This window comes from Prorops nasuta, unplaced genomic scaffold (assembly GCF_024137725.1).
Source record: "Prorops nasuta isolate Cenicafe-Biocafe unplaced genomic scaffold, Cenicafe_Pnas_1.2 PNAS00009, whole genome shotgun sequence".
In the NCBI taxonomy this organism is placed as follows: domain Eukaryota; kingdom Metazoa; phylum Arthropoda; class Insecta; order Hymenoptera; family Bethylidae; genus Prorops; species Prorops nasuta.
Window position 1 is genome coordinate 3,280,440 of NW_027116806.1, and position 72,089 is coordinate 3,352,528.

The following is a 72,089-nucleotide window of genomic DNA, read 5'->3' on the forward strand; positions in this document are numbered from 1 at the left end:
CTACGGACGGACAAACTCCCGAGAAATCCCTTTACCTCTCTGATTCTTACTTCACCTCGCCTAACACGTGCACATATGACAGCTACATCCCCTACATCCAGTACAGCGTTGCCAGCTCCTCAAATTTAAAAATTTATACGATTCGGTCGGTAATCTGCAATACCGACTTTTGAACAATGTGAAGTTAGCGTTTTTTGGCGAAAATATCATTTGGTCATATTATCATTTGGCCATTTTCTATACTACCGACAATGAGTTACACAATCGCACTTATCGATTTCTGTCGGTAACTGGACTTAACGATACCGAAAGTTGTCGCTAAGAGATACAGAATCCCACTACTGAGTTCTTTCTAAAAATATAAATGCTTTATAATACATAAAGGTTTTAATAAAAAATTAATTTTTATTGCACAAAAAGTAAATACTAAAACTACGCTCAAAGAATTCTTCGTGCAAAATGGGAAATGCTGACATTTTTAATAACATTTCGAATAAGGAGACTAACAATATAATTACTTAAGAATGATCGATGGTACATATAATACTGCCAACATTAATTTTGGAAATGGTTAATTTCTCAAGAAAACACAGTAAAAATATTAAAATTACAGTGTGATAAGAAACAAAAAGCCTTAATTATTTGATATGGATTGACTGTAGAGAGTTTGATGCGAGAAAAATTCCTCTCCTTTTAAAGAATTGGTGAATTTTGCACGCCATCTCCTCGCCAATGATTCCCTTGCAAACTTGTGTGAAAGCACCACTATAAAAGCTATCCATTGATTCATATATCTTGGTAGAGCTTGAGAATTCTTGTAATCCTCTTGTAATCCTCTGCAAATCCAGTTTTATAAAACCAAATCTATAACACACATAGAGCAAAGAATCAACTTCTTCATAAATGAAATAAAATTAAAATATGCAAGGAGATAATAACACAAAGTATCGCACAACGTTTACATTGACATGTTAAAATTATTGTTTGATGAGAAGCAAGAAGCCTTATCTGACATGGATGAATTGTAGAGAATTTGATGCGAGAAAAATTCCTCTCGTTTTGAAGAATTGGTGAATTTTGCACGCCATCTCTCGCCAATGATTCCATGCAAACTTGTGTGAAAGCACCACTCCAAAAGCTATCCATTGATTAATATATCTCGGTAGAGCTTGAGAATTCTTGTATTCCTCTGCAAATTCAGTTTTATAAAAGCAAATCTGTAACACACATAGAGCAAAGAATCAACTTCTTTAGATTAAATAAGTGTTATTTTAATATTTAAAATGAAATACTTATCTGATTTCTGATTTGACATTTATCATAACCCTTTCCGCAAAGCATTTTGACATTGGGTAAATACAAATATTTTTAAATCATTAAAAGCGACATGAAATTGCCTCTTTCCCATGGAGCTTCTTCAATTTTATTGTGCGCTTGCGCGAATAGCATCCCGCATCAGTCATATTCATAGAAGAGGTAGAAAGCTCCTCTTAAAAAATTTTGTAGGACCTTGGGCCGGGTACCGTTTCCGTTACATGAGCTGTATGAGTTTAGCCCGGCTAGCCCCAAGCCGGGCTTGGTGAACCTCACCCTAAGAAAACGGATCACGGATCTCCAGCAATTCTCAGTAATACCAACCGCTCGCCAATGAAAACTTTTGTACTGCTGCCAACTTTATATTTATTTCTAGCAGCTGGCCAGTAATTTCTGAACACGCCCGAGGTAAAAATGTTAAAAAAAAACAAAATGTCGATCAACAGGTGATGCGCGTGAATTCTAAATTCAAATTCTTATAAGTCCTATTATAATTTTAAAAATTCATTTTAACAGAAATACAGTAATATTTTAATTGATATTGAACATTGTTAAAATTAATAATTCATTATCAAGCGATAAACAATTTTTAAAAGAATTTTGGTTAGATCTAAATATAATTTCGTTTTTAGTTTGAATGTTAAAATAAGATAATTTTATAATTCGATTTTCTGGAAAAAAAAACATTTATGTGATACGGATCAGCGAATTTCATGTCGATTTACACTAGCATCTAGGTTTTACTCATTTAATTTCTATTATATTTAATATGTAGCAGCTTCAAAATAAGAGTCTAAAAATTTTTATATTTATAAATAGTAAATGATTTATTTATTTTTGATTTTGACGTTTGAAATCAGTACAAATAATCACAAGTAACATATATGAGAATGATACATTATATGTATATATGCCGGTTATGTGTCGCCTGCTGTAATGCAAGTATTCTTAGATCCGTTCCTTTGTACATTTTAGGCAGTATACTCGCAGTATTAAAGTAAAAACGGAACGCTATTTGCAGTATACTGTAATGACGTCAATATTAGCAGAGATGTATTGTACTGGCAGTAATAACGGAACGCAGTCATATATAAATTGAATAATATATATTGGTCACTTAAATAAATTGATAGAACGTATAATTTACATATAAAATGATGAAATGTCCACTATTATGGATTAAACTCAATCTTAAATTAAACACTGTTTGCAATGTTTTGAATATTAAAATCTTTTACTATATATATTGTCTTCACTTATTGTATTAATTTTAAATCGAACGTGTTATTTACAATAGAATACATTTTCTATCAATTTATTTGAGTGACTAATATAGCTTCTGTAATTTATATAAACAAATATTTGCAATTATCTTCGAAAACGGCATCAACTGCACTGTCAATTTAACTCGATTCCCATAAAAACGCTACACTTACCCCTATTTTCCTATTAGGAGTAGGAGTAGAATAGCGTATGTACAGCTCTCATTAGACCGTGCACACCAACACAATGATAGCGAAGTGTCAATGTATAACTGTATACGTATAAATAAATTACACTCAAAAACTGCGAAAATTGACCGATAGTTTGCGCTAATAGTATGCATATACACCAATATACATTCTTATCTCACTGTCATTGTGCTAGTGTGCACGGTCTCTATTCACTTTTTGATTCGATCTCAGACACAGAATTACTAGATGTAGTGAATAGGGAATTCTAGTGAAAGCTCCGTTGGAGCGAGAGAGTTTAATTCCGAACTCAATTTATGAGAATACGCCCGTTTTTAATAGGTCTGTTCTTTTTCGCTGTATTACTGCACTAGTGCAATAAATTAGAGCGAGAAAACATATGTTTGTCTTAATTCAACTAATTGCACCAGTTCGATAGTGCAGTGAAAAAGAACAAACTCAATGTTCAAACATATCATATCTCGATAGTTAATCGGTCGACTTCGCCCTAAATAAATGATAAGCTGAAATTCGAGCTTAAGCCTACGGCACACTATGCTGGATTTCGTGCTAGAATGCTTGCTAGATTTGTGAAGACCAATGAGATTATTATATTTAATTCACAACTGAATCATCATTGGTCTTCACAATTCTAGCAAGCATTCTAGCACGAAATCCAGCATAGTGTGCCGTAGGCTTTAGTTTCATTTGGTTTCGTTTGTGATTTCAGGTCTAGGTAGTTTCTTTATAAAAAGAACCATTAGTCTACATTTTTAATAAAGTTTTCAAGTAAAAAATTAATACAAACTCTTCTCTTAAATAATTACAGAAATCTACCAAAAATTATCTCAAATAACTTACTTAATTTTATGAAATAACTTAAAATTTATTATATTATATATAAATATACACACTAAATACCTTACTTTATACACTATTTACATGGGTTAATGTTTTTGTCAGTTCATTAAAGTCTGTTATAAACCAAGGTGCATGTGACCTTACGCTTTCTCTTGTGATGTTGCCTCCAAAACCTGCAACGAATTAGTTATTGAAAAGAAAATCGAGGAAACAAACAATATTATAACTAATACTATTTAATACAAACCAATAAATGCATCTGCTGGAGGTGCAGCTTCCAGATCTGTAGCACCATCTCCAATATGAACGACAGTTTTAAATCCATATTTTTCTTTCAGACTTCTAATCACTTCTCCTTTACCACCAGTTTTAGAAGTTGGTTCATTTTCATCAAATCCAGCGTACTCTCCTACATCAAAGTAAGTCAATAAATTTTATAATAATACATAATAAGTAAAATATAATATAGATACCTGTGTAATAAAATTTTAATCTATTAGCATAAATGTTTTCAGGTTTTATATTAAGTTGCCTTGCAACTGGTTCAATTAAACAGCGAAAACCACCAGAAACAAGAAATACTTGCTTCTTACGTGCTTGCAATGTTTGAATCAAAGTTCTGCAAATTTGAGAGAAAATTTCTTTCAATTATATAAAACTCTTTAAATTTAGGTTAATTAAATATTGTGAGGAAAATTACTTGATGCCTGGAGTTATTTTTGGAGGATGATTTTGTATAAATTCCTTAATCTGAGACACTGTGGGTCTAATGATGTTTAACCTGACACTTAAGGACTGTTGAAAAGTCATACTTCCTTGCATCGCTTGCTTGGTTCTGAAATCATTTTTCTTTTGTAACAACATGCTTTGAGTGTTTATGGTGATACAGTAAGCATTTAAACATGAATATTGGCCAAAAACAATAAAATACAATATACAATGGAAAGCAGTTTACTCACAATGCTGAGACCTGGTCACCTTTACCACAGAATTTTGCAAGTTCATCGATGCCTTCCTCTGTAATTACAGTGGAATCCACATCAAGAGTGACTGCTTCAGCAGATCTCCAAAAAATCCTTACTTCATCCAAATTGGCCATTTTTCTCTCAAGATCCTGTCAAGACCGAAAAAGTTGAAGTATCACAAAAACAAAAGACTAGGTAAATATCTTTGCTGAATTTGGGCACTTGTTAACTATCATAAATTGGAGAGTAGCGAATGGTTGGCGGATTGAATGACGGATAGCATTATACAGAGTCGATGAGCAAGTAACTGTTTAAATCTAGTTAAGCCGTGGTGGAGGACCCCACCGAACCCGAGATAACTGCAAAATGCTGATACGGCTTGAGGCAAATGTTTCGTCACGATCAACTACGAACGGTCACGTGTTTTTACAATGAACAAGCTCCGCTCAAAACACTTGTTATGTATTTCCTTTGCTAATTACGTGATATTAAGCCATATGTTTTTCGTATGTACGATAAACCTCCGATTTCAAAATATTCTATAGTTTTTCAAAGATGTACAGTAACGTATAATCGCCTTTCTCGGACTTCTCGCACGCTGTTAATTTCGGCTACGTGTGGTTTATACTATTCGGTTCAAACTAATTTATGGTACAACAAACTAATATATATTTAGTTATATACCTGTGCTATGAAATGCGTCGAATAAAAGAGGTTTATCGTACAGACAATCGCAGCTCTCTATCGCCCTTTTGTAAAAATTAAAGTAACGATTAAAAAAAAACTTTATATGTTTTCTCTTTAGCCTATAAGCAGCATTTATATACGTATTTAGAATTTCTCACATTCATCTATTCAATTGAATTTTCAGACGAGCACACATATCTCTATAACAAAAACTTCATTTACAGACTTTTATCGCTTTTCCTTATTCGCAAGAACAACTTCATTGCGCAAATATTTTCTATTCCAGGCTTCGATGCATTGTCTACTAATACAGGCGCAAGTATCAAACTTTCGAAAATATGTTTTTGTTTACAAGCCAGTCAGTTATCGCTGAAAGATTTAAAGATCGTCCTCTAATTTCAGATCGTACCAGCAGCAGACTTTTTTTTAATCCATGTGTAAACGTATTGTGCGAGATTCTGCCCTGCTATCGGATTTAAATTTATTGATAAAATAATCTCTCTCAAGCCTCTTGTAAAAAGACTTCACGCGAGTTATTCAAGTGTTTTCCTAGATTGATAAAAAATAAGATGATTTAACTTGATCAAGTATTTTGCTAATGATTTACGGAATTAATGAAGATAAGCAAGTCATATCAAATTTTCCTAGCAATCCGTGCAAATTAAAATGGTTCACTAAGCTCTTTCAATTACATTTTCCTAGAGGTTATGAGACGCGAACGAATCGTGCGGTAAGAATACTTTAGGATTGACGGATGGATTGTCTACATCAGTAATCATTAACAGAACTTGAATTATTTTTTTTTCTTTGTTTGTTACATTTGATTTGACGGTTTCAGGAAGAAGATTTCAATTTAATTGGGAATAAGTTAATTGGTGGGCCATTTCAACCAAGTCCACTTCGTACTTTCTCTGCTGTTTTCTATTCGCTCTGTGCCTTCAACACTAATATAATGAAGTGAGAATGTGTATAACTGTATACGTAAACGAAAAATTTCCACCAAAAAATGACAAAATTTACCGATAGGTAGCGCTGGTAATATTCACATGTACTTATATACATTCTCTTTTTTATATTAGTGTTTGAATGCAACGAAGCGATTACTACATGATATTTGAAATGCCCATGAATGAATCTGACACGGTATATAATCCCCCATTTGGCTACAAGCAGTACCTCGAGCTCAAGTTTAAGCTGATGTAATACATGTTAGGGTCATGACAAATAGAAAAATTAAAGCAAGACTTAAGCAGTAAGATGAAAACGGACCATTCACCGTTCAGAATTTCGGCAATGGCCAAGCTGTGATTGGCCCAGTTTTATCTTAAGGCTTAAGCTGTTCAGCGTGTCGTGACTTTTACAGTTTTCAAAGTGGGTCTGAACTCTAATTGGCGGTGTATGAAAACCGGTGGTAGACGCTACTGAATGGACAAAATTTTGACCCCTAAAAGGCTCTCGACGATTTGTACATAGCTTGATTTTCATTGAATTTGCTAGCAACAGTAGAAAAATAAATCCTATTAACTGCTAAAATACCGCGAACGTTAATTTTTCGTTAGCAGAATCGATGAAAGCCAAAGTAATCTGGGAGATGCTAATCGTAATGGCCTTGAAGACCATTGAAATCGAAAAGCCAGCAAGACCAACACAAGACTAACATGCTTGAAGCACAAAATATGTTATACCAAGTTAACTTGAAACGTTAACAATAACGACGTTATTATTTTGATAATGACAATCAAAAGAGAATTAGAAATTATTAGAGTTGATACTTCGTAACTGGTAAAAGCTCATTTTTCCGCATTATCAATGGTTCGAGGAAAAAATAGGTCAATTTGCATTATAAACGCCTGGTAAAATCCGGTATTTCATCTCTACGATACCGCCTACATAGAATATGAAATATTCCGGTAGCACGCGCCTAGATAATTTTATAAATCCAGACGAAAAAGTCATATAAGTAATGACGTTATTTTGCAACTGTTCGATGCACGTCAAATCGCGATATGTTATTGTGACACAAATGATTATCGTACAACAGGTCATCGTACCCGTAAAACCGCATTACCCAATACTAGATAATTAATGTACAAAACACTTTTTATTCAATGAGTGAAAGGATTGACGTCAACCGGAAAGTTTTTTTCGTACGTCTTCCTAATATGGATAAATGGACGCGGTGCAGTCTTTTTTCACCATTTCAGGAATCATGGTCTCCATTGATAGATCGTTCGAGAAAGATCAGGGTAATCCGGAAAAATGCTGCCTTTCATCGCGTCAGAGTCAAATATGCGTACGCGTGCAAACACAAACTCTATTTCATTATATTTATAAATTCTTATCAGTCATCGTTCAACGAAATACATGCAATGCCTGTTATTTCAGATATCGCGCGCTAATTCAATAAACCTGAAGTATAGCTATATAAGTGGTCGTCGTAACTGTAAAATTACTCTACCAAGTTCAGCATAATAATTCCTTTATTCAACGATTATTTCTATACGACACAGGATACACGTACGTTTTGTATAAAAATGAATGAAAAACCCTTAATCCAATAAGCTGTATCTCATATAAAAAGTATCATAAAATTCTCCTACATAATTCATTTGAAATTACTAAATATAAATTAGCAAATTATCGAGATAAGAGCGAATGTCAAATCGGGAATCTACGAGATAACGCTGGATGAGCTCATTTGTGACACATTGCTGACGAGACACGCGTAGAGAATTTCAAATAATACAGAGTATATACTGTATGATAGGAGGGGATGTACCAGGAAGAGGCAGATGGCAGAAATGTGGTGATAAAATAAAACAAAGAAAACAAGAATTTTGGTAAAAAATTATTCGACGAGTAAGAAAGAGAACGGTAGAGTAAACGATCGAATTTCTATATTTGTCTTACACGGGTGTTGCTTATGGAGGGAAATTTCGCCTAACCATGCATATTATGTATCTAAATGTCGGAAAAATCTGAAGAAGTTTGGCAGGTAAAGATTCGGTTTTACGTTGATCTAGGTAACAGAGAAGATAAGATTGAACGAATATTTAAGCAGTGGTTAATAATGTTAATTGCTAAGAAATGTGAAAGAAAATTAATTGCGGATGACATACCTATAGAAGCGAGTGAGTAAGCGTGTAACTCGGCGACGAAATGAGACCGAAGGGAAATTGATTTTGCTTTCGCTGGCAAATCATTTCTAGTGACAGGGGAGAGGTTATATGAATAACGGTAATCACTCTAGGGGCGTAGAGAGAGAGAGAGAGAGAGAGAGAGAAATATTGTGTATGCGTGAGTCTAGGGTCTACGTGGGTCTACGCGCGGCACGCTAGAGCACGCTACCCACGCTACTACCTAACGGAACGGGACAAGAATAGAGAGGGGAGGTAGAAAAGCCAGGTAGCGTAGCATAAGTAAGCAACGAGTCAAGTGCTGCGCCCTGGGCACAGAATTGGGCGGTTATCGAGAACGTTGCGTTAGTCGAGATATTAGCAGAGCCAAACGTAGTCGATAAGATAGAAAAGGTTCGTTCCTGGCGTTCTCGTTTGCGTGACGCGCCGCGCGCCCGGGACAGTTGGAGTTGGCGCAGTCGGTTTCCGCAGGGAGGCGAATGAAAACTTTGGCCGTTCTGCAGCTGAGAGAGTGAGAAACCATCCATGGGAAATCATGGGACGTCAGTCGTCAGTGGCAGTGCGCCGTCAACCGTCCATCGTCACCATTCAAAAAACGTTCATCACGTTCGCTCTACAAAGTCAACAATTGTCCGCGTGAACTTGAATAAAAACAATCTATAAGAAAAAAAAATCCTTTCAAAATCCCATCTCGCAATTCCCCCTACCACTCTCCTAGTGCGCCGTCGGCTGTTGTTTAAATAACGTTTGACGCATACAAACAATTATCATCCGCGTGCATTTGAAAATAAAACAAAATATCCGTTCTCGCTAAAGAAATAATCTTTCAGAGTCTCGTGCAATTTTTGTCAGTGCGTCGTCTCAAACGTCATCCAAATTAGCATTCGTCGTATAAACGATTATAATCCGCGCGCGTGTACAATCAAATTCTATATTAACATAACAATTGTCAACATTTCTTGCGATTTTTTTTCTCCAAAAACTGCATCGTCAACGGTCAGCCAAGTAACGTTAGCTGCATACTAAACTACCGTCCATGTGCGTTTGACAATGATACTCCATAATAACGATATTCCTCCAGTTTTTCTCTCATCGATGAGACTTCATTTTTTACATCGCACTACTCTATCGAAGATTTTGAACGAGTAATTCAGAGTGCACCTTGACCTCAGTAACCTGTGTGAAATTCGTGGAGATGAGAAAATAAAAATTGTATATTAAAAAAAAGCACTAAGTTTTTCTCTGAATTCTGTGCGTAAACAGTATATATAACATTCTTGTTTATACAAAACACGATGGTCCTTTTAGAATCGCTAGTGACTCTACCAGTGCACCTTTAATCGTCACCTAAGCAAGCGTAAGGTTCACGTCAGACTTATTAAGTTAGACACGTGGACTATTTTTCCAACTGAAACTGTTCGATAAAAAAATCTTTGTGTGTGTATCGAAGGAACCCCACTAGAGACTTCTCGCTCGCAATTTTAACTCAACCGTATTGGAATGCTACTCGGTGGAAGATGAAATTCAGATGTTGTCAAAAACTATTTACCGACGTTTAACATGTGAATTATTTTGACGAAATAGCTAGAACTCGATCGTGATGCGGAGCTACTTGAGTTTCTGTTGGATTTTCGTAGTTTCGGCGTGTTTCGGACAAGAGGACGCCTGTCCTAAAGATTTAGTTATGTTGTTGGACGCAAACGAAAAGGTCGAATTGAAAAATGGGAGTATGCTTTACAAGAACGTGTGGTATCCGCCTGGACTTCACTGGCAGAACGAGTTAGGTGGTAAATCGATATGTAATTGTGGCGTTGATCCACCTTGCGTAAGAAGATGCTGCCAGGAGGGTGAGTTGCTCAAGATCGTTAAGGACGACACTGACAAGGTCAGCTGTATTTCCAAAGCAGTCTCCATGCAACTTCGTCTGAAGGAAGAACAACTCTCACCGGAAATTCGTTCACCGGGCACTCTCGAAAAAAATTTTATTTTCCTCAGGAGCAATGCCTGCTTCAGCAATATGCGTTATCGATTGGAGCCTGAAAGTTTCCCAGAGGATAAGTTTATTCTGCAATCGAACGGCACTTTGTTGATACAAAATTTCACGACCATCCTACCACAGTGGTTGTATTGTATGGATTGGCAGGAAACTTTCGACCAGGTTGTCATCGCTGTTTGCTTAGAGCCTCAGCTGGAAAGTCCTGATCCTGAAAACATGAAGCCGATCGGAATGATCGTCTCTATACCTTTTCTGCTAGCAACTTTTCTAGTCTATGCCATCATACCGGAATTACGCAATCTTTACGGCAAAACTTTCATGTGTTACATCCTCTGTCTGATTATCGCTTATTGCATAATTGCCATCGCCTACTTCCGCTACTTTCCGTCACTTGCCTGTACCATCATCGGTAAGTTTTCAACGTTTTTCTCATTGCCCCCCCCCCCCCCCCCCCCCCACTCCCCACCTCATAACGCTCGATACCTTCTACTCTGCAGCTTTTTTATCCTTGCATATCGCGAACTCATTTATTATTCACGAATTCACCCTCGTTACAGCACCTTTTACCCAAACCAAGCTTAAAAGTACATTAGGTTTTTTAATTCCTAGTGTTCACTGAAACATTCTTCTAGAATCTCTTTTTTATAATAGTCGTACAAAAAACTGACTTATCTTCATTCTGCATAAAACAACGCGTTTCTATAATATTTCTCTGTATTTCTTTTGCATTGTTCCATGGTAGCAAGGGGGCTCGAAGCAGTATATGAGGAGATGTAGAATTCGATGATCGAAAGATTTCACACGGTGAACATATGCAGGGTGTGCAATAATTTTTGGCCGACTGGAAAGCTGTTTAGATATTGCAATTTGCAAAAGTGATTATTCGCATATTTTTTTAAGATTGTTGATATTTACATCACTACTTAACAATATATTTAAACTAAGTTTTCACACATATATTGTTCGCAGCTCGATAAATAATTATAATATTAAATAACTGTATTGAACTTTTATGTATATGTAATAATAATTATAAAAAACATTGAATGACTCTTTTTGATTTAGCTATTATTTTTCAAATTACATAAAAATTCGTCTATAACTGAATTCGTTAAGGTCGATAGCCTACAAAATTAATTATGTAGCTCGTTAAATATTATCAATATCAATAATACTGTAGAGTAACTTAATTATTATAGATATGATAATAGCCAATAAAACCTTGATAAATGTCAATGATAGGAAAAAAAAAATTTGTATTGCCTATTACTACATTTAAAAAAAGAAAATTGCTCTATACCATTTTTAATATTGTTAATATTTACCAAGTTACATAATACTAAATGCAGTTTAATGATCTAACAACTCAGTCGTAGAATGATTTCTATGTCATTTTATAAATATTAGCAATATGAAAAATAGTTACTACACAGTTTTATCATTTTATTATAATATCTATAACAAAAGCATACTATATTTTAATTTTATTATTTATTGAGTTGCATAACAATTTATGTACTCTTAGCTTCAAAATATTATTTCGTAACTCGTAAATATAAATAATTTAAAAAAAATGCACAAGAGTTATTTTATTACAAATCACCTTATTTAAATAGCTTTCCGATTGTGTTTGTGGCTATAAATAATCATATATCCTCTAAGTATATATTTGTATAAATATAATGACGAAGGTTTTTGTTCTTAAAATGTACTATTATACGCAGAGCAATTTTGGTGGTGTGTGTAACGATATAAGTTCATTCTAACTGCTCAAACAACGCATCTAAAAATAACCTCTACTTGACCAGACTCCCCTTATAAAGAGAAGCTTTTATAGTTTTTAGATCCGAAGAATCCTGACTTGACTATTGTTTTCTTCTTTCTATTATTTCCAGTGGTTATATAAACTACCGAAAGAGAGTATCATTTATTAAAGCGGTTGGAGTTGACCGATACATATCATTGAGAAAAATGTCTTAAAGTGAAGTAAGTGATAAGTTTTCTTGATTGCAATTTGGTATTAAAATTTGTAAACAAATTAAACACACGTATTTAAGCATCTCCCATACACTCTAGGAAATGTATTTGGTCCAAAAGAAAAAACAAATCTTAAAAGGTCTGACTTAGCTGGTGGACAAGAATTTTCCACGTTGCGTGGCTTCGCTAGTCTAGCACTAAATCCCGAGTAATAAACCGATGGCAATAAACCGCCCGAAATTTAAGAGAATCCTTATATACCTGTACTCCAAGAATCAATATAAAAATCTAATTTTTATATTATTAATCAAACATTATTAAAATTATTATCAATACATTGCTTGTATAATATTTTTAAGATGAAAATGAGCCCAAACGCGAAGCTAATCGGACTATTATTTTTGTATTAGCCTCGTGTTTAGGCTCATTATTCTCCTAAAAATACAAGCAATATATTGATAATAGTTTTAAAAATGTTTAATTAATGATATAAAAATGAGAATTTTTGATTAATCATTGGAGTAAAGGTATATAAGGGTTCTTACATTTCGGCCGGTTTATTGCCATCGGTTTATTACTTGGAATTCGGTGCTAGACTAACTAAGCTACGCGACGTGGAAAATTCTCGTTCACCAGTGAAGTAAGGACCTTTTAAATTTTGTTTATGTTTCGAACCGAATATATTTCCAGAGTGTACGTGCTACCAAATACAAAGTTGACATAGAGAATAGATAATCTTGTTTTCAATAAAATAATAAAGCTGCTATTTTACGACTCCTCTTACGCAATAATTTTCAAATCTTCAAATATCAATTAGGTTGTTGTAAAGGAGCAAAATATCAAGTTTTCATACAGTCTTCTGCTGTAAAATGGCTAAATTCATTACTCGTTGGAGATACTCGCCGGTTGGGGTTACTTGTTTGTCACCTATATATACAATTTTTTCCCCGTTATTAATATTTAGCGAGCTATACAAACATTTATGTAGACACCTGATTTAACCATATTGTTATGTAACATGGTAAATATTGAAATTATTTAAACAAGAGAGATTGTATAAGGGTTATCTTTTCGAAATTGGTCCTTCTATCTAGGATTGTCGCGTTGGCAATATAGGGGAGAGTTGCCAAAATCGTACCACCTAAGAATTTTTTTATATATCTAATATATAATACACATTTTTATTAAAATTATTGTACGTTATTATACTTTAATCTTTCTAAAATACCTTTAACACTAGATTGCCTGAAGAAGTCATTTTGACTGCTTTTTAATTTCTGTTAGAGAAAAATATGTATATAATAATAGAATTTCTTAGGATTTTAAGACTTTATACAAGCTTATGTATAAAAAGTCTTAACATTCTAAGAAATTCTATTATTATAAACACTTTTTTTCTAACTGAAATTAAAAAGCAGTCAAAATGACTTTACTTCTTCAGGCAATCTAGTGTTAAATACATATTTTACGTATAAAATAATATTAAAAGAGGTAAGTGGATAATTTAAAAAGACATTATGAAAGTACGATTTTGGATACTAGTCTCCTAAATCGTACTGCTGTGTTTCCAAAATCATACTTACCTTAGCAATACATTTTATATTGAAAATATGATATTTAATATATTTTTATTATAGTGAAACAGAAATTATTAAAGTAAATTGCTTCTAAATCTAGAAGACGTTGGACAAGCATTTCTTCAACTTCAACAGGCAATGTTTGTAAGGCACCATTTGCTCCTGCGTCTAAAGACCATATTTTCTTTTTTCCATGCTTAAAGAAAATTTAAAAAATTCCAATAAATTAAAACTTTAATGAAATTTTAGTTTATGCCTTAAATTGTACCGGTACGATTTAAGAGTTTCACTTTTCACTAGCGGTACGATTTAGGAAATTAAACGAACTGACAAAAATGTTATTTATCTAACTTAAAAGATTGTATACATTATATTTTAAACTTACTACATTACAGTACATTGAATATATTTTAAAGAAAATACAAAATTGATTAATAAATTATATTATTTAATTGAGATTTGCTTCAAAATAATTGGTAAAAATTTATATCATACTTCCTTGAAAATTTCCGGCTTCTATAACTTAGCGATAAATCAACTGACATAAGACAAGTTGTGTCCTGCATTATCGACTACACGCACGTTTAATGTTTTCACCTCTGTAACTTTGTAATATTGAGTGGTTAACCAAAAAATGAGCTGGTACGACTTAGGTGACCAGTACGATATTGGCAACTCTCCTCTACATATAATTCGATACTCCCTATAGTATATGAAACATCACACACACACACACACACACACAACAATAGCTGGTACAAAATAGTAATATAAGATTTGGAAAAATAGTTACATTTTTATGGCATACTGCTGTGTAATTCGCCTCGGAGTATGGAGGTAAGAAAACTCATGTTTCTCCGTAAGTTTTAAAGGTGTGTGTCAATTTTTATCACAGAATTTATTCTAAAGCACACTATATTTGCAGTCTGAAAGATTAGTAATAAAAAATTGATATTTTTTATAGTTTTAGAGATTAACAAATTTTTGTTGAGCTTTTACGAGTGCAAGGAAAGAAATTTTCTGTAATATTTACTGCGCTAAATTGAGTAACTCAAGCACGTCTATTAATTTTATATGAAACTTTATTCAACAAGATCATAAATACTAAGGATCTTCATGTGATTGTTAATTTTTTTCACAAAGAAAATATATAAGAATTACGTCAGTATAGTTGCATGCTACATTAAAGGAAATTTGTACTCAGAACGGAAATATTGACGAATCTATGAATTGTAGCCATTATTTATTACATATAACATAATTAATACAGAAGAAACCTGATTTCTTTAGGGAAATGATGTACCTATATCTATATATTTTCCGTGCAGTCTCTGTAATAATTTAAAGAACTTTCGCAAAACATTGATCCAGTGACACTAGACTATGGTTGTGAAACTGCCCCTGCCACCATCGCTTTGATCATTTTCAGAACGCTTCTTAACTTTTCAGTTCAAGCACATTTTTTATAAATATTTTGAAGGATAGAATTGAGAGACTCCATGTGGAAATAATTTTATTAATCGCCAATTAATCTCTTAAATTTCAATTTAAAGAGAAGAACTTCAAATTTATTTACATAATACCAGCGATAAACGTCTTAGCACACAAAAGAAATTAAACAGGAAGACAAGCATTGAGAAAGCTATAACCAGTTACAATGAGTAATATCAGTGGGGTTACCAAAACTGTTCACTATGTTTGATTAGATTTTTTAACGTTAAACTTGCTACTTTAGCAGTTTTCTATATCGAAGTCTTAAGTTGAATAATTTTAATTATCTTCAAGTCATATAAGTCAATTATAATCCTATTATTATTTAAAAGAAAACATGTTTCTTATACACGAATAAGTTTTTCCTGATGATAGTATTTTTTACGGCATTTCATTTCATAAAGTTATTGGCGGCTACGATGTTTCTGGGATTAAATTGAAAATGTACTATGTCAATAATGAAAATTCCTTTGTTTTCCACAATTTGTACAAAATTATTATTATGTCCCCGCGCTACGGTAGAGCATGATAAGTTTTCTTATTTTTAACAATAAACTTCTCTAGAATTTAGTGTGTATATATCGAATGCGTGGTTAATCTAAATATTTTTATATCGCGTTCAACTTATAAGAGAATTGTTGCTTTTCTAAATAACTTAACGTTTTTATTGATGAAACATGTAATAATATACAAATTTTAAATTTCGATCACCCTAATATTCAGATTATCCCAAGAAGCTTGAGTATATCTAAAATGCCTCTCTTACTCTTAATGATAAAAATAAATAATATTGGACAAACACGGTTCGAGGGGGTGCTCACGTAAATTCAAAAGTTTGCTCAAGGTCACTGTGTTTTTATAGATCTTAAAGTGATTGATGTTTTGTTATAAAGAATCGCACATTTATATTGCATATTCTTGCAGTTAATCCGAAGAATTTTTAAAACTCCTGGTTTAATTTTTTCATTTCACTCAGTTTTCTACAAAATATTTCGATTTGAAATTATATATAGTAGTAGGATTTACTGAAATACTGACTACCGTACGTGACTGCTACGTGTACACGCGCATAGTCGTTCACCCCCCCCCCCCCTCCCTATCTATACTTTCAAATCGAAATATTTCATAAATAAGTGAATGAGATAAAACAATCAATAAACAATTTCAAAGTTATTAAAATTAACTACGAAAGTAGAGAATAAAATGGGCTGTTCCATTAAACCATTAAAACAAAACTCTATGTCAAAATGACCTATATAAATATTACGTCCTTATATCGTAACCCCTTAAAAATATGAATTTTATACTTATAACATACTTTATATTGGTAATTAAGATTTTCCACCCGGAGATGCTACCGATACGTTAGGCGAAATGCCCTCGCGCGCGGTTTAAGCTTTAATATTTTTACTTTGATAAAAATGGTACATTCGGTTGTTCAACTAAACATACTTTCTAAAATATTGACTATTTTCATTAAGTTTACCTACAAGTTTATTTAGTAAAAATGTTTGATCAAATATGTTAAATATTACAAGAGTTTACGATATTTTCCTGAAATCCCACATGTTTCCAAATTGTAAAATAATTTCCGTTTATATGCATTTAACTCTTTCGGGACGCGTGCCGATGTAAATTATCAAGTTACTTGAAACAAAGAGGTGCTGCATTCGGTATCGAATTCAAACGAAATATGTTAGTTGGTCTACAAAGTAACATTGCTGTTAAAATTCGTACGGTAGCAGTTTGAGCTAAGGGCCATTGATGACGCAAAAATATGGTGTTGGCCGAAATATGACAAATGAAAAACATATATACTTAAGGAGGCTAAAGCAACTTTTCCAAAAGTTTTAAAAATTCTTTAAAAAAAATCTATAGTATTCCTTATATATTTAACTTTCCAGAACCAACGAAAAAAAATTAGGTAACCGATCAATTTATTGAGAAAAAAATATTGCAAAAATATAATTTTTGCCTTAGCGTTATGCTACTATCGATCTTCATATTAATTCTACCCGCATTTACTGAGCTCTAAAATATAAACAATTAAAAAAAAAACAAGGAGATTATTGTTTGATTTACGTAGACTAATATATCATTAAGAAAATTGTACCTTGCCGACTAAACAAACTTGTAATCAAAGTTAAAATTTTCTAATCCTAGTTGAATGTCCGTCAACAAATGTTTGCAAAGTAGAAAAATTTCCTTTACTTTACTTTTACTCAATAAAATATTTAGTATTTATCATTATTAAAGTAAAAAACGCTGTATAAGTACAATTGATAAAATTTAAATGGTAAAATTTAATAAGCACCATTAGAGCCCCCATTTGGTACGCTACTCAACGCTGAAGCCACCTTAAATATACGGCGCGCGTTCTGAATGAGTTAAAAACGGTTCTGCCACAATTTTCAATAGTTAAATAATATTTATGAATTTTTTCAGTCCGGTAACAAGCATTCTCTTTCCCGTGATTTTAAAAGAAATGAAGAGTTTGAGTCTCCTTACGTTCTAAAAATAAGATGTACCCTTTAGAAGTTAAAAAACACGAATGACCTTGAAATTTAAAATTTAATGATTTTGTGCAATTCTCTTTGAGTTGCTAGGAGAGCATCATTAAACTGTAAATTTGTCCTGTATATTTTTATTTATTACTAATGTAAACAAAGATATTTTAAATGGTCATGCTGACTGTGGTACATTATATATATGGATAAGGTTCCCTTTTATAACCCCGGACACGTTAGACATACTGAAATAAAGACTGTTATTATTGAAAATAGTTTTATAGGAGCAATGAAATTATTATATATTTATTAAAATTATAAATACCCCTATTGAATTTCATTAGAATTCGCTTGAAAGAGAATGATGTGCGGGAAAAGAAGACGGGATGGCAAGCCTATATATGGAGGCTGGTACCAATATAAGAAATTTTAAATACTGGTTGAAAGGACAGTTATTTAAAAAATAGCATTCATTTTAATATTTTCTTATGTGCCTCTTTAGCATTGGCGATTGCAATAGGCTTAAAGCATAATACGACGAGAAGCTAGAACTGAACGTGTCTAATGTTTGCTCTGCGTTCGTTAAAACGCGTTAGCATATTATAATACGCATTCCTTTCTACGTGCATAATCTGTGTGTATGTAAAAATAACTTAATTCTCGCAAAACCTATCACAGGAAAAGTATGCTGATAGTGTTCAGATTTTTTCCTACAATTCGTTGAACGAACAAAATTCTTCTTTTCCACGGCTTTAATAAATGTAATAATTAAATTTCAGATGTGTTTTCCAAATATAGAGCGTTTTCGTTAATTTATTGAATTGAAATAAACTATTAAATTGTATTATAAGACATTTTTTAATTTAATCGTTTCAGTTCATTGATGTTTGATAAATAGTTTATATTAATCACAAGAAATTAAAAAAAAAACACATTTCTTAAAAAGTACTATATTTACATGAAGATCAGCAGTTTAGTAATAAACTACAATTTTATTATTTATCCCCCATCAAACAATTGATGTGAGAACCAATGCGTGATTCGCTTTCTATTAAGTACTTATGAATAAATAGTAACGAACCCTTTTATGAGAGCGATAAATAAAAAAAACTTAATAGTTTTTTATATCATTAAGAAGAATCCCACCAAAAAACATACACGTGTAAGAAATAGATAGCAAGTAATTAAAATAATCCTTACTAAAAAAAGGGTTGAAATGGAATTTGATAATTTCGATAAGTAATAGACTGGATCAATATAACAAATATTTAAAATATATAAAAATAAATTAAATGCAGTTACACATTCTTCACTAAATAAATATTTCAATTTTCATTTAAAAGAAAAAGAAATCATTACAAAAAACTGCTTGACGGGCAGCTGCTTCATTAGATCGAATAAAATATCGAAATATTAATTTATAAGAAATAATATTTTATTGGTATATTAACGATATTTTAATATATTAATAGCGTATAAATAGATCACGGGCCTGGGGCAAATTGTTTTTCGTAATGTTTTCTTTTTCTTTGAAATGAAATTTGAAATATTTATTTATTGAAGAATGTGTAATTGCATTTTATTTATTTCTCTATATTTTAAATATTTGTTATATCGATCAAGTTTATTACTTGTCGAATTTATCAAATTCCATTTCAACCCTTTTTGTTATTAAGGATTATTTTAAATACTTGCCATCTGTTCCTTACATGCACGTATGTGTTTTTGGCGGGATCACAAAACTTTTTTTAATGGTTAAAATATCTTAGGCCAGACTTATACTGTACGTGGAGTGGCACGCCACGCACCATGTAATTCCGGCCTTAAGAAATTCTCTTTTACCATAAAATACTGTTGACACACACACACATATAGAATCCTACAAACACGTATATACATAACCCTGCCACCAGATACTGCGTGTTTATTGGCCTGCTAGGTGACGTCAAACTATATCACGGAAGAGTATGGAGTGCGCTGAAGATGCCGTTGATAGGCTTTCAACGTGAAAGAATGAGACTTCCGATCGAAACAACAATTTTCAGTCGGAAAAAGAAGAAACGCTGAAAGTAGCTAATCGTATTTGCTCAATCTTGATATCTTAGCATTGAGTGGACCGATTTAAACGCTTGTAGTCTCATTCGAAAACTTAGACTCCATTAGTATACAATGAAACTTTTATTAAATTTTTAATTAAATCAGTCGCTTTCAAAATATTTGCGCCGGATCTAAAAATCAGATGTAGTATATGTAGTCAAACTTTGCGTAAAAGAAGGTAGGGTCTCGGATTTTTAAATTACTTGCCATCGAGACACTACCGTGTTTCTTGATATTACGAAAACTTGTTAGTGTAAAGCACTCAATTAAAAGTTGGGGAAAAATTCCAGTGATTATTGCAAACGATTGAGTTTTGTGGTCACCACGTGTGATAAAGTGAGCAAAAAAAAAGTTTATTTTTGATAGCGTCATGTGAGAAGAAATCTCGCTGATGTATTAAATGAGGAAAGGGAGAGAGAGAGAGAGAGAGAGAGAGAGAGACTGGAAATTATACACTCACACACATGAATATGTATTTAAATTTGAGTGCATTAGGTGTGTACGTAGTTAGCATATTTCGGCTTCATCAGTACGTTTGCATTTTAGTCCATAATAAATTAATCCCACGCGGGGGGAGGGGGGGGGGGGCGAAATTAAAAACAAACAAAAAAACTAAAAGCAGGCATTACAGATTTTTGTGTATGTTACTATCCGTCAGCGGGTTGACATATGCAGTGTCTAATTCAGTACAAAACATGACGTGTCATAGACGTCATTTGAGAGAAAGACGTCAAAATGAAATTACATTACGCATACGGGAATAAAAGGAAAGCTTCGTTGTCACTTTGCTCTATTAAGCAATTTTACTCTCCCATCCTCTTCCACCCTTCTCATTACCTTAGCTGGCACCCAAGTTACACGCAAAAACCATTTGTGCCCATATGAATTAGCATAGAATTACTCTAATAGGAGAACAACACATTTTTTATTGAAAAATAAAAAAATATCATGTTACACTATTAATAATCAGGTATAGGGTAGATGAAATAAAAACGAACACGCGAGCGTCGAATATTCGACTAAAGAAATATGCGCAGATAAATATATTGACTGCGGTTTAGTTTGCACTTTAGGTAAGGCAGGAAGACTAAATTTTACTGAAATACTATCCAGAAGCGAATATCCCCATAGAGTAGCGATATTTACCTGATATACTATGCAAATAGCACGTTTTTATAGTCCATATATTTCTAAGAGATGCAGATAGCATTTATTCCGGAACCTCATTGAGATACAAAAATACTTCTGAATAAAGTTGTTTCTCATTCGCCTGACCTGTATCCAGAAACAGATTTATCCGCAAAAATTCTGTATAGGCTCGGTTACGACTCTCAGTTACTCGCATCAAATGAAAAGAAATTTTCTTGTTATTTAACTTTGTATGCCACGTTAGGGGATTGACTCATTTTATGGATCTGGGTCGCGTGCAGGAAAACACTTATATTAGTTGCTCTAAAATATGTATATACAGGGTGTCCGTTTAACTATGGTAGTATCAAGCAATGCAAATAGAGAATGAGATTCTAAGAAAAATAGCTTAAATATTTGTTTCCTACTTTCTTTAGTTTTTAAGAGCAATAGTGTAGATAAAGTGATGATTCGTCCCGTTTATGGGTTCATTTTTTAGTTATACTACTCAGGAACCTGAACTGTCTTGTTTTAAAAATTAGGGAGAAATATGAACAAAAACAACAGATGGTATTTGCACGTTAGAGCCTAAAACAATGAAAATATTGAACAAAAAGAAATAGATAGTATATTATGCTATTTAAAGTAATACAAGTAAATAATCATGTTAATTATGAATAATAAACGGGCTCCCCATAAAACCCTTATGGAAAATTGTGTCGAGGGATTCCGATGAAATTTTCAGTAAAGGCCGTATTTGTAGTCCCAATTAATAATTGCCATTCGTGAAACTTCATTTGAATAATCGATTTCTTTCTGGAGTTTTGCAAAGTGGAAATATACACAGGGTTCGTCAAAAGTCCTAGTCTCCTTAAATAGCTAAGAAATTATTCATTAAAAAAAATATATATATATAAAGAATTTCTGAAAAGCATTTTTAGAAAACTGTAAAATGGTATATTTGGTTTGCACTTTTGTGGTATTTTGAAGGTCACCTGAAGGTTACTTTAAGTTTTTTTAGCTTTTGGATACACTAGTTTTTTCGTGAAAATCTGTACTCCGAGTTTTTCGGAGTCTCTGATTAAATATCCGATATGAAATCTGTAAAATTCAAAATGTCGGATCTAATATAGTGAACAAAAAAATTAATGAGATTCAGTTGAAGCATATTATTCTGAGGTTTTTAGGATCGTTGACTATATATTCCATTTGAAAATAGAAATTTTCAAAACGACAGTACAATATAGTGTGGATAATATATAGAATTAGTTCAATTGAATATAATTTACTTTTATTAATTAGTTAACTATTATAAATGTCGCATTTTTAAACTAATGTGGCATATTCTTGAAACTATCTATGTGTGTGTGTGTGTGTGACACTAGATCTTGTATGTGAAAATCTCTATTTCTGTTACATATCTTAATGACTTCGCATACGAGATCTAGTGTCATAAAATTTCAAGAATAAGCCCACAGATTCGTGATCAACAATCTCGAAAACCAATAAATAACAAGCTTTAACTTAATCTCATTGATTTTTAATCCTTCATCTACAAACCTGGGTCTTTTGTGATTAAAGTAAAACGAGTAAATTACTACAATCCTCAAGAGAGTTTGCTTTATTTGTTTCATGAAATCTATATGGCAAAATAAATTTTTAAATAATTTTATGATTGCTATACAATAAAGAAATTATGAAATATTTGCTTAAAATTTTCATGATTGTTCTTATTTTATTAATAGGGTGAAAAAAAATAGACAGTGCAGGAATGACCTAGGTTTACAGACTGGTGGCATCGAAAAAATGTTTGCAGACAATGGGTTAATTATTCTTCATCCGTATTGGATCTACCGTATTTAGAATTATACAATTTTTATTTCGAATTTTAACCAGCAACTCCAGAAATCCCAGAGTATAAATTTGTATGTGAAAGTTAGTGCATAGAAGGGTTAAGAAACTTAAAGTAACATTCGGGTGACCTTTAGAACCCCACTCAAGTTTAAATTAAATACACCATCTTATAATTTTTAAAAATGCTTTTCAAACGTTCTTTACAGATATTTTTCTAAAATGCATATAGAGTTTCCGAGATATTCAACCGAACCGAGACTTTTTCCGAACCCTGTACATTCCCACATTTCAAGGTTCTAGAGGAAAATATGTTTAAGACGTGTTACATGTAGTTATTTTGCAAAATAAACTTATTTCATAATTTTTGGTTCAGAATTTTCTCACTCTTCAATAGCTTACAAATAGAGTACATATTAAACCACACAATGTTAAATAAGTATATATAAATTTTATTATAAAAAACAAGTCATTTTTATGATATCAGAAAGTGATGATCTGGGTGGCCTTTGGTGAAAGGTTATTTATGATGAGTATGATTTCTCAGTATTAAATTATCTGCAGAAGAAAATTTAAAGCAATTTCGAAAGTAGAATATTTTCTTCGGGCCCTGATTAAAGGATTTTCAAAAATGATAACTAGAAAAAAAATACAGGACTCTTAAAAATAATAACAGACTTATTATGAAAAAAAATGTATTTTCAGGTAAGAAAAGAAAATATTAAAGTACTAAAAAATCCTTCGACCAGGGCCTCTATTTTTATCTCTACAAAGTATAGATAAAATTGAAAGCTATCCATTAAGTTGTTTCCTGGTAATCTTGCTCACTGTTTTGAAAAATTATATCTTAAAAAAATCGCATTTACCGTTTTCAGTTACAGTTTTGTTATTACTATTTTTTTTTCTATTTAAACAGTATCATCTACTCCAACCCCATAAAGGGTACCTTCCATTGAAATTGTTGCTTCTAAATTTGTTTATAATCAAAAGAATTAAAGACTGATGAGCTGGCGCGAGGCACATGGCTACCTGCTCCATACAGGTAAAGAGTAGAAACCGTTCTGTGCTATATAAATCAACCTAGGAAACGGTTAATTTTAAAAGAAAAAATATGAAACTTTGTGGAAATGTACTTAAGAGCTAATACTTTTAGGAAACGTGAAAATTGAAAAATCGATTTTGTCAAAATTTTTTACTATACCTAACCCTTTAGACGAAGTTTCGCCTAAGGTAATTTGAATAAAGACTCCAAATTGGATTATTTTCCAAAATTTCATCGAAATATACCTAATGTTATTCTCCATGGTTGCCTTCCAGTTAGTCTGAAAATCGACACAGTCAGACAATCAAATACTAATGGTACATTGTGGGTGCGTTCACGGAGACGCTATTTAGCGCTATTTGTGCTACTGCGCAGAAAAAATTGCCTATTATATGTATGTGCGCAGTAGCGTTGATAGCGTCTCCGTGAACGCACCCTGTATGTCACACAAACTATGTATTTGTATCTGATTGTGTTGATTTTCAGATTAACTGGAAAGCAACCCATAATAATTGTACGGCGTCCTTTCTTCATTGGAATTTACTTGAATTGCTGAAAGATTCTATGAGCAATGTACCTAGCCTATAAACGCTAATATTCCATAAATAAAAAATGATAAACAAACACACAGATTCACCTACTTGAGTCTCTAGCAGTTGACGTCTGACCAAGTTCTAAGCGCGAGCACTATAAAAATTAACATCACAAATATTCTCAACTTTATCGATAGGAAAACTTGAAACTTTTGCATTTTTCATTAATTAAATTTCTAATTCCTGTTACTGAATATTGCAATTTTTTATGTTGAAAATGGGTCAAAATCCAATAGTCCGAGAGCTCGTGATGATTTTGTTGTCTAACTATAATATAGCTGAAATTAAATTTGCTAAATATTTGGATGGAGTGAGAAAGTTTCGTGCAATCTTGAGGTCCGGAGATGGATCACATAGATATTATGACATTGCAAACATGTGTGTTTACATAGTACCTTTGTCTAATTATACTATAGTTGAAACTAGTTTTATTATATTGTTTTAATATTAATATTAATATTAAAAAAACTTTTTTTACGCTTCTTAATAGGCTCAAACCATTTCTTACAGTTGAATTAAAGTTGCAAAATTTGATAAATATTTTGTTTAAAAATATTACGTTTGAAACTAATATTTTATTCATATTTAATATTTATAGAGTTTTCAAAAAAATTGATTTCAAACGTAACACTTTTAAACATAATAGTTACCAAATTCTGCAACGTAACTCACCTGTAAATAATAGTTTGAGCCTTCTAACAAGCGTAAGAAGTTTCTTAATATTAATATTAATATAAAAACTGTATAATAAAACTGGTTTCAACTTTAATATAATTAAACAAATTGCATTTTTTAAATAAATCACTTCTTAATGGATGTGTCACTCAAAAGGTATAAGAAATCCCACAAAAAACAAACTTCGCTTGTAAAAAAAAGACGGTAAGTACATAAGTCGTATCTAGCATGATTAAAATATAGTAATATAAAATATTTTATTTAAAAAAAATAGTGAAATCCAAATGTTAGGCAAGTATAAATTTTTACCATGGCAAAAATTAAAATTTGGAAAAAAGTAAATAGTAATACAAAAATTACTTGCCGGGCCCGTTGTATGCAATCGTATTAAATAGCAACATTTTTAACTTACGAGAAGCAACGCTTATATAGCAAGATAGTGACATACACATGGATATTACGGGCCCGGCAAGTAATTTTTGTATTACTATTTACTTTTTTCCAAATTTCAATTTTTGCCATCATAAAAATTTATACTTGCCTAACATTTGGATTTCACTATTTTTTTTAATTAAAATATTTTATATTACTATATTTTAATCATGCTAGATACGACTTATGTACTTGCCGTCCTTTTTTTACAAGCGAAGCTTGTTTTTTGTGGGATCTTAGAACGATGTGTAAGAATATAGGAATTAAAACTAAGAATTGTTTTAACTAATTCAATCTAACAAAAACATTTTCCAATATTCTCATCATTCCATAATATAAAGCTCCGATTCGAGATATTTATTTGTTAATCTATTAAATAAAATACAAAATATTACAATGATGAGTTCTTATCATAATTACACTTTTAGAGGCATTTAACATAGGATTCAATGACTGTTTGAATTATATTTTCAACATCTTATACCCAAAATCACCTTTAAGCCTTTAGCTTTCAAAAATTTGTTTCTAAATTTACCTTTAAATCCACCTTTTCCTTAGGTGTTACTCTCACTATCACCTTTGTATTATGGCTCTTTCCCTGGTAAACCAGTGACATTTATATATTATTTCATTAATATAAACTGTAAAATATATACCAGTTAATGCAATAGAAGCCTATGTTTTTTAGGTATACTGCTTTCAGTTTCCTGAAGTTTCACACTGCATGCTCTATTACATGTGAAATATTGAAATCATGAGTTCCTTTCATATTTACACATCTACATGATTTTATTATAATTTTCATCAACGATGGGATTTCTAATTCCAAAGTTGTATGCCCAAAATCACCTGCCAAGCACTTCAGTCTCAAGGATTTTCTTATAAATTAACATATTTATCCATCATTTTATTAACTGTTACTTTCAACATCAACTTTGATTTATGGCACTTTCTCCAGCATACTAGTGCCATTTATATTTTATATACATTAATATAACCTTGGAAATACACCAATTAATGAAATGGAAAACTCATCTCTTCTTAGAGGTACATCTTTCAGTTTCCTAAATTTATTCATTCTACGCCCCATCACATGTAAATGATTGAAATAATGAATTATTATCATTTTTACACATCTATATGATTTTATTATAATATTCATTAACTATTTGATTTATATTTCTAAGACTTTATGTCTGAAATCACCTACATGCCCTTCACTTTCAAGAATTTGCTTAGGAATTGATTCCTTTTTTTACCTTTTTCTTAACTGTTACTCCCAATATCAACTATGAATCAGGGTTCTTTTTCAAGCAAACTATATAGTGCCATTTGTATTATCTTTTCATTAATATAAACTAGAAAATATACAAATTAATGCAATGGAAGCCTCTCTTTTCTGGATATACTGCTTTCAATGTCGCAAAATTTTTCACTGTATATTCTATTGCATGGAAAATATTAAAATGATGACTTCTTGTCATGGTCTCATTTCTAGATGATCTTATCATTATATTTATTATTTAATTGACTTATGTATTCCAAAGAGTTTATTATGCCAAGAATCACCTGCAAGCTTTTCAATATTAAAAATTGGCTTCCAAATTTTGTAATTTCTCCACCTTTTCCTTAGGTTTAACTCTCAACATTAACTTTTCATTATGGCTCTTTCTATGGTAAACTGGTATCATTTCTGACTTCTTCTATTAAATATTACAGCTCAAGCCTGCACAATGACACAATAAATACGTTATTGTAATTCAATCTGAAATAAAATCTCACTAAGTACCAAAAAATGTATTACATATTATATTATAAAATTTAATGTTATTTTTATAAAAAATTACATTTGAATAATTATTTTGGAGATAATAATAATTTCCTTCTATTCTGATTAGGGAAGCGTAGATAAATATTTGATTTTAATACTTTTTTATATTATAATTGAATATTAAATAACGATTAGAAAAATTCATCTAATTTTCTTTAATCGTAGTAATAAGAAAGTTTTATTATCTCCTGGAAAATTGTTTGTATATATAATAAGCAGAAACTGTTATTGTCTTATGGAAAATTATTCTTATATATATGTTATATAACCTATCGGGCAGTTGAAATCAATATGAGTTTAAAGAAAAGAAAAAGTTAAACATGAATTTTGTCAATGATTTCCATACCTGGATGTTTAGCATATGTTTATCAAATATCTTAACAATTTCTTTTAATTAATATGCTCCTGATAATCACTGATACACATAAATGTTGAAAGTAGACTTCTCCTTGGCTCAGTGTTGAAAATATGTAAATATTAATCTTATTTCATCTAGTCAGCTCTACTATCCTCAGCAATGAAAATAGTAATGTTCTATCTCAATTTATCTGAAAAAGAAATTTCACAAAGTATATTAACATCTAGTATTGTAAAATATAATGTTATACTTATCTAATATTTGTCGACACCTTATGTCATTAGTATTCGAATTCTTTTGTCATTTTGAAAATTTAACACATTCACTAACATAGCAATGATTAACCTCACATTACAGTTGACAGTTAACAGTAGTCGCCGGATTAATTATATCGATTACATCGATTTTATTTGATAGTTCACAACACTGGTTTTGTCGTTGAGTTTAACCGGTTGACAACGCTGAGAAAAAATGACGTCATTTTCCTCTTAACGGCCAACTTCAGCCCGAGACATACATTTTGACTGGAGAAGATGACGAAGGAGAAGAATCTTAATTTTCGATATATGTATAGCTAAATGAGTATGATATCTCTGGATTGCGTGAATCGATTTTGATATTCATGGGCTCAAATGAAAGCTTGTTCAAAACTATTTTAAGAAAAGCTTTACTTGAATCATAACAGTGTATCATTCACGGAGAAAAATCGATTTAAAAATTGAGACGGCCAAACTTGCTGTATAAGATACAGTAGTGCCTCGACGGCGGTATAGATACGTCTATACCTATTTTTATGTACTTGCCGTCGAGACACTACCGTGTCTCTTGATACCTTTTCGACATCACACAGTTAACACTCATAATATAAAAATATATCAACCATAATATAGTTAGATATTTTGAAAGATTACGAACTCTAGGACTATTATATAAGTATGAATATTCTTCGTTATATTATTATTTAGTTTGAACTGTTTATATAGTATACAGGGTGTTCAAAACTTCTTTGTACCCTTAGTTATCTCGAAAGCTAAGCGTGTCAGGAAAGAATGTCATATAAATGTTTATTTTTAAAATTCTAATCAATAAACATATTAGTTTAACCTTGAGAGGTACGTCGAAGGATACATCAAGGTCATCTTTAGTTTTTTAAATGAAATACCCAATTTTGTATAGCATGTACTTATAACTGATCTGAAGAGCTTTCCAAATCACTATACACATACATTATTTTATTCAGTAATTAACTAAATATTTCGAGTTGAAATTACATGTAGGTGAACGACTGTGTGAGAAAACGCGTAGCGATAACGCGCACACTCTCTCTCTCTCTCTACTTAAGAAAACCCATACCTACATGTAATTTCAACTAAAAATATCTAGTGAATTAATGGCTGAAATAATGTATTGATATTAGTGTTTTGGAAAGCTCTTGAGATAAGCTACAAGCACATGCTATGAAAAATTAGGTTTCATTTAAAAAACTAAAGATGATCTTTGTGTATCCTTCAGTGTACTTTCCAAGGTCAGCCTAATACATTTATTAATTAGAGTTTTCAAAATAATAAAAATAAGCATTTATCACATATTTTCCTAACACGCTTATTTTTGAGATAACTAGGGGTACAAAAAGCTTTTGAACGCCGTGTAAAATATACATATAGGTTGTAACAACAGGAATTATGCTTTTAATTTTAACCATATATTCTTGAGCATAAACTAAGCCGAAAAATCCTGTACTATTTGTTCCACAAAAGCATCATTGCCGAGGTAAATCAATTTTAAACTGATAAATCAGGGCTTTGATTCAATGGAAAAATTATTTTACTTTCATTTTCGTTGATACTTCTCTTTCAATAAACAAAAGAAGCTAGTACTTCACCGTTTCGTATTACCACACACACACATGTGAAACTATACCAATTATAAATATTACCTCCTGACGTCCTGAATTCGTAATCCTGATGCTGCATAAAATCTATTTTCCGCGTATTTTAAAAGGATCCTTGAAAGCTCCTCTTAAGTTGAAAATTCTGGACAACGATACGGCGTTATTTGTAGATTAATTTTGAAGATGTTTTATCTTTTCCATGACGCGACGTATAAACTGCTCAATCGAATAAAGTAGTCAAAAAATAATTATTCTATTAAAAAAATTATTATAAGAGAATTTGTTTTTTTCGGTTTTTGAAAATTTTACTCCTTTATCAGACAGAGCAATTTGATGCATCATTACAAGATCAAAATGACTCAAAAATAGATTTTCAAATAAGGCCATAGTCTTCTCTGGAAATTTCTACCTAAGTGGAAAGCTTGAGGGATCCCTTTAAAAATAAGTCTTTTCTCATTTTATGAAAGGACAAAACACAAGATTAAGAAATTCTTTTTTCATGCCGTATATAGATTGTGCATAGTTTTTGTCTAATACTTTTTGCATAGTGTCTGCCTAAGTGGCCTTGCCCCAGTAAAAGTAGCCAATTGATAGATCAGGTACTAGTTTATAGTGACTAGTAGGTGATATGGTCACCAAAATGAAATATTTACCAATTCACTAAGGAAATCGTAATAAAATTAAGAGGAAAACATAACTATTTACTAACTTATCTTGAATCTTTTCGTACCTAAGAGCGTGCAAAAACTATGAATAATAATCTACGGTATAAAGAAAAAATTGTTCTTAATTTTGTGGATTGTCCTTTGCATAAAATGAAAAAAGGCCTATTTATTCTTGAATAGATTCTTCAAGCTTTCCATTTAGGTTAATATTTCCAGACAAAACTATAGCCTTACTTGAAAATCTATTTTTGAGTTATATTTGCTCTTTTAATGATGCAGCAAACTACTCTATCTGATAAAATAGTAAGATTTTCAAAAACAGGAAAAAATAAAATTTCTTATAATCTTTTTTTTAATATAATTCTTATTTTTGGACTATCTTAGAGCAGTTTATATGTAGCTTCACTGAAAAGGCAAAACGGCTTCAAAATTAATCTAAAAATAACACCGTATTCTGTTCCAGAATTTTCAATTTAATAGAGACTTTCGAGGATCTTTTTAAAAATAGGCAAAACAAAAATTTTATACAGAGCCTGGATCAGAAATGTGGGCGTTAGGAGGTAATTTTTATAATTGGTTTAGTTTGAAATGTGTGTGTGTGGCATTGCGGAATGTTGAAGTACGAGCTTCTATTGTTTATCTAAAGGGAAGTTTCAACGAAAGTGAGAATAGAGTAAGTTTCCCGTTGAATCGAAACCCTGATTTATCTGTTTTAAATTGACTTTTTTTTAGCAATGATGCTTGTACGAATGTTGTAGTATAGGGCTTTTCTACTTAGTTTATGCTCAAGAATATGTGGTTAATATTAAAAGCATCATTGCTGATACACACCATGTATATTTGTCGAACATTTAGATTTCACTAATTTGTTTAATTAGGGGGTATTTTATTTTACTATATTATTTATACGCTAGACGATTTATGTACTTGCCGCCTTTTTTGTAGACGAAGCTTGTTTTTTATAATATGAATAACAGAGTATGAGATCTCTGCATTGCGTGAACCTGTTTTGACGTTCAAGGTCTCATTTGAAAGCTTCGTTAAAACCTATTTAAGAGAGAAGCTTCGCTTAAATCATGATAATGCATCATTTACGGATAAAATCGGTTTGAAAATTGGGTAGACCAATTTTGCTGTACAAATTACACGGTAGCGCGCGGCGGTTTGTACTTGTCACCGAGACTCTACCGTCTCTCTTGATTACTGAATCTTATTCATTTACTAATGCATAAATATTAATATCAATTATGCTACGTCGCCCCGTCCTCTAGATCAATAGGTAGTAACGTTAGTTGCTAGGTCCGCATCACAGAATTCAAAGCTCGCGTTCTGTAGTCTCGAAACTCATCCAGAGGGCCTCCCGGTACCCCTTCTCTATGGACTTCCCCCGTTACGCCATTACGTTTTTCTGTGAGGTCCAGTACAGATGCACATGGTGAAGTTGAAAGATGAGTACAGATTCATTTTATTTATGTGAAAGGAAAAGGCATAAAAATGCTCGATCAAAATCAAAGGAAAGGTCTACATTAATAAGAGAAGATCGATCTAGTTCGAAAAGACAACATACAGGCACAAGAGAACGTCGATCGCGTACTACGAGAGATCGCCATTTACGTTCAAAGACAAATCAGTCGCATAGGAAAAGTCGTTCAAGTTCGAGCAGTTATAAACCTTCGAGGGATTACTTATTACACAAAATAAAAAGGTTAGAGGAACAATTTAATAAAAATATGCCTAGAAAAAGAAGTTACAGAGATTACTCTAGGGGGAAATCTGAAAAAGAAAATGGCGAGCGCTACGCGAGACGAGCGTCACATTTTAATCAGTCCCCAGATTATAATATGAGACGAAACAACTCAGGTTGCAATTCCGGAAAAGGAAGCGGTGAGCGTTGTCTGAGAGACTCGTCACGTTTCAACCGATCACCAATAAGTTCAGGTGAAAGTATAATTTCCGAATCTTATATACGATCGGATATAGAGAACAGAGAACATAACCTAAAAGGATCGTCATGTTCTAGCCAAAGTTCAGCAGATTCAAGAAAATCTATGAACAGAGAGGTAGAGACATTTTGTGTTTTAACTGAAACTACTTTAGAATTATTAGGTGAAGATCCAGCAAAAGACAACCAACTTGGGCCAGATATTCATGTCGCTGTGGCTGAGCGTTGGCAGAATATTTTACAAAACGGGTTATCAAAGGATCATAAAAAAGATTTACTAGGAAAGTACCCCTCTATTGGTAACTGCCAGTATACTAAAGCTCCTAAGCTTAACCTAGAAGTAAAATCAGCATTGTCACCCTTAGCAATCAAGAAAGATAATTATCAATGCATTGCTCAAGGACAACTAGGAATTGGTATCAACGCAATTGGTGCAGCGTTGAATGAATTATTATCAGCCGAAAAGAGTCCAGAGCTTATTATAGACTCTTCAAAAATTATTGAAAGATTAGCAGATGCAGGGAGGATATTAGCTGATTTACATTTTGGGATGACAAAAACAAGAAAATCTTTTATCCTTCCAGGATTAAATATTTTAGTTAAGAGTGCAGCAGATGAGAGCATAAGCGACAAATGGTTATTTGGGGAGAACTTTGCTGAGAAGTTAAAAGCAGCAAAATCCATTGAAAGATCTTCAAAGGATATATCCAAAAGAAAGGAAAATACGTTCAAAAGTCATGAGGTAAGAATGGAAAATCGGGGATATCATCTTTACAGGTCAAGACAGAATAAACATTATAGACAATCAAATAATTTAAACTGGAATCGTTCCTCAATGAGTTACAGGGGGGTTCATGGGAAGGGACGAAAGACATCCGAACCCCGAATCAAGGTGAAGACTCCACGGAAATAAGAAGCGAGGTAAGCACAACTGGAAGATTAAAGGAATATTTGTCTAAGTGGAAGGAATTAACAAATGACCAATTTATTTTACAATCAATTAAGGGTTATGAGATTCCTTTCAATTCCAAATCACATTATGAGGGAGCAATGTTTGAACCAAGGTTCTCAAATCTAGAGCAGTCAGCTTGTAAAGTTGAAATTCAAAACCTGTTAAACAGAAAAGCAATTTCTAAATGTAAACCATGTAAAGGTCAATTTATCTCACCATATTTTCTCGTACCAAAACCAAACGGGGAATGGAGATTTATATTAAACTTGAAAAAACTAAATTCCTTTATATTAGCCCCTCACTTTAAGATGGAGGATCGTAAGACAGTGATGCATTTAATATAAAAAAAAATTTTATGGCATCTATTGATCTTAAAGATGCATATTTTTTTGGTACCAATAGCGAAAGAACATAAAAAATTTCTTAGATTTATATTTAGAGGAATTTTGTATGAATTTAATTGCTTACCGTTTGGCTTATGTACAGCCCCTTTTGTTTTCACGAAAATGGTCAAACCTTTAGCTAACAAGTTGAGGATTGAAGGAATTCCTATCAGTTTGGTACTTAGATGACATCCTCCTTTTCGGTAATTCAATTGAGGAATGCAATAAAAACATTTCTGCAACTAGAAGAGTATTAGAAGATGTGGGAATGATTTTGAACTTGAAAAAATGTAATTTAAATCCAACTAAAGAATTGAAGTTTTTAGGTTTTATATTCAATTCTAAGAAGTTTTCTATTGAATTGGCAAAGGAAAAAAGGTCATAAATATTTATGTTAGTATTAAAGTTTAAAAATACTCATATGTGCAAAATAAGAATGTTTGCAGAATTTATTGGAATTCTAGTAGCAGCTTGTCCAGCGTTCAAGTATGGTATGTTATATGTTAAAAGGCTGGAAAAAGAAAAGTTTTTAGCGCTGGAAGAATCAAATGGTGATTATGAGGCTAATATGTTCATATCCAAGAAAATTTTACCAGATTTAGAATGGTGGTCAAAGAATTGCTTGACTAAAATCAATCCAATAAGAGAAGACACATTTCAGGTAGTAATTTTTTCGGATGCTTCTCTATGCGGCTGGGGAGCTGTATGTAATAAAGAAAAAACCCATGGATTTTGGAATAACAGTCAAAAGAAAGAACACATTAATTTCCTTGAATTGCAGGCTGCTTTTTATGGTTTGAAATGCTTCGCGGGTAATAGTAGGAGCTGCCAAATATTATTAAGAATAGACAATACGACAGCATTATCTTATATTAATCGTATGGATAGCGTACAATTCCCAAAATTATCAGAATTAACCAGAAACATATGGCAATGGTGCGAAGACAGAGATATATGGATATTTGCTTAATATATAAGTTCGAAGGAAAACAAAATAGCAGATGCAGAATCAAGAATAGACCAGGGAGAAACTAAGTGGGAATTAGCAAATGATGCTTATGACCAAAGTGTAAGTACATTATGAGTGCCTGAAATTGATCTCTTTGCGTCCTTCCTAAATAATAAATGTAAAAGATTTGTTTCATGGCACAAAGATCCAGAAGCTTGGAACGTGGACGCATTTACGATCCCGTGGACTGAATTTTTGTTTTACGCTTTTCCTCCATTTACTATGATATTAAGAGTCTTAAGAAAACTAATCACGGATAAGGCTGAAGGAATATTAGTGGTACCGTGCTGGCCAACCCAGCCCTGGTATCCATTATTTCAGAAACTTTTAATACACAAACCAATATATTTTTATCCGCGAAATAACTTATTATTTGATTTTAACAGGAGGTTACATCCGCTACGACGACACTTTCCCTGGTTGCAAGGAGGTTATCAGCCAGGCATTTAACGGGATCCCTCAAGCCCTCTGTAGCCAACTTTACGCAACGAAAAACGAGAGAGAATTGTCCAGCGCTATTTTTCAACCGATTTCAATGTTTTTGGGCTTGTTGGAATCGTTAGGTCTGGCACCTCGTCATAAAGAAGCCCGAATTTTCAATTTGTTTTGCGTTTAAATATTATTAATGCGAATTTTTAAACAATTATATTTTTTTACGTTTTTTTGGAAAAAAACAGCTTTATTTATGACAAATGGCGAGTCCTAACGATTCCAACAAGCCCAAAAACATTGAAATCGGTTGAAAAATAGCACTGGACAATTCTCCCTCGTTTTTCGTTCCGTAATGTTGGCTACAGAGAGCTTGAGGGATCCCGTTAAGTTCAGTGGATTACCAAAGGAATCAATTCCAGTGATGTTAGCTTCATTATCGGAAGGCACAATAAAACAATATAATAAGCCCTTAAAATTATGGTGGGAATTTTGTAAACAAAAGAATATAAGTCCTTTTGACATATCGCCATCAAGGACTTTGGAATTTTTAACGGAAACTATACCAATTACGAAGACTTATGGCACGCTAAATTCATACAGATCAGCAATAGCTCTGATTACAGGAGAGGTAATTGGTCATGACTCTAGCATTAAACGATTTTTAAGGGAATTGCCTGTCTTAGACCACAAAAAGCTAAATACGAAGAGATTTGGGATCCCGAATGTGTACTGGAGTATTTAAAGACGTTATGACCTCATGAAAGTCTTTCCATGGAATTGATAACTAAAAAGCTAGTAGCGTTATTAGCTCTAGCCACGGCTCAAAGGGTTCAAACACTTTCAAAGATAAGGACCAATAATATCATTATAACAAGATCTGAAATAAGAATAAAAATAACAGACAGGATTAAAATGTCAGGACCTGGCAAAAGTCAACCATTATTACAGTTACCATTTTTTAAGGAAGATCCACAGTTATGCGTAGCTTCGTTATTAATACTATATTTAGAGAAAACAAAAGACTTAAGGCCAGAGGGAAAAAATAATCTGTTAATAACCTATAAGAAACCGTGGAGACCAGCGTCAACGCAAACAGTAAGTCGTTGGATAAAAGATGTGTTGGAAAAAAGCGGAGTGGATGTGAACATTTTTTCTTTGCATAGTACAAAACATGCTGCTACTTCAGCAGAATTCCGTAAAGGGTTTAATACAGATATTATTCGAAGAGCGGCAGGTTGGACTCATAAGTCAAGGGTATTTGCCAGATTTTATAATAGACCCTTGCAAGATTCTAGATGTGTAGCACAAGCGGTGGTAAGCAGTAACCAATAGCTACATGGTACGTTGATTTGATAACCACAAAAAACAAGCTTCGCTTGTAAAAAAAGGCGGCAAAGTACATTAATCGTTTAGCATGAATAATATAATAAAATAAAATATTCGAATTAAAAAAATGAGTGAAATCCAAATGTTAGGTAAGTATATATTTTTACTGTAGCAAAAGTTAAAATTTCTAAAAAATAATAGTAATACAACAAAGTTACTTGCCAGGTCCGTTGTATGCAATGGCATTAAATAGCCACATTTTGAAATTATGAGAAGCAACGCTTGTGTTGTAAGATAGCCACTTAGGTATGAACTTTATGGGCCCGGCAAGTAACTTTGTTGTATTACTATTATTTTTTAGAAATTTTAACTTTTGCTACAGTAAAAATATATACTTGCCTAACATTTGGATTTCACTCATTTTTTTAATTCGAATATTTTATTTTATTATATTATTCATGCTAGACGATTAATGTACTTGCCGCCTTTTTTTACAAGCGAAGCTTTTTTTTGTAGGATCTTATAGCGTTTTGTAAAAATGTAGAAAATAAAAGTAAATAATTGTTTTAATTAATACAAGCTAAAGAAACATTTTCCAATGTCCATATTGTTGCAAAATGTAAAATTTTCATTCAGACATTAACTTAGTAATCTATCAAATAAAATACAAAATAATGCAATCATGAATTTGTATCATAATTACACTTTTGGAGAGTTTCCTCATAATATTCACTGACTATATTTGAATTATATTTCCAAGATTTTATGCCCAAAATAACCTACAAGCTTTTCTTATAAAATGCTAATTAATACAAATTTAATGCATTTTGAAAAGAAATTAAAATACAAGGCCCTAAATTCACATCATGATGTGAAGTTAGTAATTTTTTTATATATTTTGAAGGGAAAATGGACCTTAAGGCTTTAAATATTCATAACATTGATGAAAATTTAGTTACTTTTTGACATTTTTGCAGGGCCTAGTCTTACGCATAAAATTTGCATTCTACCAGATTTCATACAGAAATTAGAGTATTTTATTGTTGTTTTAAATTTGGTATACTTCAATACAGAATTTAATAATTGCACAAGCTAGATAAGAAATGAAAGAAATACACTACGTATTATGTCCATAGAAATTTATAGCCTAATATCTAGTAGATTTTTGCTAGTTATTAAATATTTTATTTAATATACTTTCTGAAATCTGTTGAACTTATTAAATATTATTCGTTAAAATTTTTTAAAGTCAACTCAAAGATGCTTTTATTGTTACGTTATACACCATACATAATGCCAAAGCCATTTTTATTACTTTTTATCCAACTTGATGGTTAGATGTGTTTAAGATGGTGTACAGTATGTGATATTTGCAAATATCCTATTAATTTCGCAACCATTTAATTTAATTTTGGTAATAGATGAACAGCTATTTCTACAGTTTATATTTTTTAATCTTAAATATTTTACTAGCTGTACTATTTTTCTTGGCTTATGCGATATTGCTGACACTATTATATATAATTATCATCTTTTGGAAATTATATGTAGATTTAACTGTGCTTATTAATAGACTACAGTTCTTTTGCAAAAGACTTCTTTTCATGAAAATACAGACTCTTCTATTTATTTTATAGAATCAGGAATGCTAGATTATTATTTATTAATAACATATTCATACTATTTTTCTGAAAGAACATATACCAAAATTATACAATATTTTGGAGACGATAAGAATTTCTTTTTACTTTAATTAGAGAGGCGTAGAGGTAAATATTTGGTTTACATATTCTTTTATATTATCATTGAATATTAAATAAAACGTTAAACAAATATTCATCTACTTTTCTCTAATCGTATATAGTAATAAGAAAGTTTTATTGTCTCCAGGAAAATTGTTCAAATGTAGGATATAATCTTTTGGACATTTGGTATCTATATCTGTTTAAAAAAGAGAAAAATTGAAACATGCATTTTGTTATTGATTTTAATGCCTTAAAGTATAGCATATATGATTTTCAAATACTTTAACAATTTCTACCTTTTAATATAATCCTGATACTGATTGATACACATTAATATTTAAGGTAAACTTTTCATTAGCAAAGTTATGAATACAAATCTCAGGTTATCCAGTCAGTTCTATCCTCCGCAATGAAAAAGAGGCTGTTTTATTTTTATTTAATCTGAAAAAGAAACTTCACAAAGTACCACAAAGCTTATTGCATTCTATATTGTACAATAGAATGTTATACTTATCTAATTATTGGTTCCTCTTATTATAATTAACTGGAAGTTTTTGTGGATTTGCTAAATTGACACTTTTAACCACAAACTAGCCTCACTGCGTCAGGTTAATTAGATACACACACAGTTGACAATACGTCAGATCAAAATTCTAGCGAGACATTACTAAATACAACCTCATTATCATTAAAGAGAGCAAATCTGTCTAAGTCAAAAATTAGTTGGCAGCGCAGTAGTAGAAAAATGTCGTCAAAGCGACTAACTTCAGGGCGAAGACATCCGCCGAGGATTGAATGAGATAAAGAAGAATCGTAATATTTCGGTATATATATATATATATATATATATATATATATATGGACTAGATTAAATGGAAAGAGAGGGCAGGTAAAAAGTGATTAAAATGTTCTAATTACAACACAGGTATTTTGAAAAAGAATTCAATATCCATAAATGTCTACACTTTAAATTTTGTAAACATGCTGGTTTATACAGCCAAACTCAGTTCTTTTGAAGAAAGTTAAAATGCAGTGAAGGAAGTGGTTTTATAATTGTAAGTATTGAAACTGACCTATTTTTTATACGTTTAGATACAGTTAACATGTCATTTGTTTTATTTAATTAGAAAATTTATAGTATAGTAATGGCATAAATTATAAATTTTAAGCGTAATTAATTGTTGAAAAAGTTTAAAGCTGCTGCAGTAAGGAATAAGAGAGGATAAATGATAAAAATATTCTCTAGCGTCGTTTAATTAGTAATTAAAATTACCAACTCTCAACTCCGGGATAACGGTAAAGACATGTACGTATTAATATGAGAAAAACATATTTGCATAGCGAATTTTGCTAACGCTTCACTGTGTTTGCTATTTTTATTCCGGTTATGAAATAAACCGTCGCTATAAAGGCATACGATTGAAGCGAATCAACGATTTCAACTTTGCTGGTGGTATACATTTCATCAATCCTCCCTCTTATCAATAAAGCGAAAAAAACGTAACTCTGAATCACATATACCAATGCTTACAATATGCTATCGACAGATGATACGAGTATTCGATTAGCCGTATCATGAAGAAAGAACCGATTCTATATCCGGATAAAAGCTCCCGTTCTCGAATCGTAAACTCTTCGTAGGATTTCTCTATTCATATTAAACCGAATATTTTCTCTGTGTTTTTTTCTATTGTATAGCAAAAAAGTGTGCGAACATTTAAGATAATTAATTTAAAAATGGATTATTCTCCTACTTCCAATATAATTCGAATATAATTAAAATTTATATTAATAATCGTTTTATAATACGTTTCATTTAATTACAATAAAACTATGTTTCGTCTAATCTTTTTCTTTATCTGTTTGAACTTCTGGTAGATGCAAGATTGGCTCTCAATAGTATTATATTTAGCCTTCAATGTAACGTAGGTTAAAAGGCTCGAAAAAAAATAATAATTATAGAAATCAGGCCATCTTTAGTAGATCGATCATAATGAAGTCGTGTATTTACAAACTAGCTGTATTTTAGGCTTGCCGCTTTTGTAAATGTTATATATTTATTGTAACATAGGGAAAAAGAATAGTCTCTAGTGTGACCCTTACTTGAAAATGTTACAAGCACAATACTGTTACATAATAAAAGAAAGCCATATCAGCCGGAAACACAATCCACAAAAGCAAAATTGAAATTTCTACTGAAAATTATTAAATATTTTAAGTAATACGTATCCCTACATTTTTAAGAACTTGTTTTTAGAGGAAAAGAGTTACTAACATTCTAATAATTTTTCATTTTTTCAATTAAATGTTTACTGATGATACAGCTTTCTTCTATTTAACGACAGAATACTGCTAGAGAGCTGATGTTCCATGAGCCTGTAATGGTGCAGTATTGGCAATAAGCACTGTGCCAGGAATAGATTTAGGCTGCAATAATAATACTGAACAATAGTAGGTAATGATGGTATTGATCCAGTGCATGACCCTAGCACACTATTGATTAAAATGTTTACTTTAATATATACAGGGGAGTTAGTTTTCTATATAGTTGATTGTCATTATAATTAATTAAAATACAGAAAACTAAATCAACATCATAATATTATGGACCTTTTGAAACAGTGTCATCGTTGCAATGAACTTAGTGCCTCGGTCTCGTATCATCTAGACCGCGAGACTTAAATAGTCTCGGTCTTGATCTGGTAAATTTTAAGTTTCATAGGTCTCGATCTCGATTTGGTTCTCGGTATTGTCACGAGACTCTCGAATCTCGAACTCAAAAGCTTGAGCTGCGCGTCAACACTGAAGCATTACTTGACCTTCGTAAAAAAAATAATCTTTTACTAAAATTACCGTAAATTATAGTATTCACAAAACAGGTAGTTAATTCTGGTTGATTTTATTTGAAAAGTTATAATTAAATTTTACCATAAAACAAAAAAACAAACACAAAAATTCTGGTATTTAATGGAAAATATAATTATAAAGCTGTAAATAGCTGAACAATAATTGTTGACGATCTATCTCTTCTTCGTCTACCGATGTTTTTGATGTTTAGCTTCAAACTTTGTCGGCTCTATCGTAGTTGTGCGGTGTTGTTTTTTTATCGGCCCTGCAATAGAGGATCTTCCAAGTACAGTACTGTCTTAACCCTTCTTTGCATGATGATGTAAATTTCCATCATATTGTTTTTTACATAATACATATTTTTATTTACACCAAGATTTTTAAAAATATTTTTCCTTTAATCTAGAGCATTAATTACATCACCCTGATTTAAAAAAAAGAAAAAATCATGCAAAGAAGGGTTAATTACATCACCCTGATTTAAAAAAAAAGAAAAAATCATGCAAAGAAGGGTTAAGTTAACCCGCTAATAGGTACATTGTTTTTTTTACGTATAGATAGGCGCGTGGAGTGCTACGGACACCCCGTTTGTTTTTCTTTACTCGACGTAAAAATTTTACGAATTAAGATTTATTTTTCAATAAATGTTATCTATGCAATGTTCCCTTTGGTATACAACAGCGCAGTTGCATTTCTTTAAGTTATCTCTATTGATTAAACGCTAATACTTGTAACTGACTGCACAATTTTTTCGCTAAGTTATCGATCAATTTCTATTTTTGGGGTACTCTGGACACCCTGCGCATCCATTTACGGGTTAAGAGTTCCAAAAATTGATCGAAATAAACTAAGTATATAAAAACACGATGGAATACAAAATTAAGTTAGTCTATGACAGATCATCGATGTAAACGGATCACAAATAATCAATTGACAGTTAAAACGTTTAACAAAATAGTTTAACTAACAACACGATTAAAAAACCCGCATTACAGTGATTTTCAGCGTGATTACAGTGATTGTAGGATAAACTAAAGACAGAGCAAATTTACAATCGTACAATCTATAGTGCAGGCTATTACGAAATTGTTAACATAAGTGCCTAACCAAAATCTGTGAAATTATAAAATGTCGAAGCGAAAAAATACTTCGAGTTCCAATAAAGAAAATGATAATGAAGACATCGATTTTGATAGCGAAACCGGTGTATCTAAAAGGCAAAAGGAATAACTTGCTTTAATATCGTCAGCATCAGATATTTGTGAAACTACTGTTCGTAATACCCCTTACAATAAATATTATACTTTCAAAAAAATATACAACAATAAAATGGGTATGTATGAAATTTATGCACGAGAAAAGAAAATTAAAAATACAATAATGAAAGGCTATAACAGGAGTGGTTTAAGAAGACATCTTTAGTCTTGTCATAAGAAAATATTTTAGACGAAATTCGGTAAAATTCGGTAGGCCGCTAATAAAAGGACAAAAGTCCATTGAGGCTGCATTTTTAAAGGCTAGTATTTTTTTATAATTGTCATAGTATATTTCCAACGTTTTGTTTTTAATTATTTTATATATGTATTTTTAAAACTGAAAATGAAATAAACAGGGAGGATAATGAAGAATTAAGTAAATCTAGCTTCGATAAAATGGTGGTAAAATGGTTATACGCAAAATATTTGCCATTTAGCTTCTTTGAGGATATCCACACCCAACTATTATTTAAAGCGCTGAATAAACAGTTAATTGAACCCAAAAAGATGCCCTAAGGAATAAAGTCTTATCCGAACTTGAAGAAATGAAAGAGAGAGAAAATTTGGGAAAGGTATTACGAAACAATTTAGCAAAAACATCGTTCACTGTTGATGGGTGGATGTCTGTTGCAAATAAATCTTTTTATAGGATAATGTATTATGAGACTGTTTTGTCATTTGGTATTTAAAATGAAATTGAAGACATAACATTAGATAATGTTTCGGATAATACCAAATTTATTGAAAAGCTAACAATTTTATTGGCTAAGTATGGTATTCATTTCGATCCGAATACGTAACATTTTCAATGTTTTGTTCACATCTTAATCATAAGGGTCCAAGATAAGTTTCAATTTTTAAAAATTTCCAACTCTGATGGTATATCAAATGCTGCTCAAATTATATCCGGTGATTCCAACAATTCTCATCACGACGATAACATGGATACAGACGAAAGAAAAATTTTATAGTTAAACTTAAAAGATTATTTGTAAAAATAAAAAAATCAGAACAATCACAAATTAAATTAAGATATTGTTGTGAAACAACGAGTATCAAATTTCTATCACCATCTGTTGACTTTTCCACCCAATGGAATACCATATTTGATATGTTAAGTACTGGATTGCACTTAAAAATTGCTTTGAAAGTCTTATGTGAAAATAACGATGTTTTCCCCAATTTAATGCTAACGGAACAAGAGTGGACTTTATTAGCTAAAGTCAGCAAATATTTAAAAGCTTTTAAGGCAGTATCTACTGAACTGGGCGGTGATAAATATGCCACATTACCAATTATTATTATACCCTTCAATATGTTGCTGAACGAAATTCAGAAACAAATGTTTGAGCTTGATCTTAAATAAGACAGAAATAACATCGATGAAGCTTTATTGCACTCATTTCGCTGTGGCAAGGACAAGTTGTTGAATCATTATTACAAAACTTATTAGCCATATTGTGCATCTTTAGTTATTGATCCCAAGCATAAAGCAAAATCGTTCGATTTAACCAACTGGGGGTAAGAAATGAAAAATTCTTCTCTAAATATGTTTACAATATTTTTTAAATCTTACTGCGATAATGATAATTTGACTTTGAAAAGTTCTAATTCCGATACTAAAAATATGAGTGATAATGCGCGGTGATTTTTATAAAGCAGATAATAAATACTATAAAAAGAGCGAGACAAAAACATGGAAGGCGGAATTTGATGCTTACAAAAATACTCCAAGAGTTGTCAGAGACGTCAACATATTGCTTTGGTGGAAATTAAATGCAGATACTTATCCAATTATGGCAAAAGCAGCCGAAGATATTCTAAATGTTTAAAAACACGAGTACATACTATTCGCCATCGCAACACTCACTAGGTGGCGCATCGAATCGTTATAAAAATGGCCGCTTAAAAAGGAAAACATTAGAGAAAAAGAGATAGTGCAAGTTAGAAAAAATAGAATAAATATAATTATTAGGTCACCATTAATGGAATTACTTTTGCAATATGTTCGACACACTTAATATTAATTTCTGTGAAAAATTTTTTCAATGTTTTCCTTTCTAAGTCAGTTCTGAATTCACCACCAGTTGGCGCTGACCTTTGCGTGCGACAGCGAATACGTACGCGTGGCCTAAGGTGTGTGGACGCGGCTTGAATCCCCCGATGACATAGCCAGTTGGCCTCGTGCTCGAGCCACACGCAACTGCCACCAGTTGGCGTTCGCAAAGGAATCTACTGAGCCGAGCGGTACTCCACGCGCCACCGGTCGATTCTTCGACCAACTACGACGCTTACGTCACGCGGATGAGTACCCTTCATACTTTCGGTCTTATTCTCGATATTCGTATCAATACTGGCTTCACCTGTATGAATGCAAAAGTGACTAGAAAGTTATTTTTGCATTTAAATAAAATTTTGACAGCTCCGAAATATTTTCATCATCACGAGGTAATTCTATGCTAATGAAATTTTGTACTAAAGAAGTTAGAATCTCTTTATTATCGTTTAAAATTGAATAATCAATTTCTCGTATGAAGAAGTTCTTTATTTTATTTGCTGCCCAAAGAAGAAATGCTATTTAGTCAACAGTATCTTTTTAACTATAACCATTATAATTTACAAGTAAGTAATTATTGAATTGACCCTTTTTTTCCATAATTTGGTATTCAACAATTTTTGTTCCGTCTGTAAGGTTGAAGGTCTTTTTTAGGAATCGCCCTCCTTTAAAAAAATCAATGTAAAATGTGTGCAAATGGTTAGTGCTATCATACCCTGTTTTTCCATTTAATGAAAAAATGTGGTGGGCATATAGCACCACCGCAGCGAACACATAATCGCCTTGCAACCCCTTAAAAAATTATAGAAAAATTGAGAGGCGATTTATAATAACTTTTTAAATGCCTCTCTGTAAAAACGGTCTCGGTTGTGTACTACTGTCTGCTTACGTATGACTTACAGAGTACTTTAAACAATGTGGAGCATTATGTTATTAAGATTTTTTTACAGCTCTCAGAGTCCCACTGATTATCTTGCGTAATATATTTTCTCCAGAGGGCAAATTGTGTTATTGGAGTTGAGAAGAGCGAATGATTTGGCCACGATTCCTTTAATTTCTCCATCGTCGTTTCTGCAAGATTATCTAAGAACCCTGAAATGTTGGCTTCGTTTGCTTCTTTGGCTTTATTGATCACTTGTAGTAATAATAAGCCATGTTTCTCGATCATCATTTCTCATACCGGTATCTGCGTATTTACTTACAAAAATTAACCCTAGCCGGGTCTCCGCATTGAATTTCAATGCTGAATATACGTACATTTGAAAAACCTGTACAGAAATTTCAAAAACTTAATTAAAGAATTATTATGCAAATAAGTACAACAAATATCAAAAGACACTATAGAGTTGCGACAAAAGGAATAATGCACGTAGAAAAACATTATATATGAGCGATTTCACCAATTCGGGAACTCGTTTACTGACGCACGTCCCAGATTTTGTTGCTATTCTCAGATCTTGTACTCTTTATCGAAAAATGATTCTCTAATTTTTTTCAGAATTTTTTATCCATTATTTTCGACGTGATTATATTGGAAAGTTTTTAATTTTAAGTACGTCCTAATTTTTAATTTATTTTTTATACTTTTTCAAATGACTTAATAGATTTTTTTCTCATATGATTTCCATATAAAAAAATCTCACCTTTCCAGTGGAATAATTGTTCTTCTAGTAACATCACTTTATACCGAAGAAATTAGCGTTTAAAGTATAAAAATAAATTTTTCAGGCAATGCATACTTTTTTTTTTATGGTATATTTTTCGTAAAGTTGAGAAAATTTCACATGGAACCTGTAACTTTCAAAATGGGATTCCTATTAAAACTCGTTGAACCGATAATAATAAAAAAAAAATAAATAATAAATAGTTTACCGCAAGTATTATGGACTATCTCGATTCTTAGGGACTTTTTTCCAATTATGATACTAGAGCCTGTAATATTTACTCGAAATGACTTAATTTTATTACTGTAGGTGGCGGTGTCTTTGCGTAAAAGTCGGGATTACGTAGGAGTACTAACCTAAATTTTTTGTTCCCCAACCCTAAATATACTCTTGTTTTGAAAGTTTAAAGTTTAAAATTTGTAGGTTTGAAGTTGATTTAAAACTAAAAAATAATAAATAGAGTGGAAAAAATATTGGATGAGCTATTACTACAAATAAAAATTTAACTTGGTACTCCTACGTAATCCCGACTTTTACGTAAAGACAATGCCACTTACAGTTTAATAAAATGAAGTCATTTCGAGTAAATATTATAGGCTCTAGTATCAAACTTGGAATAAAAGTCCTTAAGAATCGAGATAGTCCATAATACTTGCGGTAAATTATTTATTATTTCTTTCTTTTTAGTATTATCGGTTCAACGAGTTTTAATAGGAATCCCATTTTGAAAGTTACAGGTTCCATGTGAAACTTTCTCAATTTTACGAAAGAAATACTAACAAAAAAAATTTGCATTGCCTGAAAAATTGAATTTTATACTTTAAACGCTAATTTCTTCGGTATAAAGTGATGTTACTAGAAGAACAATTATTCCACTGGAAAGGTGAGATTTTTTTATATGGAAATCATGTGAGAAAAAAATCTATTAAGTCATTTGAAAAAGTATAAAAAATAAATTAAAAATTAGGACGTACTTAAAATTAAAACCTTTCCAATATAATCACGTCGTAAATAATGGATAAAAAATTCTGAAAAAAATTAGAGAATCATTTTTCGATAAAGAGTACAAGTTCTGAGAATAGCAACAAAATCTGGGACGTGCGTTGGTAAACCAGTTCCCGAACTAGTGGAATCGCTCCTTTTAAAGGGCCATCCTCGAGACACCATTCTCTTTTGCAACACCTCAGTACGGAGTATAATCAAAATTTAAATTAAAAATTAAATTACCTGCTCGCTATCCGGTTATTACATCATTAGCTCCTTTCTGATTAAATCAAATGTGAAGTGTAAAGAACCTTCGTCAGGGTCAAACATATCAACAATTTTCTTTGATTTTGAGAAGGAGCATGGAATAGTATATAAATGTCTAAGGTAAACAAAAAAGTTGTTACTCTTAACGGGATTCCTCACGCGTGCTTTACCGACAGTACAAGTCAATAAACAATTCGTTTAATAAAATTCAAATGCGAAGCAAATTGAAAAAACAGGCTTCTTTATGACAAGGTGCCAATTCTAACGAGTCAATCGAGTTTAACAAAACTCAAATCGGATAAAGAATAACGCTGTACCACTGTCCCGCGTTCTTGAAGTCGAAATAACCAAAAGTAACCTCTCTTCAAGAACGCGGCACAATTGTACAGCGTTATTTTTCAACTAATTTGAGTGTTTTTAAGTTCGTTTGACTCGTTAGGACTGGCACATTGTCCTACAAACGCCCGATTGTTCAATTTGCTTCGCATTTGAATTTTATTAAACTAATTGTTTATTGACTTTAACTGTCGATAAAGAAGGCGTGAGGGATCCCGTTAAGGCAATCCGCTAGCTAATCAAAAAGAATCTTATTCATAAAATAATATTCATTTTCAATTTCATCGAAAAACATACGGGTAAAATGAGATGGCAAGTAATTAAAATAATCCTTAATAACAAGAAGGGTTGAAATGGAATTTGATAAATTCGACAAATAATAGACTTGATCGATATAACAAATATTTAAAATAAAGAAAAATAAATGAAATGCAATTACACATTCTTCAGTAAATATTTAAAATTTCATTTAAGAGAAAAAAATAATTACGAAAAACCACTTGTTATGCCTGTGGTTATTTATATATTATATATTATGATATCATTAACCCTTTCCACTCCAAGGCTGTTTTTGTTTTTATTCCTCAGTGTCGAGTGACACTCGACATTGGAGTGGAAAGGGTTAATGATATCATAATATATAATATATAAATAACCACAGGCATAACAAGTGGTTTTTCGTAATTATTTTTTTCTCTTAAATGAAATTTTAAATATTTACTGAAGAATGTGTAATTGCATTTCATTTATTTTTCTTTATTTTAAATATTTGTTATATCGATCAAGTCTATTATTTGTCGAATTTATCAAATTCCATTTCAACCCTTCTTGTTATTAAGGATTATTTTAATTACTTGCCATCTCATTTTACCCGTATGTTTTTCGATGAAATTGAAAATGAATATTATTTTATGAATAAGATTCTTTTTGATTAGCTAGCGGATTGCCTTAACGGGATCCCTCACGCCTTCTTTATCGACAGTTAAAGTCAATAAACAATTAGTTTAATAAAATTCAAATGCGAAGCAAATTGAACAATCGGGCGTTTGTAGGACAATGTGCCAGTCCTAACGAGTCAAACGAACTTAAAAACACTCAAATTAGTTGAAAAATAACGCTGTACCATTGTGCCGCGTTCTTGAAGAGAGGTTACTTTTGGTTATTTCCACTTCAAGAACGCGGGACAGTGGTACAGCGTTATTCTTCATTCGATTTGAATTTTTTTAATCTCGATTGACTCGTTAGAATTGGCACCTTGTCATAAAGAAGCCCGTTTTTGCAATTTGCTTCGCATTTGACTTTTATTAAACGAATTTTTTATTGACTTGTACTGTCGGTGAAGCTCGCGTGAGGGATCCCGTTAAGGACATATAACCAATAGAAGGTTTACTAAACAGTTGTACCATTAGGAAGTTTCTAAGTAAAGAATTATAATCCTTAATAATTTTTTAATCAAAAGTTAGACAAAACCGTTTATAACAATTGTATTCTTTAAATCATTCACTGTATATGAATTTATCGATTTGGCATAAGTTAACCGAAAACTTTGTATAATGGTTAATAAGGTATAACTAATGTTTCATTAAGGGGACATTACTTTTTCTCGGCCCAACATTTCAGTCAATTTTAATGACCTGATAAATTAATAAACAAACATTTTTTGGATTCGTATTTCTTCTGACGTACATTTCATACATTCAAATACTAGAAACAGTAATGAAATCATTTAGGAAAATATTTTTAACATGGATTTCTACAGACTCGTTGAGATTGGTTTGAAAATCGACGTCGGTTTGCGTGCACGATTGCGGTCTATTGGAAAGACTAAACTAAAAGAAGTAAATGTTGTTAAATAAAGCATAAGTATGGCTATAGTACAAACTACGATCATTTTTATTTGTAAAACTTTAAAAACTGGCAGACCTTATGTTTCATTATTTTAGAAAATAGCATTATTTTTCTTAAGGAAACTGTTAAAAAAGGGGAGAGGAAAATTATCCAATCTTATTTATTTTTGTTTGTTCTGAAGCTATTGATATGTGGAAAAATATATTAAAATTTCAAAGTAATTGATTAAATACTATTTGAGTTGTAATGCACGCCGATTGCAAAAATGCTATTTGACATACGGGTTTAAGGATTTTACAATCAAATTTTCTCATATAAAACCTACTTACAAATTGCAAGCAATCAGCTGTTCAGATACCGTACAATAAACATCATTGGTCGATTTCCTTTGTATTGTAATTTATACTACACATTCATCAAGTAAAAAAAAGTTTATTTCAAACGTTAAGATATTGTGTGTGTACTGCGGAGTCGAATTGAATAGGCCGACACTTAACGATATAAACATCTATAAATTCATAAATATTCCAAGTTTTGCTATGAACTTTTCAGGACATAATCTTTAAACTTGAAACATTCCAGTAAGATACTTTTTAAACAATCGGTTTTTTTACCCTATAAAAAGTTTAATGCCCCCTTAATTGATATTGTTTGATAGTCGCAGATATACAATCGAAAATAAACAAAAATGATAGCCGTAAATATATTATTCTATCAAAAAAAGTGCCATAACTACTTCCTTATTTAAAAAAATAATGTAGTAGGAGATTACTAATTGTTAAAAGAATATTATTTTATGTACAGGACGGAGTACTTAAAGGTGCAATATCATGGTGCGTGGATTAACTAATCTTGTGCTTTGTGGACAGTGAATGGAACACGGATCTAATGAATAGATTATGAATCACATTCATCACAACGCGATTCTCTTAGTTTTGCATTGCGCACACGACTTATCAATCCATATGCCGTAAGATTTCACGTTTAAACGCCTTATTCTGTATATTTGTATGATACGTATGTTTTTTTTTTTAAAGCGTTCAATCGCCTCAAAATATACATCATTTAAAATATAATGCTGCAGATCGAGCTGAATAAAATATAATTTTATATAAAATTCCAATAGCTCTTAAATTACTTCAAATTCAATTTGGAAAATTAAAATTACTATTTGTTCTAATCGTTAATTTTTATTTCCCACCTTATAAATGGAGTTGATATTTTATCAAAAATAGTATCTGAAAGCGAAAGAATTAGTCCCGATAAGGTATATCTTTTTTTTCTACTGTAAAAATATTTTATTAACTCACTTTAGTCCTTTGCTGCTGCATATTTTCAGTATTAATTTGTAACACGATATTTATAATAAAAATTCTCTTTTAAGATATTTGTTTTTTAATTAATTTTTATTTTATTTAATAATCATAATTGAGCTAAAAGAATTTTTTAATATAAATTAATGAAAATTCATAAAAATTTATGGAATGATATAAAACCGGAATCTAGGATATATATATATAAGATCGGCGGATTTTGCATATTTAAGTTATTGGATAATAACCCTAACGAGATGATCAGGCTATTGCTAAAAATAATTATTGAACCTGAAAAACTGAAAAACTATTCAACAAGTGGAAATGGAGAGAAGGAAGAGATACCCAAAGAAATTTTGGATGCCATCGATTGTAAATATTTTATCTTCTTAATATTTTTTATACGAGAGAGAATAAGGGCTTCTTAATCTCCATAAATCAATTTTCTTTCAGGGTATGTTAGGAAAAATGCATCATTATAATTGAAGCGAAACAAATTTACACGTGTTGTAAATTTATGTTGCTTTGCACTTTGAAACTCAACAAAGGGGGGATGACTGAAGACTAATATTAAACTCGTTTAGCTCTCGGTGTTTTTTGGGAGTTTATATTTAATCATATTTATATTTTTATTAATTGTTTAGCATACTCCAAATTTAACAAACTAAATGTATATTTTGAAAAATAAATTATATTGAGTAACAATTAATGATTATTAATTTATTTAAATATTATAATTATAACGTGAAAAAATTGTAGTTTTAATTAATTGACTAAAAATAATGTAGCGCAAGGCAAATATTTTAATTTAATATATAAATTATAGTCTCACATAAATATATTTAAAAAAAAGTATTCCGGATGTCATCAGGAAGACAGCTTGGATTCTAGCTTTATCAAGACGCCTCCGTGTCTTTTTTTAAACGCTTTTAAATGTATATCTCACCCTATTTAGGAAACTTTTTTTTTACGCGGGTAACGAAGCCGGACTGTGAGAACAAAGCTCGATTTATATTATACAACGCCGGACCAACACGGCATAGCACGACACGTTAGTTGAAGGAGTATAGGAAATATGTTTAGACATGTGTTCAACTAGTGTACAGTGCTGTGCCATCCTAGTCGGATGCCCTATAGTATAGATCCAGTCTAATTGCCTATACAAATGTACTATATCATATTTGGACATTGCGTTGCTGGTCCGTGAGATGCCGTTGATCTTACATGCGTATAGTGAAGAATTCACCTTAACGAATTGTAGCACTGATATTCGCAAGTAGAGCCCTTTAAAAATCAGTGTTTTTGTCGAATATTGAAACCACAGAGCGACAGTTGAATGGCCAAGTTTATAGACTAGCTAAACTACAACCGGCCATATCCACCGGTCACGTGAGTGTTGTAGCACAGTCTCTAGCGGTCGCAATCCTTCCCGGGTATCGGCAAATTTAATTTGCACAAATTTTGCACATATGCTACAATAAGTAAATTCGGGAAGTTAAATGAATACGTTTGAAGGAAATACAATATATATTCAAACTAACACTAAGTAATTGCTAAATAAGTACTAGGAGATGTACCCTTTTACCATTTTTTCTGTATGTGATGTCTGCTACAATTTTCGACTTTGTCCTTTTCTTCTATGGCAAAGTATAAGGTCCCTAGATTTGCAGTGCAGAAACATCTTACAGACTGTCAAGAGATCCGTAACAGTACGCTTGATTAAGAATTGACTAAAAGTTGACCTTTTTCATTTAGTTCTGCGTCAATTTTGCTATTATTTATATGAATATGATATAATATATGAAAATGTTAAATGTTACTGAGATTGCTATGAGATGCTATGCCGACAAGGAGTTATTATTGAAATTTTTAGTTTATAATGTGTAATACAATATTATACCAGCTTACAGCCATTATATCTAACGTCCTTATTAGGTAAATGAAATTACTTTTTGCACTTAATTTGAATTCCTTTTTGAAGCAATAACTAACACTATATTATCTATAGCAATTCCTGTACTTCATAAACAGGATGTCCTAATAATTCTTATTTCAATCACAGAAATTAATTATAACTTGTATCAAATCATTAAGATTAAGCTTCTTAGACTTTACTTTCATAATTTTTTGTAGTTACGCAAAACTGGGTTTGATGGTGTCAAGAAGCTACAACTTACGTTACCTTCACCAATAGCTAATTATTGAAGACACTGCTAAACTGCAAGAAAATAGTGCTAAATAATCCATGAAAGGAGCTGAAGATTTAGATGACTATATCGGATATGAGGCTTTCGAAGCCCCAGGATTTTCTGCTAAGGTTTGAAAATATATCTATTCCATTTTACATTCTTACTATGAGTAATTTTTTTTTTTTTTTTTTTTAATAGAGCTGAATTTGGTATGGGGAATGTGTGTGTGTATGTGTGCGTCTGATTAAAGATTGGGAAATATAACTGACAATTTTATTCACTTGTGTATCTTTCAATATTTAACACAGTGAAGCCTGAAGACCATTATTTCTTACTTTATAAACTAGTTTTAAACAAACTGCAGATAATTGAATACTCAACTGAAATGATTAACGCATTTAATGAATCAGCATTACATATTGCCGCGCAAGCAATTTTGCTTTGACAGCATCTTGTACGACAAAGTCATCAGAAGGCGTCACATATACAAGGTGTCCAACAGCATAAAGGTTGCCATCATTTTTCAGGTACGTCCGATACTATAAGAACATAATATTTACGAGTAAAGTTGTTGGACATCGAAGGGGACATAAAGTGGTGATATTAATTTGAGCTTCAAACGTCATTTAACGACTACATGAAAGTTATCTTAGATTGTGGGTGTGTGTGTGTGTGTGTGTGTGTGTGTGAATGGGAAAAACCCTATATATTATTTTATAATTTTCTAGCTAACTTCAAGTACTTTCAAAAACTGTCTTATTATTTTCTCATTTCATCCTGCTGTTTACGAGATACATCAAATTGAAAATATATGTAAGTGAGCGACTATGAGTCTGTATGTATGGCGTTTACGTACACTATTTTAGTTAAACCCTTTACTGTATGCAGTTTCAAAACAAAGTATCTCGTCAACGACTGTATAAAATGGAAATGCGACAAAAGAATTTTGAAGAGGTCTTGAGGTCAGTTGCAAAAATATGTAATAATATATGGAATGTTCTATTTCAAATACTTAAGTTGACCTTCATGTAGCTGTCAAATAACGTTTTAAGGCCAAGCTAATATCACCATTTTATATCCTTCCCAAAGTCAAAAAGTTTTATTTGAATAGTTTTTTTCTAAAGTATTAGAAGTGCCTAATAATTCGTGGCAACTATTAACTAAAGCCCTTGTATACTGAAATGTATATGTTAGATTGAGAAAATCGCGTAAGTAATATAATTCCTGTAGTTAGCGTATACATAATAGGTTTAAAACTGCACCTTCATTTAACGAAATAATTATTTAAGGATACTATGATGTTATTCCAATATACTAATTGCAGCTATTTTTATTGGCATAAAAATGAACTCTTGTATATTAAATTTCTTGCTATTGTGTGAAGGGAACAAATTTAGAAAAGAATGAAATTTTTCATTCATGGATAAATCAGAAGACCACGAAGAAAATGAAAATAATGTCAACAACTCTAAAAATTAACTGAGAAAAATGACGTTGAGTTAAGAGTTAAAAATAATGAATAATAATGTGACCAACAAAATATTAACTTATTTAGAGGTAAGTTTATTTTTAGTTTCTTTTTTATACTTCTTGTTTACTTTTAATAAAAAATGTCTCTGTATTTTATAAACGTTGAGTGTTTTGCATTATTCCTTATAGTATATTTAAGCATTGAGAAAAAGTCAATAAAAATCTAATTTAGGTATCAAACAAAATGTATATGAGATATTACGACGTGGGTTTTGTAAAATTATCATAGAAAAAGTATAAGGATTGAGCTGCAATCTTGGGAAAAAGTACGTCAAACATTTCTTTAATCTGTCCAAACAAAATCAATAATGGTTCCACCTTTAATTAAAGAAACAATACACATTTATAGAATTCAAAACTGAAATACGAATCAAGAAAGCTTTGTTGAGAAATAAACGTTTCTAATATAAAGATATTACAATTACTACTTTATTCAAGCAACAGTTTATAGCAATCAATATAAGAAATTAATTGCTATAAAAATGGAATAAATTCTTATAATAAAATATAGTAAATAAATAAGTAGAAATTGTTAATAATACAAATTAAGAGTAAAATAAATTTCATAAGTGGTAAAAACATAAGAAGAAAGTAAAACGAAACTTAGAAAAATATTTATTTACAAGTTAGCATTTTAACAACAGATCATTGTATTAAATATTTTTTAGGAATAAAGTAGGCGAGAGTGGAATAAAATGATCTCTTGATATAGTAAGGGCCTACCCACTCTAGGATTTAAAATAAAAACGATTTACTTTGTTGCTTTAAATAATGCGTGAAAGTCATAAAAATAATATAGTAAATTATTAAGTTCCGTTATAATCTCCGAACATCTGAATTTTTCTGCAATCGGCCGTGGCCAGATTGAGCCCACATTATGATATTAATGGCAAATAGGTCAAGTTTTGTATAATTTGTACTTTTGTGAATATAAATCAGGTTTTCTCGATAATGTTTTTGAAGTAGCGAAACTGATTTATGGAGAATAAAGACGTCATAAATATTTTACTCGTTGCTTTGGTAATTATATACAAAATAGTAAGACTATATAGGTTTAATTAGAATGTGTGGCTTTGGTATTAGAAATTATTTAAAGTGGCAAATTAATGGAAGTTGAGATCGATATTTCTATTTGCTTATATAATGATATCCTTGCCATCGATTATGTATATTATTGATGCTGCAGGTACGAAAAACGATTACAGTAGCCAAAATTTTAGTCAGTAGTCTGATGTATTATATATGCATCAAGTCTGCGGAAATATCCCTATCCCAGGGGGTAAAAAGACACAGATTACCTTATAAATCCACAGTAAGGGAGCAGAATAGTATAACCCACAAAAAACAAGCTTCGCTTGTAAAAAAAGGACGGCAAGTACATAAGTCGTATCTAGCATGATTATTATATAGTAATATAAAATATTTTAATTAAAAAAATAATGAAATCCAAATGTTAGGCAAGTCTAAATTTAATTACCATGGCGAAAATTGAAATTTGGAAAAAAGTAAATAGTAATACAAAAATTAAATGCCGGGCCCGTTGTATGCAATCGTATTAAATAGCCACATTTTTAACTTACGAGAAGCAACGCTTATATTGCAAGATAGCGACTTACACATGAATATTACGGGCCCGGCAAGTAATTTTTGTATTACTATTTACTTTTTTCCAAATTTCAATTTTCGCCATGGTAAAAATTTTGACTTGCCTAACACTTGGATTTCATTATTTTTTTTAATTAAAATATTTTATATTACTATATATTAATCATGCTAGATACGACTTATGTACTTGCCGTCCTTTATTTATAAGCGAAGCTTGTTTTTTGTGGGATCTTATAACGTTTTGTAAGAATATAGGGATTAAAACTAAACAATTATTTTAACTAATTCAATCTAACAAAACATTTTGCAATGTTCTCATCGCTTCATAATATAAAGCTTCAATTCAAAATATTAATTTATTAGTCTATTAAATAAAATACAAAATATTACAATAATGAATTCTTATCATAATTACATATTTTAAGGGTTTTAACATAGTATTCAATGACTGTTTGAATTATAATTCCAACATTTTATATCCAAAATCAACTTAGAGCATTTCGCTTTCAAAATTTGCTTCTAATTTTACCCCTATCCACCTTTTTCTTAGGTGTCATTCTCACTATCAACTTTGCATTATGGCTCTTTCTCTGGCAAGCTATTGCCATTTATAGGTATATTCTTTTGATTAATATAAAATGGAAAATATATACCAGGTAATGCAATAGAAGCCTATATTTTTTAGGTATACTGCTTTCAGTTTCTTGAAGTTACACACTGTATGCTCTATTACATGTGAAATATTGAAATCATGAATTCCTTTCATATTTACATATCTACGTGATTTTATTATAATTTTCATCAACTATATGAGCTCTACATCCAAAATTGTATGCCCAAAATTACCTGCAAGCCCTTCACTCTCAAGGTTTTTCTTATGAATTGATTCATTAATTTTCCATCATTTTCATAGCTGTCACTTTCAATATCAACTTTGCATTATGGCACTTTCTCCAGCCGACTAGTGCCATTTATATTTTATTTGTATTAATATAAACTAAGAAATACACCAATTCCTGCATTGGATGCCTCTCTTCTTTAGATATATAATTTTCAACTTCCTAAATTTATTCACTGTATGCCCCATCATATGTAAAATATTGCAATCATGAATTATTTTCATATGTACAGATCTATATGATTTTGATATAATTTTCATCAACTATGTGATTTCTAATTCCAAAATTGTATACCCAAAATCACCTGCAAGCCCTTCACTCTCAAGGATTTTCTTATAAATTAACTAATATTTATCCATCATTTTCTTGGCTGTTACTCTCAACATCAACTTTGAATTATGTCACTTTCTTCAGCCTACTAGTGCCATTTATATTTTATTTTTATTAATATAACCTGGAAAATACACCAATTAATACAATGTAAGTCTCTCTTCTTAGATGTACAGCTTTCAATTTTCTATATTTATTCACTGTATACTCTATCACATGTAAATGATTGAAATCATGAATTATTTTCATATTTAAACATCTACATGATTTTATTATAATTTTTATTAACTATAAGATTTATATTTCTAAAATTGTATACCCAAAATCACCTACAAGCCCTTCACTTTCAAGGATTTGCTTATAAATTCATTCCTTTTTCTTAATTGTTACTCCCAATATCAACTATATTAATCAGGGCTCTTTTTCAAGCAAACTAGTGCCATTTGTATTTTCTTTTCATTACTATAAACTAGAAAATACATAAATTAATGCAATGAAATCCTCTCTTTTGTGGATATACTGCTTTCAGTTTCGCAAAATTATTCACTGTTTATTCTATCGCATGGAAAATATTAAAATGATGACTTCTTTTCATTGTTTTACTTCTATATAGATGATGTTATCATTATATTTATTATTTCATTGACTTATATATTTCAAAGAGTTTATGCCCAAAACCACCTGCTAACCTTTCGCTATCAAGAATTGGCCTACAAATTTGTTAATTTCTCCACCTTTTCCTTAGATTTAACTATCAACATTAACTTTGCATTATGGCTCTTTCTATGGCAAACTGATATTATTTCTGACTTTTTTCTAGTTAATATTACAGCTCAAGCCTGCACAATGCGACACAATAAATACGTTATTATAATTCAATCTGAAATAAAATCTTATTAAGTACCAAAACAAATTGTACATATTATATCATAAAATTCAATGTTATAATTATAAGAAATTAAATTTGGATAATTTTTTTGGAGATAACAATAATTTCTTGCTACTCTGATTAGAGAAGCATAGATAAATATTTGGTTTTAATACTTTTTTGATATTATAATTGAATATTAAATAATGATTAGCTAATATTTATCTACTTTTCTTTAATCGTAGTAATAAGAAAGTTTTATTGTCTCCTGGATAATTGTTTGTATTCAGCGCGTTTTTCTAACGGCGGCATATAGGTGATTCGTGTTAGTTGACTATAGCGCTGAAGATGATGGTTTCTGAGAGCGCTGATTGGTCAATATCATGTAGTGCCAGCATGAAATGGTCCGTTACTAATAGATGAATACGAAAAATGAGACCCTTCCTCCATTTTTGAGTGGAGAAGTTTTTACATGCTAGTTGTAACCGAAAGAGGTGTGAAATGGAAAAATTTCAAATAGTGAGGTTACTAAAGTAAAAATGGAAAATAATGAATGGAAAGTTCGAATATTCTTACTTTCCATTCATTATTTTCCATTTTTACTTTAGTAACCTTACTGTTTGACATTTTTCTATTTTACACCTCTTTTTGCTACAACTAGCATGTAAACACTTCTCCACTCCAAAATGGCGGATAGGTCTCATTTTTCTGATTCATCTAATGGTAACGGACCATTTCATGCTGGCACTACATGATATTGACCAATCAGCGCTCTCAGATACCATCATCCTGAGCGCTATAGTCAACTAACACGAATCTTATATATGCCGACGTTAGAAAAACGCCCTGTATATGATATAACCTATCGGACAATTAAATTCCACTTCAGTTTAAAGAAAGAAGAAGTTAAATATGCATTTTGTTAATGATTTCAATACCTTGAAGTTTAGCGTATGGTTTTCAAATACTTTAACAAATTCTTGCAATTAATGTGCTCTTGATAATCACTGATACACATAAATGTTGAAAGTATACTTCTTGGCACAGCGTTGAAAATATTAAAATATTAATCTTACTTCATCCTGTCAACTTTATCCTCAACAATGAAAATAGAAATGTTCTATCGCAATTTATCTGAAAAAGAAATTTCACAAAGTACTATAAAGTATATACTAACATCCAGTATTGTAAAATATAATGTTATACTTATCTAATAATTGTCGACTTTTTATGTCATTATTATTCGAATTTATTTTTCATTTTAAAAATTAAACACATTCATTAACATAATAAAGAACATTCTTACTGCATTAAATATACATAACCTTACATTACTATTGACTGTTAACAAGTCGCGGGATTAGCTATATCGATTACATCGATTTATTTACCAGTTCAAAACTATAGTTTCGTCGTTGAGTATAGTTCGTTGGAAGCGATGAGAAAATTAAGTCACTTTCCTTAGCGGCCAACATCAACCCGAGACGAGACATACATTCTGGCTGGAGAAGAAGATGACGGAAAGAAATGAAATTTTTCGTTATATATATAGCTAACAGAATATGAGATTTCTCGATTGCGTGGACCGATTTTGATGTTCATGGGCTCAAATGAAAGCTTGTTGCAAACCATTTCAAGAAAAGCTTTACTTAAATCATGGCAATGTATCATTCACGGAGAAAAATCAATTTAAAATTTGAGACAGCCAAACTTAGTGTATAAGATACAGTAGTGCCTCGACGGCGGTATAGACAAGTCTATACCTACTTTTATGTACTTGCCGTCGAGACACTACCGTGTCCCTTGATTTAATTTCGGAATACCAAATGCATATTGCAAATATCGCTAAATAAAGGTTACATCAAATTTTGTGCGATTTTTTTAGTATTCACAAAACTTTAAACGCATTATTCCTGAAACTACGCTTTTAAAACTCTATGCAATTGGATCTGAAACGAATCTTTACCTATCATTTTAAAATTTTTACCATGCTTTAATAAATAGAATATATACAGAGAAGTATATACGTAGGGTTTTTTACTTCTGTACACTTGGTTATTAACACTAGATTGCCTGAAATGTTTTGACTGCTTTTTAATTTCAGTTATAAAAAAAAGTAAGTTTATAATCACACAAAAAACAATCTTCGCTTGTAAAACAAGGCGGCAAGTACGTAATTCGTCTAACGTAAATAATATAGTAAAATAAAACATTTGATTTAAAATAATTAGTGAAATCCAAATGTTAGGCAAATATTTATTTTTACTATGGAAAAAGTTAAAATTTCGAAAGAATATTAGTAACACAAAAAAGTTACTTTCTGGGCCCATAATGTTCATACCTAAGTCGCTATCTTACAATATAAGCGTTGCTTCTCGTAATTTTGAAATGTGGCTACTTAATGACATTGCATAAAACGGGCTTCTGGCAAGTAACTTTTACATTAATATATATATATATATATATTTTTTTCGAAATTGTAACTTTTGCGACAATGAAAGTATATACTTGTTTAACATTTAGATTTCACTCATTTTTTTAATTGGAATATTATATTTTACTATATTATTTACGCTGGACGATTTATGAACTTACCGCATTTTTTACAGGCAAAACTTGTTTTATTGTGGATATTAAAATCTCTTACTATACAGTATGTATCAGCAGTGATGCTTTTAATTTTAACCACATATTCTTGAATTTAAACTAAGACGAAAAGTAATGTACCATTAATACCGTAGAAGCATCATTGCTGATATGACTTAATTTTAAATCGATATATTAGGGCTTCGATTTAACGGAAAAATTACTTTACTCTCACTTTCGTTGACAGTTCTATTTCGAAAAACAAATGTAGCTCGTACTTCAACGTTCCGCATTGCCATATGCACACATTTGAAACTATACCAATTATAAAAATTACCTCCTATAACGTCCTACATTCCTTTGATCCAGGTCCTGTATGGCCTGTATGAAATTTATTTTCTGTATATTTTTAAAAGAATTCTTGAAAGCACCCATTTAGTAGAAAATTCTGCATAACGATACGGCGTTATTTGTGAATTAATTTTGAAATCATTTTATCTTTACGGTAACGCGACATATGAACTGCTCGAAGGTATTCAAAACGTAGCATACTTAGAAAAGATTTTATAAGAAATTGTATTTTATTTCTGCTTTTGGAAATCTTACAGTTTTATCAGATGGAGCAGTTTGCTGCATCATTGGAAGGGGAAAATTACTTAAAAATAGATTTCAAGTAAGGCCATAGTCTTCTCTAAAAATTTCGATTCAAATGAAGAGTTTGAAAGGTCCATTTACGAATAAAAAAGCCTTTTTTCATTTTATGAAAGGACAATCGGCAAAATTAAAAATAATTTCTTCTTTATGCCATAGATTATCCATAGTTTTTGCTTTGTTGCCTAGTATTTTTTTCATAGTGTCTGCCTAAATAGAATTACCAGTAAAACTAGCCAATTGATGGACAGACCTGATTCTAGTTTATAGTTACTAGAAGCTGATATGGTCACTAAAATGAAATATTTTACAATTCTCTAAGTAAATCGTAATAAACTGAAGAGAAAACCATAAGTATTTACTAACATATCTGAAATCTACTCGTATCTAAGAGCGTGCAAGAACTATGAATAATAAACTACAGCATTAACAAAAAATTATTCTTAATTTTGCAGCTTGTCCTTTCATAAAATGAAAAAAGGCTTATTTATTCTAAAATGGATCCTTCATACTCTCCATTTATTAGGTCCAAATTTCGAGACAAGACTATGGCTTTGCTTGAAAACCAATTTTCGAGTCATTTTGCTCTTCCAATGATATAGCAAACGTCTCTATCCGAAAAAACAGTAAGCTTCTCAACAAATTTCTTATAATCACTTTTTTAATATAATACTTATTTTTTGACTACCTTAGAACAGTTCATACATCGCATTACCGAAAAGATGAAACGATATCAAAATTAATCAGAAAATAATGCCGTAACGTTACGCAAAATTTTCAGTTTAATATGTGCTTTGGAGGATCCTTTTAAAGATAGACAGAAAATAAATTTTTTTCAGCACCAGGATCAGGAATGTAAGAAGTAAACAGGTAATGTTTGTAATTTGTATAGTTACACATGTGGGCGTGTGGCAATATGGAACGGTGAAGTACGAACATCTTTTGTTTTTCGAAAGGAAACTCAACGAGAGTGAGAGTGAAGTAATTTTTCCGTTTTGAATCAAAACCCTGATTTATCAGCTTAAAATTGATTTATCTCAGGAATAATGCTTTTACGTATGTTATAATATAGGACTTCTCTTCTTAGTTAAGCATCAAGAATATTTAATTAAAATTAGAAACATCATTGTTGTTGCACCCTGTATACCTTTACATTTACAAAAACATTTTGGTGTATTTAATTTTTTTTTCCGCTGATGAGATTCGAACCTGCGATCGAGGGCAATTTCATCCTCATGCTCAATTTTCCAACATTTAAGGTGGTTCGTATGCGACTCTCTAGTAAAATAGAGTTGTAGGTAGTTACAAAATTGAAAGTAGTACTTTATTTATTCTGGTTATGATAGAAAATTAATTTATAAAAACTAAATAATTTAAGTGTTATTTTTATTCATTTTTATTAATCTTTTTGAAACAATTATATTAAAAAAAGTACGTATATGACTTAAGTAGTTGCCACATTTCCATGCAGATTATAGACTAGCACGAGATTTAAAATTTTTCACGAGTAATAATAGGAGATTATTATCGGTAATATACACATTTTCGGTGATTAAAAAATTGCTTATAATTTAAAAGATATTACTACAGTTTCTTATTGCTTTGTGCAGTCATTGCAATACGGGACATCATAAATTTCTTCAAAATATGTTGATCGCACATTAGGCTACACGTTAAAAGTGCGAAATTCAAATAATTATTTCTTACTTACATCATCGGTAACACATCATACCAGATTTTAGTAGATTATTCCTCTATGCCTAAATAATGTTTCTTTAAAATTTTAAATAATTCTGATGAAATTTAATTGGCGCTCGAACCACCTTAATTCACTCTGCTAATCTGTGACTTGATTCATTGGCTATTATTTGAATGAGTTTAACGGAAAGGCGTATTCCGACATTACAGAGCGCCTCCACCTGAAATGTTAGTTTTCAAAAAACAACGGTATTTCAAAATAGATTTCAATTTTTACTACAGCTTTTGAGTCCCCGGAAAAGCATCTTTTGAATGAAATAAAGCATTTCTTGATTAAAATTAAAGAAAAAAGTCGAAACTAGAAAACTGATATATTTTTAAAATAAAGACGAAGTTGCGAAAATGGACTTCTTTATTCAAATGAATTTCCATCAAAGATTATAAAAAGTCCAAAAACACTTCGATTCATTTTGAAATAAGGCCATACTTTGAGAATTAGTAATTTCTATAAAATTCCATATCGTAACGATGAGGCTGAACATAAAAAGTTATTCAATTTTCTAAAAACTAGATGGCACTAGTGAGATGCCATAGGTTGCCCATAGGTGCAATGAAGAGGGAGAGAGAAAGTAATAACAATACAGGGTCTTTTCCTAACGGCGGGACATAGGAGATTTCGTGTTATTTGACTATAGTACTTTTTATTATAGTAAAATTACTATTTTCCGTTTAATTTAAGTATTAATCGAAGTCACCAAGATTAATTAAGTAAAATGATATTTATAATAAATAATAGAAGCAACTAAACTAAAGTAACCATTAAAACTTAACTATCTACGCTTTTATTAATTATATTAATGTATAGTAAGTGCTTCAATGCTATAGTCAAATAACACAATCCTATGTCCCGCCTTTAGGAAAAGACCCTGTATAATTGAATGTTTTATTGTTTCTCTCTCTCTCCCTCTCCTTCTTCATTGCACCTATGGGCAACCTATGGCATCTCACCAGCGCCATCTAGTTTTCAAAAAGTAGAATAACTTTTTATGTTCAGTCTCATTGTTACGATATGGAACTTTATAAAAATTACTAATTCTCCAATTTTAGCCTTATTTAAGAATGAATTGAAGTGTTGTTTGACTTTCTACAATCGTTGAAGGAAACTCATTTGAATAAAGAATCTCGTTTTCGCAATTAGGTCTTTATTTTTATAACATAACAATAATTTTGTTTCGAATATTTTTTTTCCTATTTTAATCAAGAAATTCTTTTTTCTATTCAAAAGATGCTTCTCCGAGGACTCAAAAGCTTGTGACGCTACTGTCTATCCTAGAGGATAGCGTAGAGAGGGAGGGAGGAGTGATCCCTTACCGATCGCGTTCGCATCCCAATAGGCGGCTTCCTACAAGACCCGGGCGCCTTCGATGTAATATTGATAATACCTGAATATTTATTTGTACAGAGAGGGTTCTAAGCCTCGTACGCGAATTTAGGGGATGAGGTGCTAAAAATATCAATCCTTCAATTCCAGTTAAACTCTCTTTATTTTAACTGGCGTAATTAGTATAATACAATGCTCTTGTTACACGGTTTAATTATGACAACGCGAAGTCCTGAATATGGGCGCGGCCTAAGTCGTACGAATGCGACTGAAGCCCCGATGACGTATTAGTCAGAGATGTTAACTTGTGGGAAGTCGGTATCCCCACCACGCCGCCACTCGCTAGCACGCACACTGCCAGCGGTACATCGGTGAGCCAACCCCACTACTGTCGCCGCTCGCTGGTCACGCACACAGCTACATCGATACGTGCGTGTCTTGGCTTTCGCCGTTGAAGTTCGGTTAGCTCCGGTGAGATATGAGTACGAAAGGGATGAATATATTTTTCTCGGACCTCTCTTTCGCTCTCTATTTCTCCCAAGTTTAGCCAACGAGCCGCGCCAAACTTCTTTTCCACGGTATCGGCCGGCTCGATGCAATGGGAAAATAAATTTACTTTTTGACAATTATAATTCATAAAAATTTTTAAATGTTATTACAATTTAACAATTATTCTGAAAATGGTAAAAAATTATTATGCAAAAAAAAAATAAAAGTAACAAATAAATAATATTGTCCGTGAGAGTAATTGAAAGAAAAAATCCTTGTTATATTGCACAAAATTATCACTGAAATGTGACATTTAAAATTCATCAAATAAAAAAAAAATTATACGAAAATACATTAAAGATTGATTAATATGAAAAAATTGTTAAAAATTAGGTAAAAACTCAACCATTCTCTTACAATATCACTGCACCGATAGCAATTCGGATTTGTAAATATGACCAAATTCATTAATATGTACTATAAAATGTAAAAATCTGACCTAATTTCTATGATGAAAGCCTAATAACAGAAAATGTGAGGCTTCTCGGAAATTTCTTCGGTTATTTTCCAGTATGGAACACCTAAGCGAACTGAAATATCCTAAAATATATGCAAAAATAATAATAGGAAATAAAAATAGGACTTATAATATATCACAATGTGAAATAATGTGAAGAAATAGCTCAAACCCACTATTTTCAAACTTTTTTTATGCAAAATTTGAGTGTAGAAGGTAGTTCCGCTTTGAAACTTTTGCAAATTCATATATAATTGTTGATAACTAAATAATTATTGCTCCAGAATGTACTTAAAATAAAAGTTTATTGAAATTGAGTATTACGCTATGATATTGATAAATCTGACTTTATCTCTGCATTGAGAAGCAAATAACTCAATTTCTCATGCTTTTCGGATGTTTCTTCGGCTATAATCTGGTATAATATGTCCGAATGAACACAAATAGATGCTATTAATTATCAACAAATTATGTGGGAATCAAAATTGGGGATTCTAAGCTATGCTACAAAATAATGACCAGAAATGGCTAAAATTGTCCAATTTCAAATTGATTTTCTACAAAATTGGAGTATCGTTGGCGCTTTCGGTTTGAATTTTTTGCAATTTCAGTTATGTCCGAAGAATCATCCGAGAAATACGAGAAATTCAGTTATTTGCCTCTGAATATTTGCATAAAGTCAGATTTTTCAATATCATAGGGTAAAATGCAATTTCAATAAACTCACCATTTTAGAGCTTTCAGAATTTCGGGCAACTTCAGCTTTAGAAGAAGAGCGACTACCGCTAACCAACACATTTTTATATGTCATCCGTGTAAAGTGATGTAGCGTTTACCAAAAACTCTAAGCAAATCAAAATCCTTTTCCTCATTTAGTTTTTAATTTTTATAAAATGCTTATATGTAGCCATTAATTAATAAGATTTGGTAATAAATACATAAAATGCGTTCATATTATATCAAATAATAAGTTGAGGTACAATAAACTCAATGTTTTTATATTCATTTGCTAACATATATATTTTTTTTATTATTATTGAGTCCAATAAGTTAATGGTTATTAAAAAAAAATTCCTTGTAATGAAAAGAAATGAAAAAATTTTAAGCTTCGCCAAGACTCGAACCCGAGCCTGCCGCGTGACAAACGGCAGCCTTACCATCTTCGCTACAGTGCTCATTTGGTGTAGCAAAAGTGAAACAGCCTTTTAAAGACTGGCTACAATTCTTTCATTAACTCGTCATAAACGATCAAGAATCAGCTGTAATAATAAATACATTTTTTTCCACAGCATTAATACACTAAATTTATTATGGTTTTAATTTGAAGCACACACATTTTGCATGAAGATACGATACTTTAAGGGTATCCATGCAGTAAGTACTCTAAATACAAAACTATTCATATGCTCCATTATTATAGATTTATTAAGTAATATTTTAATATATGTTACGTGTAACCGAATAATTTATGATTCTTGAGCATATGAATATATAGTTTAGTATCTAGAGTACTGCATGGATACCCTTGAAGTATCGTATCTTCATGCAAAATGTGTGTGCTTCATATTAAAACCATAATAAATTTAGTGTAATAATGCTGTGGAAATAAATGTATTTATTATTACAGCTGATTCTTGATCGTTTATGACGAGTTAATGAAAGAATTGTAGTCGATCTTTAAAAGGCTTTTTTGCTTTTGGTACACCAATTGAGCGCTGTAGCGCAGACGGTTAGGTTTCCGTTTTGTCACGCGACGGGCTCAGGTTCGAGTCTTGACGGAGTTAAAAATTTTTTTTTTCATTGTAAGAGATTTTTATTTAATAGTCATTAATTTATTGGACTCAATAATAAATAAAAAATGCATTTGTTGCAGGTTAATATAAAAACATTGAGTTTATTATACCTCAATTCACATTATTTGTTATAATAAGAACGAATTTTTTGTATTTATTACCAAATCTAATTAATTAATGGCTACATATAAGCATCTTATAAAAATTAAAACCTAATTTAGGAAAAGGATTTTGATTTCCATCGAGTTTTTGGGTAAACGCAGCATCACTTCAACGGATGACACGTGAAAATGTGTTAGTTAGCGGTAGTCGCTCTTGCTGTAAAGCCGAAGTCTTCGGAAGTCCAAATCACACCTATGCTGACAAGGCATAGCTGTGTGTGTATCCCTTTCCCTCAAATTTTCGATAGTGCGACTGACTAACGGCTAACTTCATTTTGGTATCGAATAGCTGGAATCTGGCATCCCTGATAGGATGGACCAATGCTCCACATGACCTAAAACGCTACCATAGATCATCCCTACCTATTTTTTTTACATTTTAGACAAATGTCATTTTCTGCCTTCTTAAATAAGCTTCTTTTATTTTTTATTGTTTTATTGCTGACGAGTTTGTTCGAAGTATAAAGAAAGTAGTAAATCTAATGACTAACATTGATCAAAGACGGTTAATATCGATCAACGTGATCGAAATTACCCGCGTATGCGCGAAAATGATCAAGCTCATTTATAATCATCAATATAAAAATTGTCTATTTTAATGAAAAATGTAAAACTTACCTTAAATCACGACGTAGCTTAATCTATGGCAATAATTTCATAATAAACTCATTTGCCACACACAAGTGCACACCTCATACAATGAAGTATAACTCTTATAAGAAAATCGTACATAAATATGTTTTCGTTAGGAAAGCCCGACTTTTCGACAAAGTCATCCAAAACCTTTATTACTATAAAGCTTCTGCCTTATTAATTCACAGTCTATCAGGATTATCATATAGCGCAATTCTATTTTGTAAAATTAAGTGATCAATATTAACCGCTTGATCGATATTCGACTACTTTCCCCTATATCTATTTTAATATAAATTAGCTATAATGAAAGAAAATGAATATGGAAGTAAATACAATATATTTGTTTTTAATAACCTTACCCTTTAAAAATAAAAAGTATGTATCTATAGTAAGATATATTTATTACAGAAATTAATTTGATAAATGTAAAGGAAAAGGTTTTAAAATAAAAATATTTTATGCTATATTTAGATGTTTTCATTTATTAGAATTTACGTTTTTATAGTAAAAAATATGAATATTTCAATAAATTTATTTTCTTATTTAAACCAAAGGTAAATATACCTTTGCCTAACAACTATGGAGTTTAAGAATATGTTCTTGAAACAGTGAAAGATGTCTTGTTTACGATATATAATTATTTGAAGTGAATAATTATGAATTAAATTAAAACGAGAAATTTGAGGGAATCATATAATTTTGTTGTAAACATTTCTATGTCATTTTCATTAATTTATATTATTTAAGACTGACATTTAATTTATTCATTTATTAATAACCTGAAAAATTAAATATCTTTAATGGGAGATTCCCTATAGCCAAGCTCAATGCAATTGTCTCGAAACTAGCTCAGTAAGCAATCCTATGGAATATACCTTCTAGAGATACCACGTTAAAAAAAAATGCCTCCAAAACTCTACTTCCATGGTGGTGTGGAAAAGAGATTATTCTTTAAAGCACTTTTCACAAATACATTGAAAACATCAGGAGCTTAATGTTTCAACATAAAACATAGTGAAGATGTGAATTTCATTCATTGAGCAAAACAAGTAGTTAAAATAATAAACTTTGATGCCCTCTATCTATGGTTCTATTTGACGAAAATAATATTTTAACTAGCTAGAATTACAGCTAATTAAATGCCCTATAAAAAATATTTGAACTTATTTTCGGTTAAAATAGCAGGATTCAAAATATTAAATTAAATAAGTTAAAATTACAACATTTGTATCCTTCTCTGCTGAATAACTTTTTAACCGATTCCGCTACAAAAAATATTGTTGGATAATAGTTGTAGCGAATATTTTTCTGAGTAAAATAAAAAAATTTTATTCTACGACGTATGGGAGTCGAAATATTTTTGGTTACCCCTTTTTAACCCCACCCCCCCCCCCCTCCCCCGCTGTAAGCACACCCCTCATGAGTTCAAATTTAGTAAATTTTCACTCCTTACGATTTACCGCTTTAAAAAAAAAAATAAAACTTAATTTAAAAATTTTTTATAATTATTTTTATTAATTTGATTGGACTACTCGCCGAGCTGGTTGAAAAGGATTTTTCCTTGACTCGCAGGCTAAACGAAGGTAAGGTTGAGAGCGAGTGAGAGGTCCGAGAAAACTATACCCCTCTCTCTCGCTCTCACTGGTTACCGAAGGTGAACGAAGTGAAGCGGTGGAAGCCGAAACACGCACACATCGAGGTAATGGTGTGTGCCTCACCGATAGACGACGCTACCTGTGAGGCTGTGAGAAGCTGGTAGTCATGGTGGGAGGTAGTTTCGTAAGCATTCTGGCATCACTGCTCCTATCCCCGCCCAGGAGTTCTCCGAGAAGTCCTGGTGCCGGAGTTCTCCGCACCGTCCGAACACCGTCCCGCCGTACTAACGTCATCTACAGGAGTTCTCCGGACCACCGGCATTTATTTTCAGGTTACGGCATAAGCCGCCATCTTGCCGTCTAGAGAGGGCCCCTCCGTGTGGCCGTAGACTGCCGCGCCGCCTACCGTAGCCCCGCCGTGAGACTAGCAACCGATGCGCCACCCCCGGGCGTATATATAAAACCCGGACCGTAGTATAAGTGCACACCTGCAGCGGCAGACCACACACACACACGAATAGGCTAAGTAATTGTATAAGCTTTGTAATATACCGTGTACATATTTCTTAGTATATAATAAACTACATATATAACCGAACATGGAGCTTGTCAATATTATTTTAATCCCTCTCAGTCAAACAGAACCGGAGGGCTTACGGCGACTAAAACTCGCTAGAAAAACTCGTCGCAACGCATAGATCGTTGAGGAGTTTGTGGAATTGAATACATGAACAAGAGGACCAACAGTTGGTGAGATATGACACTTCCTATTGAACACAAATTCAATGTATAATTTGAGAACAATTTTTAATACAAAGTTTATACTTTCACGATCATTCTCAAACATTATTTTTTTTTATTTCTTTCTTTTTTTTATAGAAAGAGTATATTCTGAGGACAGTTTTCTAACTATACACTAATGTATAAAAATTAGGACCGTCCCATAAACTGCACAGGATCAAGAGACACTTTAGTGTCTCGACAACAAGTACATACAGAGTGCCCTAAAAGTTTGGACACCCTTAATTATTAAAAACAATCGCAAAAGTATATACTTTGTATTAAAAATTGTTCTTAAATTATACACCAAAATTGTGTCTGATACGAAGTGTCCTATTTGACCAACCGTCGGTCGTATTATTAATGGCTTCGATTCTACAAATCTCCTTAACTGAATTATGCGTATTCTGATCTATGTCCGATTAGATCCGTATCGAATCCAAATTGTGATTACTTTGACTAACAGTATATCTAATAGAATTTATGTTCAAACCCACCTGTGTTCGATCTTATCGACTTTGTGTTTGATCATTCATGTGTCCAATCCGACTCTTGTCGAATCTGACCTTTGCTCGATACGAGCTATGTCCAAATCGACCTGTGTCTAATATGGCACCTGTCATACCCGACCTCTCTTCAATTTGACTTGTGTCTAACTCAACCTGTGTCCGATTCGATATTTGTCCAATTCGACTTGTGTCCAATCTGACCTGTATCCAATCCGACCTCTGTCCAATTCAGTTTGTGTTCAATCCTATATGTGTCCGATCCAATTTGTGTCTGATCCGACCCGCCTCCGATTCAAACTGTGCGCAATCAGGTTTCACTCGAAATAAGAGAGATAAATTTGTAAATGAAAAATAGTCCAGGCGAATTTCCTAAGAATGAGCATCAAACTAGATGTAAGAGGTAAATGGCTAAAAAAAATTATAATCGGTCAGGAAAGGTGTAAGGAATAAGATGCTATGATGCTCGCGCGCAGAAACGTGTGCTTCTTTGGTTAAAAACAAAAATGTGAAAAAAAAACGCGAAAAAGCTGCGTTTTTCTCCTAACATTTGCGTTTAACCCAAAAACTAACGGTTTTTCGTGAAAATTTTACTCAGAATAATTTATTCGCCATAAAATTTACTATAAAGTTCACATTGTATGATTTTTTTAATTGCAATATTACTCCTGCAAATAAAAAAAAACATTATGTAAAACTGAGTTTTGCCACCTAATAGTTTTCAATGGTTGTAATTGTTCAATCTTAATGATATTTTACAAAAAGTTACTTTAACCTATTAGCAATAAGTGTGCAAACCCCTACGCTTATACACGCAGTAGTTTTTGCATAATTGAAAAGTTGATTCAAAATTCGTCAAAACTTTGAATGATTGCACAGACTAATGCAGCCATTCAAGATCATCCCCGAATTTTTTATACAATAAAGGGAATTTAGATAACAATATTCTGTAAGAATTTGTTTATAATTGTTATTTTTGCGGCAAACAG

At 31.5% G+C, this 72,089-nt stretch overlaps 2 protein-coding genes and 1 long non-coding RNA gene across 5 annotated transcripts; 2 read left to right on the plus strand and 1 right to left on the minus strand.

The window, feature by feature from the left end:
• Positions 1-1,973: 1,973 nt before the first annotated feature.
• LOC136776052 (uncharacterized) lies at positions 1,974-4,280 on the plus strand. Of its 2 annotated transcripts, none has more exons than XR_010823022.1 (3): positions 1,974-3,501; positions 3,965-4,045; positions 4,142-4,280. It is a non-coding gene; the product is annotated as an uncharacterized lncRNA (long non-coding RNA). The 2 variants fall into 2 exon arrangements; XR_010823021.1 differs by lacking the exon at positions 1,974-3,501 and adding an exon at positions 3,736-3,894.
• Positions 3,525-8,532, minus strand: aay (phosphoserine phosphatase). 2 transcript variants are annotated; one of them, XM_066731373.1, is made up of 6 exons: positions 8,398-8,532; positions 4,586-4,740; positions 4,327-4,461; positions 4,100-4,245; positions 3,874-4,035; positions 3,525-3,799 (listed from the first exon to the last, which is right to left on the minus strand). In XM_066731373.1, exons 2-6 carry the CDS (start codon positions 4,723-4,725, stop codon positions 3,693-3,695), a joined length of 690 nt encoding a protein of 229 aa, XP_066587470.1. In that variant the 5' UTR covers positions 4,726-4,740; positions 8,398-8,532; the 3' UTR covers positions 3,525-3,692. The 2 variants fall into 2 exon arrangements, with proteins under 2 accessions (XP_066587470.1, XP_066587469.1); XM_066731372.1 differs by lacking the exon at positions 8,398-8,532 and adding an exon at positions 5,437-5,457.
• Positions 8,533-9,525: 993 nt separating this feature from the next.
• On the plus strand, positions 9,526-53,376 carry LOC136776048 (probable G-protein coupled receptor Mth-like 6). The gene is made up of 3 exons (XM_066731371.1): positions 9,526-10,820; positions 53,020-53,203; positions 53,274-53,376. The coding sequence occupies exons 1-2, from the start codon at positions 10,016-10,018 to the stop codon at positions 53,037-53,039; spliced, it is 825 nt and encodes a 274-aa protein (XP_066587468.1). The 5' UTR covers positions 9,526-10,015; the 3' UTR covers positions 53,040-53,203; positions 53,274-53,376.
• Positions 53,377-72,089: the final 18,713 nt, after the last annotated feature.

Coding starts and splice junctions, on each gene's coding strand:
- aay (XM_066731372.1), bottom strand. Junction 4,462..4,585: donor GGTGACCAGGTCTCAGCATT/GTGAGTAAACTG, acceptor AAATGATTTCAG/AACCAAGCAAGCGATGCAAG. Junction 3,800..3,873: donor TCCAGCAGATGCATTTATTG/GTTTGTATTAAA, acceptor AATTCGTTGCAG/GTTTTGGAGGCAACATCACA.
- LOC136776048 (XM_066731371.1), top strand. CDS start 10,016: ATGCGGAGCTACTTGAGTTTCTGTTGGATTTTCGTAGTTTCGGCGTGT. Junction 10,821..53,019: donor ACTTGCCTGTACCATCATCG/GTAAGTTTTCAA, acceptor AATTTTTTGTAG/TTACGCAAAACTGGGTTTGA.